The sequence below is a fragment of the Phalacrocorax carbo genome, chromosome 9 (genome assembly GCF_963921805.1).
Source record: "Phalacrocorax carbo chromosome 9, bPhaCar2.1, whole genome shotgun sequence".
Taxonomy (NCBI): Eukaryota; Metazoa; Chordata; class Aves; order Suliformes; family Phalacrocoracidae; genus Phalacrocorax; species Phalacrocorax carbo.
In genome coordinates, this window is record NC_087521.1 from 23,613,084 (window position 1) to 23,685,172 (window position 72,089).

Genomic DNA, 72,089 nt, shown 5'->3' on the forward strand with positions numbered 1-72,089 from the left:
CCAGCTTTGATATGGCTTTTTAATCAGAGGACATTGTTATTTCACAATGAACATGGAAAGCATTTAAAACATTTTCTAAATGGAGTGCATTACTTCTGACCCCAAGCAAAAGACCACATTAAAAGGAGTTCAGTGGAATTCACTCTTTACAGTCTTCTGGGTTTGAAACATTGGTGCACATGTGGAATATGCTAAGACACGGGTCTACTGGTCACAAAGGTTTAAGCAATGATCTAACTTAAAAATTGAGCGAGGTCAGCACTCACTGGTGAACCCCTGCCATGCTCCAGGGAGGTTCAATGTGAATGTTATGCCTGTCCCCAGGTGACATGGTGGGTGCCATCACTCAGTCAGGCAGAGGCTGGGCAGAAATCGCACAGCTCTTGTGGAAGCCAGATAGGAGTGAGCGCAGCAATCTGATCCCAGCAGGGAGGTAAAGTGTGGTGACCAGATTAATACTCCATAGCCTGACTCTTAGATTAGGACCAGAGCAGTGGGGTGGGGGTGTGGACACAGAGCTCTTCCACTGCCTGCCTTTTCCCCATTCCTCCAAGGCAGTGACTGATCTCACCCCCCACTGCCATCCTGCAAGCTGTCATAATGCTAGTAAGCCACATATGGGAAGAAGTGTAAGTTCGCTCTTCTGTTGGTTGTGTATTGGGGATTGTAAATGAGCCCTTAATGCCTACCTCATTTTATATTTTAGGATATGTTTCTTGCTTGTAAGAGCACAGAAGAAAAGATTAAAAGTGGGATATGACTGAAGTGATGCATTGGGTCAAAGTCCTTTCATCCTTTTGCCCTAATCTGTCTAGCATTTTTTAAAATCCCATTCTACCCTGATACATTCAATTACAAAAGTGACCAGAAATAAATCAAACTTAATTAGTTTAAGATAAAAAAAAAAAGCCCAAACCAAAACAAAACATAAACACAAGCCACAGAATTGATTAGATTGAGATGATTGGATCTAAGAGAGGCTGAAGCCCAAAGTGGGTGTATCAGTATTTTAAGGGAGTTCAATGCAATCTTAATTGCTTACTTTATATGAGCAGACACTGGTGAGATACACTGCCTGTGAAGTGACAGAAGAAATGTTTTGGCTGCTCTTTGATGTAGAGTTCAGCTGTTCTGGTTTGTAAATATAACAGAACGAAAGGATATTGTGCTCAACCCACTTCAATCAAGCAAGACACTGTGGCGTCTAAACTGCCGTTCTTCCATTGCTGAATCTGCTGCTCAGAACAAAGACATAAAGAAAGTGAGAGAAGCAGAGGGAGCGACAGGGTGGGAGAGAGAAAGAGGCTTCTGCATCTTTAATAATTAGCAAAGAGCTGCAGTGTTTAGCCAGGAAATTATGGTACATATGCTGTCCACTTGTTCAGGACCCCTGTATCGTGAGAACAAGCAAACATTCATCATCCACAGATGTCCGCCAGGCCCAGGTGACTGAAAATTCAATGCACAGGCTTCTCACAATGGGTCGAATGCTAATTGGGTGGCTTGGGGAGATTAGAGTAGCCCTGGAGCTATTCTCTATCTGCAAAAGTCTCACAGACAATAGGGAAGTCAACAGTGTCTTTGTAAAGCTCTGCTTAACTGATGCTTATGAGAAAAATTAGGACGAATAAATAAATTTAAAAATACCACCAGTTCCTCTTTTGCTTTCCTTTCCCAGTTATGAGCTAGCTGGTTACTGCCTTTTCCTTTCCCTTCCTGCATAACTTCCTATAAATAGGGTATTGGAGTAGGGGAGGGGAGACTGAGAGCGGGTAGGAAAAGAGAAATTGTATATGAACTATATCAGGAAATCAGAATGGGTGATAACAAGCATATTTAGCCTACTGAATACTTCAGAAATGGAAGTAGGTTTTCTTAGTGCACTCCCTTAAAAAAAAGAAGTGTTTATTTAAAGTTAAATGAGAATCAGGGCAGTCTGAGAGATGGGCTCGAAATCTATGAAAGAGGATTTTGCTCCCATGTTTGTTTTTGTCTTGTGGATCCTTAGAAAAATCTTTGTTTCTGCAAGTGTGAAATAGGTCAGATTTTCCTGATCCAAGCCCTGCAGAGCACTCTCTGCTCTGTGAATGTATTTTCCCTTCCCCAGAACAAAGAGCTGCATTACTGGAGACCTGTTGTTAGGTTGTGGGGTGCACCAGACTGGGGTGGTTTCACATCAGTCAGTTCTGCCAGATCTTCTCAAGTTTGTTCCTTAATGCCAAGTTCTGGATCTATAAAACTGCACTTGCTGGGGTTGTGCAGGCACAGTTGACATGAGGGACATAATATACACAGCTGAATCCTCTGTCTTTGACAGGGATTTGACAGGGACAGTCCATATTTCCATAAGTGGACTACCACAGTGGTGAATTGGGCTTGAGGAATTTGCTATTGATTTCACTGGGGTGGTACTGGTGTGTAATTATAAGATGAGTAAGGATGTACTGTCTTCAGCCTTTTTACATTCATCTTCAGCATGTGTTTAGGGAGAAGCCTGTACATGCTAAGTGAGGCTGTGAATCGCTATCTAGTTATTGTGTGAATGCTTCATGAGGACACTTTCAGCACACATCGAATGTGAGATAGCTTGTCCTACTTTCAAAGAGAAGCTTAAAGCACCTTTTTTGCTCAAGCACCTTTGTCTGCCCTTCAGCGTGGAGGATACTGAAGAGAAAAAAATATAGTGTAAGCCTCTACTCAGTCATATAGTTTCTTCTTCAGGGAGTCAAACAGTATACTCATAAGGGTTTCTTGCAAGTATCACCCAGGTTGAAACTTTGAAACTTAGCAAAGATGTCTTGAAACTCTGATGAGGTTAGCTGAAAAGTCTGCTAGCATCAGCTAATCTTTTTGTGGAATCTGGACCAGTTTCCAGTATGAAAAACAAACAAAAAAACCCCCAAATGGGGTGAATTCCCCTTGCCTTCAGGCTTCAGTGTGAAAGTTTTGCAGAGCTCGAGGAACTATGTGTTTTATTGTTCTCTCAAACCTGCCCTTTCTAAATCACCTTATTCTGATTTAACTGCAAAAGGCATTACTATTTTGGGTTCTTCCTATGTTAAAACTGAAGCAGTAAGCTAGGGACTTTCATAAGAGACTGTACTGAAATGTCAACAGATGGCTTGCTAATCACGTTAAAAAAATACTCATTTCTTTTCTAAAATGGCATTTTTTCAGTAAGTAAATCAGAAAGGAATGTTTATGATATAAAACATATTACTCACAACGTCTTTTAATTATCATACTTAATCATCAAGGTCAGGATGATAATTGTTTCTAAAAATTAACACCTCATTTTTCTGAGATGCTTACCAAAATACACGGTCAGAAATATGAATTACTGGTGTGGAACCCAGTTAGGAAAATGCATCTTCTGTTCACTAAACCAAATGTATACTTAAATACCATGAAGCCCTTTAAAACTAAATACCTATTTAAGGCACAGTCTAATTAGTCCACTCACTGCCTAGTAAAAGCATACAGTACCATATGCCCTAGAATAGGGTGCCATGTGGGTGTTCAGCAGTGACACATATTTGCAAGTACTTTATTATGAGATAACGCAGTGCCATTAATATATCTTAAACATGAATGTTTTTTGTAACCTATTGAAGACAACTATGGTTGGCAGTTAACACAAACTACCATGATATCTTGGCAGCAACGGCACTTTATTTGCAGAGGGATGAGCAATTCATATGGACCACCACCTTATATCATTCATGCTACCACACAGCAGCACTTTAAACATGTGCAGACTTTTGAAGCCTTATCTTCTGCCTAGAGGCATGTTCTCTATTTCTTTCTTGCTCTTTTTCTTGGTCCCAGACCAGTCTGTTCTGGAGGTTGCTTTGCAGTGATGATAGCCTATATTATAAATAGTGGGATGCAATGTAACTATTTATTTTCCTTAATGAAATCCTTTACTAGGATCTCCAAACACAAATAATGTACCAAGGCTCATAGCTTTTAAATCCAGGAGAATTATGACCATCTTGCCCTGTGGTCACTCAAATTGGTTCTCTGGTATAATGTTGCTTAGAGAGCTTTCTACAGATATTTGTGTCTACAAGAAGCCACTGCTGTTTTGAGTTACACATAGGATAATATCAGTTAAGTTGTCCACAAGCAAGAATGGCGCAGGCCTTAGAACCAGAGCAGAGAATTTCTGTATAATGTCTATAACTTGTCTATAACCTATATACAGTTTTGATTTAAAGATTTCAAGCCACGGAAAGCCCAGAATTTTCTAGGTAAAAAGTAGTGCAGTAGAATAAGGTAATAGGTTTGGACATTAGCAAAGGGTTCTTCGCTGAGAAGGTGGTCAGTTACTGGCACAGACTTCCCAGGAAAGTGGTCACGGCACCAAACCTGTCAGAGCTAAAGGAGCATCTGGACAGCAGTCTTAGTCACATGGTTTAGTTTTAGGTAGTCCTGAGAGAAGCAGGGAGTTGGACTCAGTGATCCTTATGAGTCCCTTTCAACTTGAGATATTCTATGATTCTAGGTTTTGTGTGAGATTTGGCATAATGAAAGTTTATTTTCATTGATTTGTGAATTATTATTAACTTGTCTTTGGGGGTTTTTTTCAATTTTTTTTCCAGAGGCTTGATGCCTTCCGTGTGTTCTGATTTCATTTTGAAAACTCTTCTCCCACGTTTTCTACGCAACCTGCAACCTAAGTGCAGATTTGCTTGTGGGCTGAGACCCCACATTGAAAACTAGTATTTCATCATTTTTCCCATCATTTACATTGTTTTCCAGTAGATGCTGTTCAATTAAGAAGATGCAGTACCACAAAGAAAACTAAACCAGCATATACATTTTTAGAGCTATTCACACAGCAAAGCACAAAATGAAACAACAACAAAAAAATCTTTATATGAAACAGCTGCTTACAGGAAACACTATGTATAATCTTTGGCCATATCTAAATTTCAACTCAAGTTAGATTCACTCATGGAGAGAGCGTGTGGGAGAGAGACATGACAGAGACACTACATTTCCAGTGCTCATTTACTGCAGAAATGAATGTAGTGTAAGACAGTTACAGAAAATATTAATGAAGAACATGGTCTTAAATCCTGATGTGCATATTGTTTTCAAATCGAAGAGTAATAGTAGAGGAACAACACTAGAACCCACCGATGATTTACATGTTGCTTTGTCTGGTGAATAAGTTTGTATTAGCGAAAAGCCTGATGCTGCACAGACAGTGGAGTAGGAGCTGCTCTGAAGAATACTGATGTCAGTGGAAGTCTTTGTGTGTATTCCCATGTGTGTGACCCAGGTAAAATCACAGACAAATCATAGATAAAATCTTAATTCAGATTTCACATTTTCTAACTCCAAGTGTGGACTTCAGTGGAGTGACTTTTCATTTATGTATATGTAAGTGGGGACAACTGCGAATCTATGATGGAGCAATCACAAAGGGAAAAAGCTTCCAGCTGAGGCAGATGGATATCTCCAGGAGCAGGAAGGGCTGCCAGTAACTGGCCAGTTTGTTGTGCTGCCACCAGTAACCATGCAGACCAAACCTGTGAAGTTTCCTTCCAGACTTTTCTGCAATGCTTGGAAGGATGTCACTGAAGATGCAAACCTGTGGGGTTTGTTTCTAAAATGTGAATAGCAAGGCAGTGTTGGAAGTACCTTACTTCTTTCAATTATGCTAACTTTTATCCTGGTGGATATTACACAAGTCCTGGTTATTAGGATATACAAAAATAAACAACCGGTGACAGCTGTGAGTGTGGTTTAGCTGATAGGGCTACTGGAAAACTGGGGTTTATTCCAAGTTTTTTACTAACACCCTTGAGTGGAATAAAACGCTTATTTTTCTTTGACCCCAATAACAGTCTATAAGATAAAATCTCTTGTAAGAAAGAACTATCTTTGCAAAGTGCATGGATAGCACCTCTCACACCAGAGTTGTGATTTCAGTCAGGGTCTCAGTGTGCTCTCCTGAGTGAAAACTAATTAATCGTATTGAGCTTGATATTTTCACATTATTTAAAGGTTAGAAAGTTTCTACCCTAAACACACAGTTGAGTATTTTGATGTCATTTTTAAAATAGAAGTTCAGCAATGATCCTCAGGTTTTCTGTCCCTGTTTCCTAAAAAAGATTTAAAAATTGATGTAGAAAATTATAACTCGATCTTAAAAATATTCCATTGTGACAGGAGAACAGATATCAGTGTCTTTTTGTTATGTGAGTTATTGAAGTTTGACATCCTTTGAGGAATATTTTTCATAACCCACTGTTTGCTACCCTGTCTATCCAATTATTTAGAACAAGCAATCTGTCATTTTATTGTTTCCTTCCAATTATATAACTTTGGTGACAGTCATGGCAGAGTATCCTCTGTAAGTAAAATCAAATCTCACTGTGGATTCCAAGGGCTGCAGAGTGTGTGTATGTGTGTACATGCGTGTGCATTTTGTGGAAATGGAGTGGAGGTGGAAATATTAAAAGAGGACAGTTGGTAAGTGTCATTTAAAAAATATCTGCTTGTACACACTGAAGAAGAACCAAAAGTGGGGGAAAAAAATTATTTTCCTGATTCTCAGTTTTCAGAAGTAGAATAGGTATAACCTGTGCAGGTAGTAGGTAGTAGATGCTCTACTGCAAATACTGAAGTGATGACTGCACTCTCACACATAATCATATAGCTGTTCCATGTATTTAGCTTAAAAAATGCCGATAGTGCTATGAAGATAAACTATTCCGTTTTCAGGGTAGCAATTCTGTCTCTTTGACCATCTGAGATATTCACCTATTGATAAGTCCAGAAAGAGGGCCACTCCCTTGGAGCTGATATCAGATCAGACACATTTATTAAACAGTGAGGGACAAACGGGGTCCTCATTTATAGCATGTTGTTCCCTTCAGCTTTAGAAGCAGTTGCACAACATGCCGGGAATGAAGCTCACCCTATCATTTTCATTTAGTGACTGATAGAGTCAGACTGGAATTTTTCAGACTTAACTACTAAATTTGAAACTGGAAGCAAGTTGCTAGGTTGTGTCGTCTTTGTTGCCGGTGGAGGGAAAGGAAAAGCATTCGAGTGGCAGTTGGGTCCAACCCCAGTTAGCTAGTCAGAAAGTAGAGAACAGCAGTGAAGCTGGGAAGAAACAGCATGCAAACAGCTGCAGTGTGAGATAGAATAAGCGAGTGTCAGTGGTGTTAGATGGTAGAGCTGTGTGAACACTTTCACACTCAAAGCAAAATTGTCAAGTTATCATGTCCAATTGGGCATGGATTTCTTATTATATCACTGCAGTACCACAAGCTGTACTGGTTGCAGAGTTACAGAACCCTTAATTAAAGAAGCAGAGGAGAAAAAAAGAAAACTAATAAAACTGTTGTTCTTATTTGAGATCTTAGAAGAAGAATACTGCAGCCTACTGCAAACCTATGCTGAACAAAACCATGCAAGTGTATGCTTATATCTCAGTGAAGTCATGTTTAAGTGCTTTGTTAAATTTGGGCTTGAAAGGTTCAACCATTTAAACTAAAGATGCTTTGACATAGTATTATTTTTTTTTCTTTTTCCTTTTGTCTGAACATTCAGTATGTTTCATAGTCAGCACTGGCCAACCCAGTTCTTCTGTGTATCTCACTTACAGTTATGATTTGTGAAGATGTTCAAGCTTTTGGGGGCACTTCAGGAGGAACTGATAGCATGATCACAGATCTAATGATTACACACTACTAGGGAGCCAACCTTTATCATCTTCACATAGATTTGTTTCAGCACATTATCCAAGATTTTTTCAGCACATTATCCAAAATCAGAATTTTTATCTACTGTTCGGAGATGATGTCCCTAACTTGACAGTATACCTTACCCCAGCCCAGTAGCATTTCTGCTACGTGTTGCTCTTTCTTGGCCTGTGTACCTCAGACATTTCCTAACACAGCAAGATAACTTACTTGCAAACTGCTCTACAATTTGCTTTACACCAAATTTCACGAAGATTGTGACGTAGTTTTAAAAATAGGTCATTGAAATTTTATGACTCTGTTTTCAATGTCAGTTTAGTTAAACCACCTTTCAAACAAACCACAAGTGAAAAATGGCATGACCAGCTCTGGATCCATTCTCCATGAAGACTCCTATGCTTTACAATTTGTTTCTCTGCCAGGCCTTCACCATAAGTATTTCAGCATATTCAGTGCCCACCCCCACTTTTTTCTTCCAGCTATTTCAAGAAGCCAGCTGGGCTCTCAGGACTAGATGTTGCTGTCCTGCTTTGTAGGTGGGCAGCTTTTTATATGAACAAATGTAGCAGCGAATTGTCATGGACCACGAGGTCAACATGCCCACAATTTGTTGCAGATATTTATGTTGTTTTACAAAATAACTAAAGCCAGCAAATAAATCATAGCTATCAAAGCAAATAGAACCCAGGAGACTCCTGTGCCCATGATGGTGCCCAGACCATTAAACATTACCTTGAATGAGATGTGAGGACTAAAAAGGCAAGGGAAGTTTGGGCACGTAAGTCATCCTTGCCAAAGACACCAAGGGAGTGATCAGTAGTTGCAGCAGTCTGTAAGAGTTACCAGCAGGAAAGGCACTGTGGGTATCACTATGCAAATGAGCACACTGTGAAATCCAGTGGTTTCACAAATTGCCAGGTATTCTGATATTGCTCCTTCAGCTCTCAGAAAAAGAGTCCTGCACCGTTAATACTAAATACTAAAATGACCTGATACAAATTCTGAATCCAGTCTAAGTCCTTTAAGAAGCCAATGTAGTTATGATAAGAATGATTTTTACTGGTTATTTCCTTACATATTATTTTCTATGGCTGATAGTTCTGCTTTTGAATGTGGTAGTAAGTATGGAAACAAATTTATCACCATGTTAAGAATGGGACTAATTTATATCTCCGCCAACATAAAAGTCATGGCTATTACGGAAAATCTTAACACTGGCTACAGTGAACTTGAACCATGGAAAACTAGAGAACAGGACATTTCTCAGATCTCCTGCATAGTCATATCTAAACATGAATCAAGTCTCTATTTAAAACAACTCTGACTGGAAATTCTCCATACAGCATAGATTTGCATGCTGGATGTAAATTTTCTAGGATATTTTTCCAGAAATCTGCATTTAGATAGAAGTATTTTACAAAGTCCAAATCCTAAGATTGTATATGCATCCTGGTCTTTGTTTTCCATCTTAATTTCTCTGTGTGTGCTGCAGATAGGTAAAAAGAAGGAAGGTGGTTTTTATTTGACAGTTTTGTATATAGAAACTTCAGCACAAATTCCACTGTATTAGAAAGACTGTAAAAAAAAAAATCCTTCTTCAAACCCTGAGTCCAAATGAACTAAATTTTTGTGATCCATCAGCCAAATAGTTGACAAGTCTTTTTGAGGACCCCATTCACTGCGCCTTAAACAATTTGACCTTGTCTTTTTCTTTCATCCTTAAAAACCCCAAAACACAACAGTTTGGGAGAAGCTTAGTTAATACATTTTGGGTTTTATATTCAAACTCCTACTATTTGTTGCTTACACTTTTATAACGTTTAGAGAGCTACATACCCCTCTGCAGAACTAGGCAGGAACACATTTTTGATTCTGAGAAAGGAAAATTAACCTGGGCAGATATGTTAAGGTACTAACTCAAATCCCTTACATTAGGTTTTCCATGACACCATAAGTATTTATCTTGCATTTTTATTCCAGGCTATTCTCCTTCTCCAGACACTGTATGTCTCTTTAGCCTGCTCCACTCAGATTTCCTGTTGCCAAAGAAGCCTCAGGATTTATTTTTAATTCTGGAACTCTTTCTGTCCTCTTGCATCTCTAGCTATCAGTCTAGATTAGTGTCATGGTTTCAGCTGGGATAGAGTTAATTTTCTTCACTGCGGCTGGCACAGTGCTGTGCTTTGGACTTAGTATGAAAACAATGTTGATAACACACCGATGTTTTGGTTGTTGCTGGGCAGTGCTTGTGCTAGTCCAGGACTTTTCTAGCTTCCCATGCTCTGCCGGGTACACAAGAAGCCGGGGGGGGAGGGGGCACAGACAAGAGAGTGGATCCAAACTGGCCGAAGGGATATTCCATATCATGTGACGTCATGCCCAGTATGTTACCTGGGAGGGGCTGGCTGGGGGAGGGAGGCAGCAATCGCGGCTCGGGGGCGGGCAGCGTCAGTCGGCGGGTGGTGAGAGGTTGTATAGTTTGTGTTTCTGTTTTTTTTTCCCTTTTTCCCTTTTCCTTTTAATTATATTATCATTATTTTTATTTGTCATAATCATTATTATTATAATTATGATTTTATTGTAATTATTAAACTGTTCTTATCTCAACCCACAAGTTTTTTTTTGTGCTTTTGCTCTTCCGATTCTCTTCCCCATCCCACAGCGGTGGGGGGAGAGAACGAGCAGCTGCGTGGGGTTTAGTTGCCGATGGAGGCTGAACCACAGCAGTCCTTTTTGGCACCCAAAGTGGGGCAGGAAGGGTTTGAGATGACAACAGTTGCTGGTCACAGCATTGATTCATCTGCTCTCAGTATTAGTTTGTCCAGTCTGTAACATGCTGATTGTAAAGTACACGTTAAAAATTGCTGTTGGTTTTTGTAGTTTGCTGTGCTCTGTAGTGGTTAGAGATGTTTTGCCTAGGAGATTTGTTATTAAAACACTGGCCTTGAGTGTTATCGGTTATTTGGGTCTTGCATGGATGCCATTACTGTACTTCAGCTACCACCTCATGGAGACAATTAGTAATTATACCTCCTCCTCCTCTGAGAGGATTTTACGGAGGAAATACAGAATGGCATCTTAGCTACCATCTTATCTAATGTCTCCTCCTTCATTACAACAACATCCTTGGGTAGTTAAGATACATCTGTTGGTATTGCTTTGGCAGACGGTTTTGGTTCTGTCTAAGGTTGATAAGCAATTTAAGAGTATCATCCAGAGATCTGCCCCAAAGCTCGATAGCTATGAGTGGCAGGGTATGTGGGATAGTATGGGCAAGTGCCTAAGACAGTGGGCACCCCCAGTGTTGTGGGACTTCACCCCTGAACAAGTGCAGAATCCTGAAAAATCAGTAGAATATTTGGAGGAAGCATGTCGTCACCCTGGCAATTCCAGAGAGATACAAATCACTGCAATGTGCTGGGGCCTGACCCATGCCTATCGAGCCCTGTTTAACACTATTCAGTACCCCCAAGGGGAAGAGAAGGCCTCTGGATCTAAAAAGACAAAGACAAGGAAAGTGACAAGCACTGCAGCCACTCAAACCCCCGCGACAGACACTGCAGCTACTCCAACCCCGGTGACAAGAACTGAAGCTAAATCAGAGGACCAACCCATGGCTGAACCATGACAATTAGGCACTGTGTAGCTTATGACAGTACAATGATTTTGAACCCAGTTAGTGACACAACTGATTTGCATTGCAGCTTGTATCTACATACAGGACAATTAATAGCTGTGCATGGCGTATGGGTGCAGATATGTGTGTCATGTGTTGTGCCACACAAAAAAAAGTGGCAAACAGCCTTTAATAAATAAAATCTAGTATGCTTACTTCAGAGACAAATGCCATGAGTTGTCCATAAAGCCAGTGGATTAGGTCTAGACTAGCAGCTATGTTCCCTGACCTCTATACATAGAGACCTTCTGGGAGACATGTCACTTGCTTGCAAAGCAAAATATAACTTTTTCATAAAAGAAGTGGATATTTTGTAGCTTCTTTCAGGAAAAAAAAAAAAAGAACAAAACCAAAAAGAACAAAAAACAATCTGTTGAGCGGTTTTCTAGGTAACAAATGAGGACCTCTTCTCTCTACATGATTCTTATGTTTCTTCTTGGAAATTAATATTCCTTTCTTGTCTTCTGATATGTGTGACTCAAAAAAATAACCCATTTATATCTCTGAGTATATAAGAAGTATCTGACCACTCAAAAGACACTGTTTACCTGTTAAAGGTGAGAGCCCTGGGTGGGAAGCAGTGTTTAGAGATCTGTTCTGTGTTTGGTTTTGCCATAATCTCCATCTCTAACCTCACTCACTGACATCAGTTTTCCAATGCAAGTTGAACAGGGTAATTTATTCATTATAAATCGCTCTAAATCTGTACTAAATATTTTCCTGGAAAGTCTAGTACTGGTTAAAGCACACATATTCCTGTATGTGTGGCAAGTGAAAACATTTTTAATAGCATTAAGGGCTCTAACCTGGAAGGTGCTAAGTATTTTCAGCAATGTGTTTTGAGCCCTCAGTTTTGAGGATGATTGACGTCTTTTAAGATCAGGCCCTCATTTTTCACCTCAGAAATGAAATAACACGTCAGTTTAATTTGAAGTGACTTTGCCATAAACCTATTTCTCTTTCAGAATGGGTTGGATATCAGTAGGATTAAATGTTCTGACTATAGAAAGAAATTCCCCTAAATGTAAGCTTTTAAATGCCCCTTCAAACAATGATCAGATGTGGAAAGTTGAGATCTGTTTTCTGTGTGTGGCAGACTGGCAGCAACTGGACCTAGGCTTAGAGTTTCTGCCTTCATTAACACAATTTTGTTAGTAAGTCTGCCAAAACCAGGAAATTGCTGGCAGCTTTGGTGGAAAGTGGAGAATTCAGTGGGTTTTTGTCATCCCAAAAGGTTTGCACTTATGAAGCGCTCTCTTGTATAATAAAGTCCATTTGTCTGATGTAAGAGATTTCAACAGCCTGTCAATGTTCCACAAGAAGCAAGAAGAAATGGTTCAGTTGATGTTGTATGTAGAGGTAACAAAGACACCAAAATGCCATGCTCTGCGTTCTTTGTTTGGTGTATCAGGGAAATGTAAGCAGAGGGGGAATGTAATTTAATTCAAGGTCAGCCACAGACATTATGTGAGGCCTCATAGAATGAACAAATGAATAATAAACAAAATTAAAAACATCTATTGGTGTCTTTATAGTCTGTCTGGTTTTTTGGCACACTGTATTGTGGAAAGTGCTATAAATTACAATTTTGGAAGGTCAGGGTCTTTGAATGTTATTTTGTTTATTGATACTACTTGGGGGAGAGAAGAGATGAACCTGAGAATATGAAGGTTTAGAATTAGTATCAGGAAAGCTTTTTGGTAGAAAAGTCTGTTCAACTCTTTTGAAAATGGTTCCAAAGGAGGAGACAGAAGTCTGGTTGCTTGCTTCAAGTTAAACTTGAAGTGGACAAAATGCTCCAATATATAGCAGTGGGACACTCTGTGCTGTTGAGTCTTTTCCAGCTCTAATTTCTATAGGCTATCACCTATTAGTCCATGCCATTTTTGTGCTCGGGAGGGTAGAATTTAACCTGATGGTTCTATGCAAACATTTAAACAGAAACCATTGAATCATTTTGCAAAGAATGATACTGGTGTGTCTTAGAAAATGAGAAACCTATAAAAAATGTCCAGGTAATAGGACATATATTTATTTTTCATTTGGAAGTGGTGTCAGATAGCTCACTAAAGTTTCTGAAGAGTTCTGTGGGCTGCTATGCCTCATGTACATAAATATTATCAGACAAAGATCATGTGTATAAATATTACCAGACTTGGACTCGCTGCCAATTCAAATCCCTTTATATTGCTCTTTTCCTTATGTAGATCCACTATTCCCACTGCACTCCAGCAAAGCAGCAATTGCTATTTATAGTTTCTCTATTCTATATTTGTTATAATGAATATGGATAATATATGCTCAAAGAAGTTATTAATACTATTGCTATTACGTGCATAGCTATTGCATGGCCCTGTTCTCTCAGGCATTTAGATGGAAAGAACAGGAGGAAACTGTTTATGTTTCTCTACTTCATGAAAATACACCAGCAGCAGGGCACCCCAAGGGATGATGCCTGGATTGCTCTGAGTTGTATGTGAAAATGTCTCTTTTCTTCCATTGGTACGCACTGTGTATCACTAGTGTTCCCATTACGTATCAGGGGCTTCTCAAACGTTTCATGTTACACCTATGAATATTGACTAACAGCACTATATCAACATTGTCAAAATCCAGTCCTAATATTTGACAACATCAAAGGAAGATACGGTGTGTTTGCTCTGATGGAGCTTGGACATGTGGGATGATGTATAGAAAAAAGGAGTGGAAGAAAAGAAGCCCTTGATATCAAAAGACTAACATTTAGTGTTCTTAAAAATATATATAACATTAACTATCAGTGAAGTTGATTTAAGTGAAGCTGAATGTTCAACATAGCACATTCCTAATGTGTCTGCTTAACAGAACCAGTTTGTGATATTGTTGAGTTACTGTATGCAAAGAACAAATAAGGGTGGTTTGTTTGGTTGGTTGGGTTTTTTTTTCTTCTTTTTTTATTCTCCTGAAAGAGTCGCTAAGCTGGGCTGGATGGTCTTTCTTAATGTAAATCACTGATTAATAAAATGTGTTATAATAGGTGTGACATGCACTTTAAGACTTTCAAAGCTATGTAGTCTCCCATTAATTCAAGTGCAAATTGGAATATGGTTACATTCTGTTGAAATAAAGTGACTGAGACTTCAAGGGTCCCATTTTACTTACATTTATGAAGTTTGTGATAATTCACCACAGCAGCAAAAACTGGCAAGAACAGAGAGATTCAATTTGGTCTCTCTCTTTTTCTCTCTCTGCCTCTCTCCCCTCTCCTAATGCTTAATAAATTTTCCAGAAAAGAGATACACATACTATATTCTCAGGGCTGTTAGTTTAAGAAACGTACTGCTTGCTTTTTCCTTTTATAAATTAATTACAGTTGAACCTTCTACTAAATCCAGAGAAATATTTCTGTTTGTAAAAAGGTTTTTCATACATTATGGTCTAATCCTGTATGATTTAACTGTGGTCATGATCTTTTTCTCACACTGTGGAAAACATTATTTCACTACAGAAACTTTTTTTTCCCCTGATATACTGTGTCTTTCTCGCATTATACAAGTCATTGAAATTGTTTACTACTTTTTGTCATTGTTTTTCTTTGTCAGATAATACTTGTGCAGGGAGAGTCATGAGGAAGGGCTCAGCTTAGTCCTATTGAGCCTAAGAGCCTTTAATCCGCCCGTTCTAGGTAATGAGTTTGTGCCACTTGTGTTTTGTTTGTCTCTAGTTGTATGTTTTCCTCATGCTTTTCTGGGTGCAATCCAATCAATGTTTAATTTCCCAAACTGGCCCAGTGAGAAGATTTATTTCATTGTATTTGTCCTGCAAATGATATTCATTCTGAAGTTTCAGGAAAGGTTATTGAAACACTTCAGGAAAAAAAAAGAGCATGAGAAGAAAAGAGTTTTGCTTGAGCATTCTTTTGAATATGCATGTTAAGAATCTCTTCAGGTCCTGGGTCAGGCTGAGATTTCAAAGTGCAGAAGAATATTAACTGAGCTGGTGCAGTGGCTGCACAAGATAGCTGTTGTTTATAGGGCAAAAAGAAAAATATTTAGGAGGAGAAGTGTGTACAAAGCAGTGAGCAGCTCTGGCTGTCATATCATTCCTTGAAATCAGAAAGCAAGGCAAATCCACCCATACTTTAGAGACATCATTTGTTGGTGTCTAAAATAAGTGAAGGCTTTAAAAATTGTGCCAGAGACTGATCTTCCATAATCTTGTGCAGTTAATCTAATATGTTGATCTCATTACACTGCATCTGTAATATCTGTATCTGTGGATCAGGGAAGTGAAAAAGGTGGTTTAAAAAAATGGTCAAGGCATTCTAAGAAAAAAAGCCTCAAAGTCCTACTTTGCTTTTTTATTGATGCCCTTGCTAAAAATACACTGCTCTTACATAACACTTTCCACAGGAGAATCTCCAATACTTCACAATTTTGAACATAGCCTCCCAGAGTGCTGGTGAAATAGAAGGCAATACTCTGCCCATTTCTGCCTTTAGTAAACAAAAGCAAAGGAAGTTGCATGTCTCTTTTTTGACACAGAAACCTTGAGAAGTGATGCATGGAGAAGCCCACTGAAGAGGAATTCCTTTATAATTTTAGTCAAAGCTTGGAATATTAAAGAAGTCCTCACATTTTTAGAATTCAGAATATTTAGACCCAGACATTTTGATATGACAATGAAATTTCACTAACTTTTTACAGTTGACAAAATTCATGGAAGAACTGCAAGACTGGGAGCATCACTCCAGGCTCCTACTATTTCGCTCCAAAGGATGTGTAATCCTGCCTTTATACCAAATGTGTAAGAGAAATGAGGAGAACAAGGAGATCCTTCTGGGCTATATTGTACTGCTTTGCAGTGTATACAGAAGGTACATCAGAGGCAGAGGTTATGCCACTGTTAGACAAATCTGTTTTCACAAAGGGCTGTGTTTCATAATGAGACAGTAGACTGGAATAGAGCAAAATCTCAATGCCTTCTTCATTTTGCTGGAAATACTTTAAGCAGCCTGTAAGCAATTATTTTATTTGGTGGGTAGATATGTAATTGCACTGTACAGTTTTTAAGCATGAAGTCTAAATAACCCTACATGAAAAGGAAAAAGTCCTTTTTAGTGGTTATGAAAATAAACTGTTAAGCACCCAGCAGTGAAAGAGTCAAAATGGTTGTATTAACTGAACTCTCCTGAGGACATATGTTGTTTACAGTATACGTTTAAAATAATATTCCTGGCTAGTCAGGCTTTCCCTCAGGATAATGCAATTACAACAGTAACAGAGGATTAATTAAAGACTTTCCCATAGGTGTTGCTAGAGATCTTGAATCGACCAAAGGGGGATACATTACCAACTCAGCACAGAGGTGAACAGACCAGGGCTGTTCAAAATAATTAGTTAGGCACAAGGGCAGGGTTGAGCTTTTTGCCTCATTTATTTGATTTTGATTAATACTATAATTTCTTTTTTTTTAATGCAGAAGAGGCATATTGGTTCCCATTTATTTATGAGAAATGAATAAGATCAAGTTTCTGAACAAAGAAATCAATAGCAAATTAATTTATGCTGGTCCAGTGTCAAGTAGGATATAATTTTCTTTTCTCTTATTTTTTTTTCTTTGACACCTGGTTTAAATGCTTGGCACCAAGGGGTAATTTTTCTGCCTCAAAGGGAGCAACAGTCCTGCTCACACACAATGCGTGGAGTGATGCAGATGCGTGACAAGGAACAACTCTAATGTGAGAAAGTATTAGAGCTGGACGGTCACCTCCCTGCTTTTTGCCTTCAGAATCATCCCTGCATGTACTTGTGAAGTCTTGATAGAAGCTAAGTCATAGTTCTCCATGTGGCAAGGCCACTAACTTGGAACTACAATGGCAAAGTTGAAAAAAATGAAAGTTCTCACTCTCTCCAAATGTCTTTTTAAGTAAAAAAAAAGAAATTATGGCAATCCAGAATGTCTTATTTTTGCATAAAAGGCTATTTAGGTATGTCTCAGTCTCGAGGTTCCTGTTCGGGATGACCACCTCCTTCAAGAGAAAAGATAAAATGTGCAAAATTTAGATTAAATGTACAAAAGTTTGCATTAGAAGTGAGTGAACACCTATCTTAAATAAGGTGTACTAGGGACATTTGGGCTAGATCCTTCATGTGCCACAATCTGCCAAAAGACTGACTGTGGTATGCAAACCTAATCTTCAGTCAGAATCTTGTATCAGGAATAGTGTGGCCAGCAGGAGCAGGGAAGTGATTGTCCCTCTGTACCTGATCTGGTGAGGCCACACCTTGAATATTGTGTTCAGTTTTGGGCCCCTCAGTACAAGACATTGAGGTGCCGGAGCACGTGTAAAGAAGAGCAATGAAGCTAGTGAATGGTCTAGAGCACAAATCTTATGAGGAGCGGCTGAGGCAACTGGGGTTGTTTAGTCTGGAGAAAAGGAGGCTGAGGGGAGACCTTATCACTTTCTACAGCCACCTGAAAGGAGTCGTAGCAAGGTGCACGTTGGTCTCTTCTCCCAAGGAACGAGTGATAGGATGAGAGGAAATGGCCTCAGGTTGCACCAGGGGAGGTTTAGATTGGATTTTAGGAAATATTATTTCACCAAAAGGGTTGTCAAGCATTGGAACAGGCTGCCCAGGGAAGTGGTTGAGTCACCATCCCTGGAGGTATTTAAAAGATGTTTGGATGTGGTGCTTAGGGACATAGTATAGTGGTAGACTGGCAGTGTTAGGTTTACAGTTGGACTTCATGATCTTAAAGGCCTTCTCCAACCTGTACGATTCTGTGTGTGTATTCTGTGTGATTTTTACCCCTGCACAGACACACCTATGATTATGGTCTATGTTTAAAGTTTCTGGGGCTGTTCTGAGCATATCTTCCCTGAGCTGTGTCAGGCCATCCTCCCATTCAGATTTTATATATTTATCACATTTTTTCCATATAGAAACTGTACAACGATCTCAAAAGAGAAGACTGCAATAAATAATATAATAATTTATTTAGAACCTGCATGAAAAAAAAATTACCTCTCATGAAGAAAGTGATGATCTCTTCATAGTGCATGTTTTATTCTTAAATCAAGGAATATGAAGTCATATTGGGGCATACTATGGGGCATATTATGCCAGTTAACCTTATCTTAGGATCTGACCCATTATAAAGATTTGGACAATTACATTTGTCTGACTGGATTTATTTTTTCATAAGCAATGAATTTGTCTGAAAGCTGGTAGAGTTAGAAGAAATGAAAACAAATTTATGCAACGTGTGTATTTGCTGTTTATTAAGTTTTCTTCCAGATATTGTAAATAAGAAGCTTTGAATAATAGAATATATTCAACTTATTGAGTCATAAATGTGAAGGAAACTTTATGATGTTGCAAACTTTCTTAATGAGTAGGGACACTGTGTTTTTTAATTCCTGAGTAGCATGAGAGAAAGGAAATAATTCTAAGAGGATACAAAAGACATTTTCTCAAATAGACTCAAAATTTCAGAAGAGTTATATCAGTTTAGCTGAGAGAAGCTAGGTTTATTTGTGAAGGAAGCCTTAGGAAAGTGTTGCCCATTTCACTGCATGAAAAACCCTCCTCTTAATCAATATCATGGCAGGTTTAGTAAAGAGTGTTCAGGAAAATACTGCAAGGAGAAAACAAAGAACCTACCAAGCAAAACATTAACTCAATATCTACTGTACCTATAATTTTCAAAGGCAACAGTTAGTAATATGACTCTGGTAGGTTGTTATGTGCCATCACGTTTCACAATTGTCCCTTGATAAAAGGGATACTCTTCACTGAGAATTGGAAAACATGTGTGTTCATATAAAACTACTTTTTAACTGATCTCAAAGAGTACAGTATCCTAGGACACAGTTGTGTCCCACTGATGGAGTACTGCTTTGTGCACATTTCCTGACCTGTATAAACAGCAGCTTTGCATGCCGTAGTATCTGTGCCTCGGAGGTTCTTTTATGGCTCTGTTTAAGATCTTTTCTTTGTACTGTACATTTACTTGTATCTATCAGTGCCACCAGGACTGATTGCACTGCTCAGTATGTGAGCAGTGTGCATTGCAATTTTGACCTGCCTGTCAATATTGGAAGCATGCAGCAGCTGTGCATTTGTAGGGAAGTTTCACTGATCACACATGAACTTTATGACTCCAGAAGACATGCATACAGCTGTGCATGTGGAACTTGCTTTGATATAGGTGGGACAGAGCAGGCAGATAAACAGGTTCTTTTTTTCTTTTCTGTAAAGTTTTGCATTTCTTAGTGGCGTAAATAGGGACTTACAGATATCATGGGCCCTAATGATATAGCCTACTGGAGGTCCCTTTAGTAGCTGTCACTAGATGGTGCTAGCTGTATAAGAGAGGTGTCCCCTTCTTTTCTATCTCCAACTCAGAGCTTGCTCTGTCAAGAACCCTGAGTGATTCGGCTCAACACAAGAAATATGTTTCCACCGAGTTCTGGGAATACAGAGTAGTGGCTCTGTGCCTAAAGGTTAATGGGTCAATGGGGGCTAATTAGGGAATTGCCAGAGGTTTGGATTTACCTTGTGTATAACGTGGATTTCTTATAACCACAAAGGAGACCTTTCGTTCCGGCAGTATTTCCAAGGGAGTTTAAGATATGCAGGTGACCACTAGTTTTATTTTGGCATTCTCTCACCTCTGCCCAGAAGGAGGCTTGTCCTTTGTCAAGTCTGCTAGAAACCAATCTTCTTTCTCACCAATACAGGGATCTCCTATATTCTTGTTCAAAAGCCAGCCTGGCAGAGGACTGAGGGGACCAAGATTGACTGGCTGTAGGAAATATGGAAAGGGGACCACTGCATCTCAGAGGAGTGGGATTTGCCCATACTTTTTTGCAGTTACTTGGAGCCAGTTTGGATGGTTCCTTTGAGTCCTAGCAAATATGGAAGCAGGTCTTAAAAAAGGGCCTTTTCTCATCTTAAAAAAGTGTGTGGAGTAAGCTCTGGACTAAGGATGGTTGAAAGTATATGGAGAGTGGGATGCAAAAATGAGTGGAAAGTCTAGTTAGGAAGCAGCACAAATTGTTTTCTGTGCTGTGGGCTTTCTTCACTATTTTAAAATGGAATCCCACTGAAAGACAAAACCTTCCTGAGACCAAACCTTCACGTCATTGGCCTCTAGGAAGGGTTTGTCTGAAGAAGGCACCAGTTAAAGACATCAGGTTTTCATCCATAGCAATAAAAGCCTTTCTCTTCTGGTGAAAGCAGGGCACATTGCTCTCAAATGGGGAGAGATGCTAAGTGCAGTGACAATTGTTTCCCAGAGAGAATGATTCGGCAGGAAGCCAGTATTTAATCACATAGCCACATCACATCATTACAGAGCATCACTCAGTGCAACCACTTGATGCAGTGCACCACACCTCTGTAGCATAATGCTGGCTCCCTGCCAACAGTTTAGAGAAAACTGCTATCAGCTTTTATAATTGCTTCCCTTGATGAAACAACCCAGTGAAATGGCAGGGCTAGAATGGGGACGAAAGGGAGAGTTATGAGACCACAAAGTTCCCAGACTTCCAAGTTGCACCTATTAGCCAGCAATTAAATTACTGGCCAACTTCAAAAGTCCACCACAATTGGCACTAATTGTCAGCCTTGCTGGCAGTCTCCTCACAGAGGCCAAGGATTAAATGTATGTAAAGATAGAGCAGCTCACTATATCCCTAAAATGATGCCCTTGGGCAATATTCGAGGCTTTTTTGCAGCTGACCGTTCTGCACGCATCCTGTAGCTGAGCTTCCAACTTAGCATAGCACAGCACTATATATACATGTTTACATTATCACTACAAAAACACTGTTGATCATACGTGGGAAGAAAAAAACCCCACCAGAATTTTTAAGACAATGTGCGTGCTCCTACATGCTATCTACATCATTTGACACATGAGCAAGCAATGTGCCCTTGCTGCATGGAAGACTGAAGTTTTCCTGGCTGCATTAGACAAACCATTGCCAGAAGGTCGAGGAAGGTGATCCTTCTTCTCTACTTAGCACTGGTGAGGCTCCACCTGGAGCACTGTGTCCAGTTCTGGGCTCCCCAGTATGAGAGAGATCCCCAGTAAAAGAGAAACAAGGAGCTGTTGAATGGAGTCTAGTGAAGGGCCCCTAATGATTAAGGGGCTGGAGTATCTCCTCTCTGAGAAAAGGCTGAGAGAGCTGGGACTGTTCAGCCTGGTGAAGAGGCAGCTTAGGTGGAGTGTTATCAATGTCTACAAATATCTGAAGGGAGGTGTAAAGAAGACGGAGCCAATCTCTTTTCAGTGATGCCCCATGACAGGACCAGAGGTAACAGGCACAGACTGAAACATAGGAGGTTCTGTCTGAATATCAAGAAACACTTTTCCACTATGAGGGTGGCTGAGCACTGGCACAGGTTGCCTAGAGAGGTTGTTGAGTCTCCATCTTTGGACATATTCAAAAGCCATCTGGACATGGTCCTGGGAAACTGGTTCTAGATGGCTCTGCTTGAGCAGGAGGGCTGGAAAAGATGACCTCCAGAGGTCTCTTCCAACCTCAACCATTCTGTGATACTATGACTCTGTGACACTCATGATATGACACTCATGACACAATACTCACAGGTATTAAAAAGACCAAGATTATGACTGAAATAGGCAAATAAACCACAATTCCCTTTCTTGGTCCTTTCTGACTAAATCTTAAGTGAATGCAGTTTAGGATATAAGAGCACATATTGATTCAGGCCGAAGTCTGAACATTAGTCTATTAGGACTGCTGTTCTGTCTACAACATTGGTGAGTAGAGGATACACAGGAAAGAAAACAACAACAGGGTTTATACAAAGGGATTGACCCCCAAGTGTTCCTGCCCAGCTTCTAGTGGACCCAATCTGAGGAATTTCATGAGCCTGGGCTTGCATCTGCTCCACTGAGTTTAGTAGACACCAGGAGTCCTATTATCCATAAATTTGTCTAATCTGTCTTAACTGACTTTTTACTTTTAACCATATTTACTCAATATGACAATGAGTTTCATGATTTAATTATTATGCTCTCTGAAAATAAACTTTCCCTTTTGCGCATTTTAAGCCTGCAGGCTGAGAGTTTCCTTGGTTTGTTGTAGCATCCTCATTCAGATCAAGAGGAACAAAAATCATTCAGCTCTACATGGTTTGCGATCTTTCTGTGTTTTAATCACTGGCATATAGTGTCAGTCTTGGTGTCAACAGTTAACGCTGCAGTTTCCCCCCAGGTGGCCTAATACTGTACCCGACTGTCCTTGTCCTGGCCAATGTGCAAACATGGAGCAGTCAGATTCTCCAACCCCACCTCTCTCCCCAGATACTGAAGTCCAAATATAAGAAGCAGTAAAACAGGCTGATAGAGGGAAATGTGGAAAACAACAGTCTGGGGTAAGTCAGCATGACTGACAGCGTGCCCACCTATTTTTCCTGGATATTGCTGGTTGTTTCAAGACAAGCTCAGAACCATGAATGCAAATCCTCCAAGGTAAAATAATTTCCACCCACCTTTCAATATCCCTGTGAAAAAATAATCCAAAAATCTCACCTTGCATTCCTGAAGTATTGCCTCTGGGCTCACACTTCTCTGTTGCCAGATTTGGAGGGAATCAGCAGTTTCACTGCTGTTGTGGCCAAACAGGAACAATAGTATAATCCTAAGGAATCCTGGTTTGGATTCAAGCAGACATCCACATGGCCAAGAAGATGTGCACCACTGCATTCTGCTGACATGAGTTTGAAAAGTGGATGCACATACAACAGAGTTTGAGTCAAACACAAAACAGATCATCTCCTTTGCCAATGCAATAAAATGACCTCTCTCAAGGCTGGACACTCACAACTATGTCCTATTTTAGATTACCTAAGTAGTTTGTAGAAATGGGTATGAGCGTCTAGAACTAAGACTCTTCCAGACTTCAGTTTATTGGCATATATTAACTGGCCTTTGATTCAGTCCTGCTTTAACATACACTAACTTTTAGTTTTGCAGCACAGGGGATTGCATGCACTGAATACGCCTGAAAGAATAAGATAGGCAAAAAACTTTTGTCAGTTCAATATCCTTTTTGTTCCTTTTCTTCCAAGTGTAAAACTGCAATTGCCTGCAGACAGAAAGAAGCAGTCTTGGCAAAGGAGTGTATATGTCCTAAGGTTAGTTTTGATTAAACCAAAGCCTACAATATTGTTTTATGACTGTGTTTGTGTAACATATGACTTTCCATAGGAGACAGTCCTAACCATTACCTGTTTATCTGTTTAAAGCAGGGTACTCTGTTATTCATTACACGCAAACAATATGTGAGTACACTGGCATATTTATTGTTAAGGTCAATACAATGATAGAATTTGATCCTCTTTTCTCTGTTGCTTAGGAAAGAAAATCAAATACTTACAAAGCCTGGGTTAATTTTTTTTTCTTTGCTTCTGACACCAGCGGGATATGCTTTAAGTATGTATTCTCTAGTGGGCCTGGCCATCAAATACATAAATTACATTAGGGCAAGGAAGACGCTATCAGGGTCTGATTTCATACAGATCTCAACATGATTCTCAATTTGCAAAGCTAATCAACCACTTTCCTTAGATATCTTTACTAAAGAAATGCTTGTCTAACCAGTAAGTTTCAAACCTAATTAGCCAGTGCCCTTTCAGTTACCATTCAGTAATAACCGGTGAGATGGTTTTGGTGTCTTTAGAAACATATATATATGATACAGACATTCTATTCCAGGCTTATAGGGTGATTCCTAGGAAAATATCTAAGAATCATTTGTAAGTAAACACTTTAATTTATGTAGATGATTAAATTTTTACAGCAATGTGGATGAATGTGATCTTATGTGTGTGTGCCTTCCTTGTACAGTCTGCTGCTTTTGTATTTTGCATAGGCTTTGTGAGGCAAGGTATGCTGAGGACCCTATAGTGCATAAATCATGATCTTAAGTACCCATATTACAACTCTTCAACTTCTTAATTGCTACCACTTAAAATAAAAAGTATATGCCCACGGGATAGATGTAATATCATAAATTATCAGGACAGTCCAGCTGGTTGGATTCTCTTTCCTAATGGCTTGAAAAGATCATCTCCTGATGTGATTGGCCTCTGAAAGGCCCTGCTAGAATACATCTCAGTCCATGCCTCAGTAGCCCTTTTCTCCTACCTTCTGAGCCTGCACAACTTCCCCCTAATGTAAATGGAAATTAGAGCCTTTGCCATCTGGCAGCAAGTGCAAACGACCACTGTTGAATCACATGGGAACAGAAAGTGCACCAGTCCTTATATTTCTGGAAAATTCTGACATCATGTGCTGGCATCCTGCTCCCACAGTTAGGGATGATGGGATGAGGGAAGTGAATGAGCTCACAAGTAGTAATAGCCTGTAGGAACCCTTCAGTAGTTTCATGGCAGCCATAAGTGGAACAACCTCATTGCCATCAGGATGAAGAATTTGTGCCAATATACTAAGGGAGGCCAGAGTTACAGATTTCTCAGGGAAACCCGAAGTAATTTGATTTGATAAAATATGTTTGGCCTGCCCCAGACAGACTTTATGCATACTCTTTATTGCCTGCTATAAATATCCGTCTTCCACCCTGCCCCAGGGGAACTGTGAGTTAGCCAGAAACAAAAGCTTCCTCTCTGTAAAGGCTTTGTCTTCTCCTACCAGCAGGTGCTGTTGCTGTGCTAAGCAGGGATAACTAAGTGGGGAGCCTGGCGAAATCTCATCCCAGTGCCTGCTGCGTCTACCACAGACTCCGTCTTCCAAATTTTCTTTTATCAGCATGGAAGACAGTGGTCTAAATCTGAAGGAAACACCCCTGCATACCTACCTATAGTTACCTGGGATGTGGCTTAAAGTGACCAGCTTACAGAAATCATACATGAGGCCACAAGCCTGGTTCAACCTCATTTGGGTTTTTCTGATCTCATTATTAGTCTTTGTAATTATTGTTAGTTTCACTTAATGTCTTCCATCTGTACTCCTTTTAGCACTTGCTTCTAAATTATTGCATTGCACTTACCACTAATAGATATCAGGTGGACCTTCATCCTTTGCAGCATCTCATATAGTCCCTTCTGTATTTGAGACTTGGCCATTTGTTGAGCTGTACTGGTGTCAATTAAGAATCTGACTTTAAATTCATTTGGTTAAGATAGTACAGAAGGCTCTGTGTGGACACTCATATTTTAGATTATTTGTAAGTCGCTTAAAATAGGCTTAAACTAAACCAACTAAAACAGAAGGATGTCCAAATGGAGGCTGGCACCAGTTTAATTAAACTGCAGCAACTATGTACATAAACAAGGCTTAAATCTACAGACTGTAAATTACTTTTGACTGTAACATTACTCATTTCATTTTACAGCATCACAGGAGAAGTTCAGTTGCTCTTGTATTCAGCCAAAGTGTGGATCAGTCACTCCACAGTAGATTTGATGAGCCCCATATGGATGCACATAGAACCTACACTAAACAGGAAATACCAGAGCACTGTCATTGAGTAACCTTGAGTATATGACAGTACAGTTTCTTATGCAAAACACTGGTGAAAATTCAATTGCTTCTAGCCACTCAAGTAGGCTATTTTGTTGAATGAGTATGTACTGAATCTATCCTGTCATCTTTAATGTCGATTGATTATTCATGAAAACTTAGTGTTATTAAAAATATTGCAGATATGTTTTGGTAAGCATATTTCATACTCATCTGATCAAATATTTGTTTTATCTCTTGAATCTGTGACTGTCATATGAACTTATTGCCAGTTAAGTACTCCCTGTATCAGTGGTCAGGTGTCATATGGAAGTAGAGCAAAAAAGCTATAATTTTCATTCTTGACTTTAGTAATATGACCTTCTATTAATTAAAGACACTGTGGCCCTGCAATGTGAGATTAATGACAGGCTGGTGTGCCAGGCAAACCTGAATTTCAATATGTTTCTTTCTTACAGTGCATCACAAACTGAAGTTGTGGAAACAAGCTGTCTTATTCAGCGGTGTATTGAATTTAATAGAAACACATATGCAGTGAAAGTTAAGCAAGTACTTAAGTATCTTACTGAAACAGTGCTTCTGGACTGGGGAACAGAGTAATTACCTTTCATTTTTTCTTCGTTCCCTCTTTCCTTCCTCCCTTCCTTCCAGTAGATTTTCCACAAAGCTTCCCGTATTAATTTTTAGGAGTAACAGAAGCAGCATTATTGATGTCTTCTTCCCCACTATATTATGCATGGAAAGAAATTTATGGAGAATAAAGCCTATTGTCTAATTCAGATTTCAGCCTCAGCGCTAAGCAATGCCCTGGATTTTGTCTGGTACCATCCTATAGCACTTAGCTGATAGAATTGGTACTTGCAACCTCTTTTTGTTAAGCTTGACCTCACCTTATGTATTTAAAGGGATGCCGTATAGAAATTCTATCCTTTATGCACAGAAGAGTTAGTGCATATAAAAATGAAGGGGAAAGTAATTTGACTCGCTAAGATTTTATAAATAATTTTTTACTACAGGTTCCTATTCCTCCAATTCTATTTCCCAATAAAATGTATCCAAAGGATGAAAAAGGCCCAAAGCATTCCTACTGCATCTTGACCATGGAAGAATTTCATTTAGTTTCAATCCGGTCATGCCTAAAGGCAAAATCTTTTTTCCAAAAGAAAGGAAAAAGACTCCTAATGATAATTCTTAGCCAACCTTAAAGCTGTATATTAAAATCAGGATTTTGTTGCAGTCCTTCATATTTTTGTGTCATCTTTTTTGGTTTGTTTTCCCTGGTTTTGTTGCTGACTGCTACTCAGACTCAACTTAGCATGATATTTAATAATTTAGCATGATATTTAATTGGTGGGAGTATTCATGAGTTCAAGGCCAGGCATTTGCTGAAGTACTTGGTTTCACTGTGGCTGAATCACCTTAGTTTATTGTAGAGAAGCTGAGGACTGTACCAGACACAGTGAAAGATTAAGAAATTTTCTGTAGGGGCAAGTACTCCTGTAAAATCCATTGCTGAAAAATTATTAAGCTTCTTCGTGTGTGTGTGTTGATTTTTTTTTCCCCAGGAATGCCAGTCTTACTAAGGATGTGTTGTTTCGCTGTCTACTGTCACAATACTTAAACCATTTTTTTTTTATACTTCTCTAACAGAATTCTATACCATTCTTTGCTAATGTTTTGCCCCTTAAGAAGGCCTCACTGTAATGTCATAAAGCACTCAGGCGAATATTTGACATATGCTGCATTTCCTAAAAATATCTTGAAGAATTCTCAATCCTGGAAAAATAACTCTGCCAGAAGAAAACATAAATAGTCATTCTCTAAAGAAGGTTCATCTCTATCTTGAATCAATGGGGATTTTGCCCATATACCTTCAAGACTAGATGAGCTTCAAAAACTCATAAACCTCTGGAAAAGGAAGCAAACTGCCCTGGAAGAGAAGGCAATGTAAGACGTTATATGCCACGTTATGTCTCACTGGAGAAAAAGTACTTGGTTCTTACTGACTCACCCACTTAGAAATTTATCTTTACTTCATCAAGAGCAATAAACAACTTCTCGTTGATTATGAGGTGCCTGGCTGAATTCTTGGGCAGGGGCAGTTGTAGGTTACAGCTAGTCCTGGAGTTGTGTTGTGGTTATGGAGCTTGACTGGGATTCAGAAATTCTGGGTTCAGTTCCCAGCAATGCCACAGACTCCCTTGGGTAAGCCATTAAAGCTGTTCGTGCCTCAGTTCTCAGTCCAGAATTAGCCTTTGACCTTGGAAGTTACTGTCTTTCCTGAGTAACGATGCTGAGACTTTTTTCACACGGCTCACCAATACTGTGTTCCTACATGAAGCTTTCAGTTTCCCTCCTGCTACTAATCCTAAAAGAAATTCTAGCTGGGGAAGAAACACCAAAAAGTGGGTACCAGAACAAAGTCAAACTGTTATACTTACTTACAGAACTGTGTGACTATCCTGCATGCTTGGAGTCAGTCCCACATGTCTGGTTGGGACTGACCCCAACGAGTACAGATTTGTTCTGTGGCTATGGGTGAATCAATCTATTTCATTTTCACTAGCTTAAAAATAGGGCTATTAACACACTTGAGAGAGAGGTGTGTAGAGGATTAATTAGCTAGGGTAAATTATGGCGTTAACTCATAGTCCACAGAACTGGGAACTGGGCAGAGTGGGGTGAAAGGAGGAGAGGCAGAGTAACAGGACCTCCTGCAGCTACGGTGCTTACAGCAGGCATGATGCACACTCTACAGCGGCACAGCTGCCATGCCACCATTGCAAGCAGGTTTGTACTTGTGCCAGGTCTGCTGATCAGGGCCCATTCCTGCTTCCAGAATGGGCTAGCATTGGCAGCCAGGCAAAAATAGCAGGTTTTCATGTCCCATGTAACTGGTCTGCCTGGTCCTTGTCTATGTTCACAAGGTGAAAAAGACCTACATTGTTTTCTTGCCCTATGTCTTGCAGACAAACCTCTGCTCTTTAGAAAAGCAATGAAGAGGAAAAGGTCGTCACCACTGCCTTTATATAATCTGTGGTTAGCAGGATGAAGGAGAGTAGATCTCTGATTTCTATTCCACTTTGTTTATTTAGATTGGGTACACAATAAACCATTTTGCTCATGTCAAGGTGTTATTTTTCTCTATGGGGGCTGTCTTACAGTGCAGTCCTTCTTAGATATGTCACTCCCATAATAATAGGTGATGAACTGGCAATGCAATCACATTCACTAACCAAAGCTCTCTCATTTCAGTACTCCAAGGGGTAGCCAATTCTAAGAACAGCTCTGTCTGTCAAGCGTCCATTCCCTGGAATTGCTGGTTTTCTAAAAACATATGCCCAGAAGGAACCCAACATATAGCAGGGAGCCCAATTTTACTGTGGGAACACATCCTTGTTATCCCATTATTTACATAGCATTTTCCATGCTAGCTACACATACACTTGTGCAGCACTAAAACCAAGGCTTTTGTGCTAGTCATCTTAAAAAAAAAAAAGAAAAAAACCTAAAGCATTAAACAAACAGACTAGAGTAGTTTTATCTGGTTTGTAAAAAAATTCTATGGGCTTTTTATAAATCTCGCTTTGACCAGTACAATGATGATACAGATTTTATCTACCAAACAAGTATTTAATAAAGAGGGCATATTATAGCTATCTCTATTCCTATCTATAAAACTATGTTTCATTTTTTCCTTGTCTGCCATTTGATGAACAAATAACTGTTTACCTACATAGACAACTGTTCTAGCTGTTTTTGAAAGTGTCTTTTATGTATAAGTAGTCAATTGTACATAGTTACTTCAACACAAATACAAAGTGAAAGTAGATTCCCTTAAATTAAGGTAATTATAATGAATCACACTAGTTTTTGTCATTTGCTGCTGAGGTAGCCATTTTCACCATTTTTCTTCGCTATCTAAATAAGTATTGATAAAAATAATAACAAAATTTAAAAATTTGAAGTTGCTTTAAGGTTGAGATTCTTTTTGTGAGATTTCTGGTATTGGTATTTGGTATATGAGGGTTTAGAATTATACTGCATTTTTGAGACAGTACTGTATTTTCAGAGTTTTGTTAAGATACCTGGTTGCTGGGATAGGTTCTACCTTGATCAACTGGCAGAATTTTCAGTGAACACATTTGTCTATAGATTACATATTATAGCTCATTAATTTTCCTCTAGAAGTATGATCCAGCACCAGTTACAACTAATGGGAATGTTTCTTCTTTCAACTATTGAAGATCTAGGCATCTGATGAAAAAAAAAAAAAAAGAATAGCATGTGACCAGTCATACATCAAAAGTTACTAAACCCAAATGGTAAATACTTATAGAACAGCCATTTGCTAGTACAGTGGGAAGATTATTCATACAAGCCACTAGACGAAACAAACTGAATAAAGATCCCACTGGAAGAAATTAGGTACATTCAGTGAGCAGTTGCAAAAGGTTTATTTTATCAAATCTTTTATTTGATAATACTACGCAATAATTTTGGCTATGTTCTCACAGGAAATGTAGTTGTCTTTAATCAAGTAACAGAAAATCCTACCTGTTAAACGTTAAATGAATAAAGCAAAACAAAGCATGAATCATTTAGTAATCTTCAATTATTTAATGACAATACAACAACTCTGAGTCCCCTCAAAAGCATATTGATATCCTTCCTCTGCCATGTCATAGTGACCCCAGTAAATATATCCATTTTTGTGCTTGCAATTATTTACAAACCTGCTTAACTCCTTGCAGAACGAGAAGCTGTATTAAAATCAATCGACTGAAGGCAATGGGACAAATCATACTCATCAAGTCAAGCATGAATTTAAGCTTTTCCAGGTTCAGAGCCTAAAACTGTGCTTAGTTCTGATCTGGCATTGGATGGGTGGGAGTGAAAAGACTATAATACTGTCAGCTTTATTTAATTAAAAACAAAGACTACATATTGACTGAATAATAAAATAGAAGCAGATCGGCAATATTTACATGCCTTGCTTTCCTTCTTAAAGCCAAATATATCTGAACACATTAAAAATATAAGTGCATAATTTGTATTAACTGTTTCTTTAAAAAGAAGCGCCAAATTTATTCAATTTGTTTGGTTTTTTTTATTTTGACCTTCATACATCAGGAATCTATACCTATAGAAAACCAACTCAAAACTCTGGGCCTGATTTTTGCTTATAATAAAGCATTTTATTCTACTCTGGCAGTACATAAAGAGACTTGTAGTGGATGTGAATGTGTTTTTTACCAACTAAATACTATAAAATGGGTTTTCTGAAAATAAGAATTGAGAACATTTATTTTAATTCAGTCTTATTGGCCCTTTTTAACTGATGAACTTCGCTCACTCTGAACAAATCCTGTCCTCTACGGTGTAATCCAAATTATATTTTTCTTGGCGAGTTTACAAAGTGGTGGATTTATGAACTAGGGAAAATAATGATGAAAAAACAATTTAAATGGCCAATATGATCTGTTTTTAGCTCTGCTGTCTGCTTCAGTGGCCAAAGGACTTCAGTGCATCTTAATACCAACCTTAAGGATGAGCTATCTCTAAATCCTGGAAACCTGTAATTCTAACGCATAATTGACTTATAAACCATGCATTACCACTGAAAGTTTTGGTTTGGTTTCTGGTTATCGCTTTTGGTTCTCTTTTTTATGTTAATTTTCTCTCTGGAGGCAATATTAAAACCCAGTCTGAGTTTAGGGGACTGCCCTGAAATAACTGGAAGAGATTGAAACTTGCTGCGAATTCCACCTGCTTTCTTTATAAAAAGAAACATAAAAATGGGCCCTAGGCCCACCCAACATAGGAAAGCTCAACAGGAGCAATGCAGACTTCATTTTCTTAGGGACAGGGAATACAGCAAGAGGGCTCAGTCTGCATATGCTGTCTAATACATGAGAAATCTTGGAGTCCTGATAGCCTTAATCCCTGCCACAGAAGTGTATAAAATTTCACAGCTAAGCTGCCAGAAAAGCCAAGACCACACCAGGAAAGCCGTCTGCTTACAAGAAGATACCTGCCAGGTCTTGTCTGCCAAAGCCTGGACTAATGAATGAATACACAATATCCCAATCAATCAAACTGGATTTGTCTTTGCCCCAGGTCTAGGTGAGGTCTGGTATGAGGTGACCATATCTGTCAAGCATGCAGTAGTTGTGGCCAAGAAACTGTCTGAACATTTATGCATTTATCAAGGCAGATATGAATAGAAGTCTTTCTTTTTTAACGAAGAGTAGTATATACACACACTGGCTGCATATATCTAAATGCATAGTTATACTCAGAGAGAGAAGGTCTTATCTACAAACACACACTGCCTATTTTAGGTATGACTGTATACAGATACATATTCACACATACAAGCATAGTCCTTTTCTTTTCCTCCTCAACTGTTTTTTTGTTCAAAAATAATTCAGTCTTGCATATATTTTTCAGTCCAAGCACTAGGACTGTGACTACATGAAACACTGAAAAACTCCAAATCACAGATTTCTTTTTGTAACTGTGGTGGAAATTCTTGTTTCTAGAATTTTAATCTTCCATCGCAGTCATTGCTGTCTGTTGGGTAAACAGAGAACATTTTCACAAATATGTGTATTTACATGAGAAAAGGCAAAGGTGTAGTATGATAAATAGGTAAAAATTTATGTAGTCCTCACAACCACATTAGAGATTGTAGTGGCTATTTTAACATGTAGAGGTTCAGCCTGACAATGGTAGCGGGCTTGATGGGTGCATAGGGGCTACATGAAGCAGTAAGAGGACCTCACCCAGGAGTGTTAACTGTTTCTTTGAACCTAGGTGTGCTGAAGCTGATGACTAGTCCCCACTTCCTGGGAACATGCTTCTAGGCACAGAACAGGGTAGGGTGAGTCAGAAAGTGGTCTGATAAAATGGTCATAGAGAAATAAGATAAGTCATTGCCTGAGGGATGGGAAGATACTTAAATGAAGTGATAGCAGCCAGATATGCTGGTGAGGTAAGAAGGCGTGACAGTAGAGCACCTTCCCATTCTGTCATCCTTCACTAATTCAAATCTATCCTTAGGTCTGTCCTAGCTCCAAGGTGGTCTAATGACACAATACACAGTTATTCATTGCCAGCCTAGGTGTTAGCAGAAAAGACTGCAGCATAAGTCTTCAGGTTTGCAGGACTTGTTGAGGCTTCATGCTCGCAGGCTCTCATCCTACTGGGAGACTTCAACCACTCCAACATCTGCTGGAAAAGTAGCACAGCGAACTGTAGGCAATCGAGGAGATTCCTAGAATACGTCGAGGATAACTTCTTGAGCCAGGCTGGAGCTGTGGCAAGGGATACAAAGAATAACAAGAAGGGCTTTTACAGGTACATCAGCCAGAAAAGGAAAGTCAAAGAAAGCATGCCTGCCCCACCCCGATGAACAAGACTGGTGACCTAGTATCAACAGATACTGAGGTACTCAACAACTTTTTTGCCCAGTCTTCACTGGTAACCTCTCTCCTCACCCCTCCCAAGCCAATGGATGACAGGATGGAGACCAAGGGGATAAAGCCCCTCCCACTGTAAGGGAAGATCAGGTTCATGACTGCCTGAGGAACCTGGATATACACAAGTCTAAGGGACCTGATGAGGTACATCCCAGAATCCTGAGGGAATTGGCTGATGTAGTTGCCAAGCCACTCTCCATGATATTTGAAAAGTCATGGCAGTCGGGTGAAGTACCCGGGGACTGGAAGAAGGGAAACATTGTGCCCATCTTTAAAAAGGTGTCATGGTTTAGCCCCGGTCAGCAACCAAGCCCCACGCAGCCGCTCGCTCACTCCCCCCTGGTAGGACGGGGGAGAGAATTGGAAGAGTAAAAGTGAGGCAACTCCTGGGTTGAGATAAAGACAGTTTAATAGTGCAAGGCCCTGCACCTGGGTCAGGGCAACCCCTGATATCAATACAGGCTGGGGGATGAAAAGAATGAGAGCAGCCCTGCAGAGAAGAATTTGCAGGTACTGGTGGATGAAAAGCTGGACATGAGCCAGCAACGTGTGCTCGCAGCCCAGAAGGCCAACCGTATCCTGGGCTGCATCAAAAGCAGGGTGGCCAGCAGGTCGAGGGAGGTGATTCTGGCCCTCTGCTCTGCTTTGATGAGACTCCACCTGGAGTGCTGCGTCCAGCTCTGGAGCCATCAGCACAGGAAGGACATGGACCTGTTGGAGCAGGTCCAGAGGAGCATCATAAAAATGATCCGAGGGCTGGAGCACCACTCCTATGAGGAGAGGCTGAGAGATTTGGCGTTGTTCAGCCTGGAGAAGAAAAGTCTACGGGGAGACTTTATTGCAGCCTTCCAGTACTTAAAGGCGGACTATAGGAAGGATGGGGGGAATCTCTTTAGCAAGGCCTGTTGTGACAGGACAAGGGGTAATGGTTTTAAACTAAAGGAGACTAGATTTAGACTGGATATATGGAAAAAAATTTTTACAGTGAGGGTGGTGAAACACTGGCACAGGTTGCCCAGAGAGGTGGTAGATGTCCCATCCCTAGAAACATTCAAGTTCTGGTTGGACGGGGGTCTGAGCAAGCTGATGTAGTTGCAGATGCCCCTGCTTACTGCAGGGTGGGGTTGGACTAGATGACCTCTAAAGGTCCCTTCCAACCTAAACCATTCTATGGTTCTATGATTCTATAACTCATACTCATAGCAATTTAAAAGTGCCATGATTGATGCATTCCTTCACATGGCCCTCCTCTAGCCACTGTCAGAGATATGATCCATATCTCCTGTCAAAAGTTAGAGTGTCTTTGATCACTTTTATTGCAAGTACAAAGCCAAATGTAACAGCATGAGTATTTTAGAAATTTAAGATAGGAGTTTCTACTGTGACGCAGTGGCTGTCAGGGTCCTGAGTGCAATGGCCCACTTCTGCCTGGGAGTTTGGTTGCCTGGTCTCAGGACCAGTGTAGATATGTTGCAGATGTCCATCCTCCAGTCTTAGTGGAAGCCTGTCCCTCCTTGCTTGAGAGCTGCCTTAAAGCTTAGGCACTCACCTTTGACCCCTACCTGAGCTAAACTGACTTGACTTTCTGGCTTGACTTTGGACCTGCCTCACACGTATGGTCTTGAGGATGATCACTGGACTTTGGTTGAACCCAGTAACCATCCCTGGAAGTGCTTTTTATTTCTTGCTTGGATGATGGATGTGGGACTGCCCCTTACATCGGTGAGGCTACTACCCCCACCTGCCCTGCCCTGGCTCCCAGCTTCTGGCTCCCCTCAGCTATTGGAGCAGCCTGCTCTGGCTGCTCCTTGGCAGTCAAAGGCAGGGGGGTCTGCCTACGGGTTTCCGTGGGAGCCCTTAGGCCACTGCTGAGAACTTGTAGAGTTTTAGACTTATACTCTTTAATCAAAAAAATATAAAACATTGCTTTATTGTATACATACAGAGAATTATTATAATCCTACATGTGCCAGACAATGCCTCTGCAGCTATGCCTACAGTCACACAAAAATATGCTGCTCTCCAGAGAAAACCTGCTGAATATCACAGAGGTTCTTTTAATGCAAACACTACATTTTCAAAGATAGGAAGATTTCCAGGGATCTAGAGTCATTGTCAAGGAAGAAAAGCAGTATGGTGGCTAGAGCAGTTGGCCTGACCCTTGAAAACCAAGGTTCAAGGCCTCATGCAGCTACGTACATATTGTATGACCCCAAGGTGGTTGCAGTCACCTTATCTAATGTGAGTCAGCTAAGCCTACACTTCCTGTGCAGTCAGTGGAGAGAAATTTGCACCCCTAAAAGATGAATCATATTGTCTCAACACAGCCAGAATCTATTACTGAATTTAGGTGGCTTATGGTCCCTGTGAATCATAAAAAGAGCCTGGAAAAGTAGATTAAACTGATCTTTAGACTATGAAAGTTAGCTGAGATGGTTTCTCATCCATAAAATGGTGATAGTTTCCTGAGCTTATTACATAATAGGAAGGGATGGATAAAGAATGTAACAAGTTTGTCTTAGGTGGCCTCCATTTTAAAATATGCCATAGGTCTTTTTCGGGTAGGTTTGGAGAGGGGGAGAATTTTGTGCCCAGTGCATTTTGGACACTCAGTGTGGACTGTGCACAACATCCTGTTGATTTCATTTGTTGCTCACCTATTGATTTGTAGTAACTTCATTTACATTGTTTTGGATCCCAAAGCTCCTGTGGAATCACCTCCAAGTATGCTTTCATATTAAACAGAGGGTCTGTTCTCCCCTAACTATTCAGATGTAACTGCTATTAACATTAATGAGAGTTATACATATGCATTGAGGGGAGAAGAGACCCTGAGGGCATCATATGGATGGCCCTTCAATATTCTGTGGCTCTCAGTGGGACTTTGTACAGTATGGCAAGCAACGTAATGGGTCCATTGACTTTGCATCACTCTAGGTCACTAGCCCTAATATGATGTTAATAGAAAGCTTCTCATTAAGATCCTAATTATGTGTGTGGTAACAAGACACACACTATATCTTCCGTATTGCTACTTCCAAAGCACTACGATGCATTCTCTCATAGGAACAATATAGAAGTGACCATATCAGATGACCTCTGCTACATGTTAGCAGTACTCATAAATCCTAATCTGTCAAATTCAATCTCTTTTGGCACCAGAAGGACATTTTAAATCTAGATGCTTCAATCCTGAATCTGAGAGAGAAGTAGTGCTGATACAGCTATCAGATCAAATACATTTTCCATGATTCTGCCTAGGATGGATTAAAATGTAGGTCCCTGTGATCAAAGGGCAGTGAATGAAAGCACAAGGCTTGTCTCTGTCCTCTAGTTGCATAAACTCAATGTGTTTGCTTCTTTTTTGTTCAGAGTCTGCAGTGTATAACACACTATATTTGGGGCTGCAGGTGATGTTTCCCAAACCACCTGTATTATGTAAATGAACTGCTAAAACAACTGAAGCGTCTGATCATTATCAGTCTGAAAGTGGAACAATCAAAACTATAGAAGCTGAGAAGCAGAGCAGTTCCCTGCAATTATCTGTTTTGAAGGAATACATTGATTTGACATTCCTAAGAAGTCAGAGACGTCTGATTTCATAATATAATTTGTAGAAGTAAAAAAGGCAAGTTAAACATTTGCCTACACACATCATGTTTACATGTGTTCAAAGAACTTCCCCAAAACTTTACAGTCTCACCTAACTGTATCATTTTTTGAGACTTGTTCACTGTCGCAGGTTTGCAAACAAATTCAGAAACATGTTCCAACTCAGCTTGCTTTGCTTTTGGGGATCTCTTCATATTTCAGTGCTTCTGTGTGTGTGTTTAATGAATACACAGACGCAGAGAAGAACAAAAAAACCCAGTTTTTCTCCCATAGGACACATGAATATGGCATTAAGCAAAGCTGTTTTGCCATATATCCTGAAAGCTACAGGAAGGTGAAATAGATGTAATATGGATTTCTGTAGCGTATCAATTCATTCTGCAGTGAGCTGAGCAAATAATTTGAAATGCATAAATCATCCAATGAATGTATCATCTTTTCCTGCTCATGAAAAATCCACAAGCAAAACTCACTTGCGACAAAAGGTTTTGGCATTGAAACCATATCAAACTGGGTCTTCTTTCAAAGTTATCCCTGTTGCTTTCTATTCTTGTGTGACTTTTTCCACAATTCTAAGGACCAGCACTAACCCATGAACAGGCCACACCACTGCACTTCCAGGCCACTGTCCTCTCTTTAATGATATCTTTTCTACAACCAAATTTCTCTCCATCTATCCATTGAAAGGGGATTAACAGGAGAAGTAAAACATCTCAGTTATCACTCACACTGTGCTTTCCTACCATGCACTGCTATTTATTTGCTTAGTTACACATAAGTCTGCGTACCTTGCTGAATCAGGGCCACAAGGAAGAATGTAAATATTTTAAAACCTTTCTGGGTTAATCATAACCAGATGCCTCCAAATATTCCATATACAGTATTCAAGATGTGTAACTGAGTTACAAGTGCTTCCACAAGTCAATGTGGCACTGTTTCTCTCCTTGGTGAATGAGCGATCTCCTATGTGACTACTCATGCATGCGAATGCTTACATGTGACTTTGAAATTTGCTGGCCATGAACTTTCAAGAGAATTAAGCTCCACCATGTGAGTGATTACTGAATTTGCAAATGAAAGTAAGAGTGAACGTGGTCCAAGAGGTTATGCTGATGAGTGCCAGGGAACCTCAGCAAGAGGCTGTTTCACAAAATCCTCAATCTGTGTTTCCCCCCAGCCCAGGTAAAGCTGGCCACATGTCAGGGCCTTGGCTTTCAGAGTACAAATGTCTCATACGGTACAAACTGTTGTTTCAAAAGGCAACTAGAGCAGAGTGAGAGGTTTGCATGAGTAGTTTTATTTGCCAGTAACGCAACTTCAGATCAAGTACTGAGAAGCGGGTGCCTCAGTGGATTTAGGCATTTCTCAGTTTATTTTCTGAAACCAGCCTGGGCTTATGATACCTAGGTAAAATGCTTATATGGTGGTAGATGTGCTTTCTGAGGCAGGAAGAGAATTCTTCTTTTCAGATAACCATTCCTAAGGTTAGTTTATTACAGTAACCTGATTGGGACAATTGAGTGATGGGTAGGTGGGCAGTAAAACATTACTCCCACACTTGAGACATAAGAAGTGTCCACACCTTAAGAAATATTCACATTTTTCCAAACTGATTCAGACTTTCTCTTCTTCCAGTGTCCTGAGGAACATGCTGGGAAAGGAGTGCGACTGAAAATGTAATAGAGAACTGCTGCAATTAAATGTAATTTTAAGTGGCATGAAATTAAGCAAACCCAGAATAAGAAAATAAACAGAGCAGCCCCAGATTTTCCTTCGTGTAAGTTCCCTGACTTCAGTAGAGTTACATTAAAAATATATTTGCACTCACTCCCTCTCTCTCTCTGTGTGCCTGAATTCTTGATGTCAGCTTAAAAATGAGAGTAAGTGAGAGGGAAAGAGAAAAAGAGAGAAAGGAGTGTATGGAAATCAACGTTTCAGCTTTCAGAAATGTACATTTAATGAAAAGTTTGAAAATAACAAACCTTTTATGCCCCAAAGAATTACTGAAAAAGATCTTCTATGTCTGCAACCTTGTTGGCAGTCAGGCTGTCTTGGGCAGCAGTAATTTTGAGTCAGAGGATTGCCATAAGAGCCTGAAAACCCACAGAGCTAATAGAAAACAGGCATAGAAAGTGAAGTCTAAACCAGGAATTCATAGGCAGAGGCTTCCAAGCTTGGTTCAGCTGTGTGAGGTCTGGCTGAGTCACGCACTGCCACAGATTGGACTGGTACATCTAGCATAGCACCAGACTGAAGAACTTGGCATGTGAAGTCTAGGGTTAGGCTCCAAACACTTTCCTGGTGAGATTTCATCCAAGGGAGTATATTAGCCAGCAGTCTCCCTGCCTGCTAGGGAGCATCCCTGTTTTTAATTCTCTGCCCCTCTATGTTTAAGTTCCCATAAATATCATGGGAATTAATTTGTGCGTGTCCCTGCTCTAAACTGAGGCAGTGCTATGCATGATGCATCTTTATGCTTCCAGAGACTTTCTAGTGTGTAAATCAGTCACTGTGGACTGATACAGGCAAACCTTTGGGGAGTGCTACAAGACGAGTAGTGAAAGAAGACATGCTGGGAAATGAGGGGAAGGACATAGGTATGATTGCATTAACATATAAACATGGACTAAGAATAATATCAGCATGAGTCACTTACTAGAAGAAAACAGGTTTGGACATTTGCTTCTAGATCTGTTTTCTTTGTAAGCTGTTGAGAAATATTTTAAATTAAACACAATTCCCACACTGGTAAGTAAGAAACAAAAGAAAACTGAAAGCTCTTGTTGTCATTTACTAAAGGACGAGACAACCCTTTTTTATTAAGTCTTTTGCTTCTAGATGACACTATATATGCTTCTTTATTATTTTTTTTTGAGATACATTTCCTCACCCTAATAAGGAAAAGGGAGTAATCCTTTATGATTTTACAGACCATGTAATAACCTAACTTCTAGCCACCACGCCATGGCCCTAATTCTGCAGTTCTTCCTCTAGTAGCACTCAGGCTATAGCATGTGGCAGGGAAGCTGACTTTGGCTGGCTTTTCTTTGTCACTGCCTGTGGCCCTGACAGTGCTGTGCATCTCTCAAGTTTGTTTGCATGGTTTAGGACTCTGAGTTCACTGCAGTAAAAGCAGAGGAAATGGGCAAGCACAGAAAAGTAAATACAGGTGTTTGGAAGCCCAGTTAAGTCAGTTTAAGTCAACCACTTAACAAAAGGGTGGTAGAAAGATTATTAAAACAAAGAGTATTTTTGTTGTTAAAATAGAGATGAAGTAGAAGAGAAAAACAAAAATCAAGATGCTCTACCTGGAGACACCGGCAGACACTGACAATGAGTGTCCTGTAATGGGCTAGGTGCTGCCTCGGGAACAGAAACACAAATGGGAAAGGGTCACTGCTGAGAACTCTGGGAATGGAGTCTTCAGGGCACGCTTGCTCCCCCAAGCAAACAGCATTCAGATCTGGGGTAAACCTCAGACACAGACCAGCTCCAGTTTTGAGAAAGTTCACATCACCATTTGCCTCCCTGATTTTAAACCATCTGCAGTAGCAGACTGTCATGAGGAAAACTGTGTTAGTGCACTCTAGCTACAGGAAAGGTAGTTATTTTAGCATCTTGTATGCGTGCAGTAATTTTCAGGGCCTCAGAAAGATATGAATGTGGAAATGAATATGAAGACTTCTAGTTTTGTTTTTTTATTGATAATGTGTAAACCAAGAAGAACCTAAAAACCATTGAATGGTGAACGTCTAAAACTGTGGAGGTTTCAGAAGTTCAGTTTGGATACGGTTCCAAAAATTCAGCTTTTGTGAATGGAGCTCCAAAGTACATGTATCATCCTGGAATGGCAGATGTTTGCAGGACAGGACTTTTTTGGGGAGTCTGGGATAGCAGCAAAATTAGAGGAGCTTTTTTATGGCCGAATGATACTTTGCATGGATAAGTTGGGGGGGGTGTTTATCTGAGCTCTCACAAAGGTTTTGGACTTAGTTTGGTATTTGGATTAGTTCTTATTTTCTCTGGCTGCCCTTATGAAAAATACATTTACAATTTGTTCTTTGCAGTACAGAACTATGTGGCTTCCCTAGGGAGCCTCATGCCTGATAGTCTATCTCTGGGCACACTTAATACATTTGAAGAGCTTTTCGGGACAGCTGGCAATTGAGGGCATTTTTAATGGACAAAATAATCCTGAAATCAGTAGTGAGTTTTTTATCAAAACCAGATCACCTCTTCAGGACTAGTGGCCTCTTCCACTATATGTTGTCGTTCCTTTGACAGGTTTTTATTTTAGTTTGGGGTGGGAGAGATGCTAGTGTTTGAGCTAAGCTGGCTGCCACCCTAGTAATACTTGATGTTAACAGATGTGGATGGTTTGCTGTTGATGATTCTTGCTCTAACCATGGGGTAGGAGGGTCATCTTGGTATGATTTGGGGTTGTTTTGTTGTGCGTTGGTCATTTCAGCAGCAAAGAATTTCATAAATATTTAGTGCAACGTGAACTGCAGCTCTGGACAGTAAAATGTTTTTAGACAGAATTAATACTGTGTCAACATGTAGCTCAATCTGGAACCTGTCCTGTGCACTGAATGATCCTTTTATCAGCTTTTGCCACCCAATCTCATAACAGTCCAACATTTGTCATTATTTGCAGCTTGCTAAAACAGAGTTGAGAAGATTAAATTTACTCTCCCATAATTTTTTTCTAGTTTCCTTTTCTGGAGAGTTTAGTCCTATGAAGCTCAGTAGATACAGGAATAGCATCTGAAGCTGTACCAAGGCCTGGGTAAAGAGTGGGAAAGATAGAAGAGTTCCCTTCTGCCTTCCCACTCCCTATATACATAGAGTGGACACGAACTTGAGCTGTATTTCTACCTACTAACATGAGTCCTCTCTGAAGGAAAATACCTGGAATGGCTTATTCTGTTCACCTTAAAAAAAAAGACAATGCTAAATCAGCTGGGTTCAGGATTTTTCTATCCCCAGGAAGTTCCATGGTTAAAAAAAGAAAATAAAAAACTGCTTAGTCCCTCAAACCTGAAAGCCAAGATATTCACACACAGCATGGGCCAAATCCTGAAGGGGTTTATGACATGTTTCTGCTGTACAGGGACGCCAAGCACAGGAGGAATCTCCACACATGCACTGCAGAGAAAATCTCCGTGGCAGCTGTTCGCATTGCCTCGCGGAGGGAGGGGGGAGGAAGTGGGTATTTTGGGGCCCAAATCAGTAGCTTTGAACAGCACACAAAAGCACCAGAGCCAGCGGCAGAGCAGGGAGCAATAGGCAGTGTCCGCTAGTCCTCAGCCAACAGCTGGCAGCAGCCCAGCTGTGGGCCAGGTCTGTGGTTTGGAGCCCCCAGGCTCTTGGGACCAAGGATTCCTTTCCCTCAGGCTTGTGGTGCTTTGGACAACATGGTTTTTCAAACAGTGTCTATCCAATTTCTCAGGATTTGATTATGGACTAATTAGAAGACAATATTCTCTCAGACACCATTCTTTGATTACATTGAGAAAACACACTGCAATGTTGGTTCCGCCCCCCTCCCTCTCTGCACAGTTTTTGTCTTCAAATGCATGAAATATCTGTTTGGAGTTTTTCTTGGGCTTGTGTTTCAGTGGCATGACAGTAAAGCTGCCTGCAGAAGTCCAGTAACTTTCTTACATTCTGCAGCCTAAGTGGAAGCCTCAGTTGGGCAAGTTTAAAATGAAAAGTTCTGGTGCCTGTTACAATAGCAAAACCTTTTAATAGCACCAGAGAGGCAGGGGAACTTCACCAGATAACTAAATCCATTGATCTCTAATCCTTTGGGCCATACTTACTGTGGAAGACTTGCATGCATGGCTTCAATCCAGAACCGCACGCTGCCAAAAAAACGCTTAGTACGTTAGCAGCCAACAAAAATGTAAGAGGTCTGCTCTGCATGTGGGAAACAACATAAAAAGAAGTGGCTTTTTAGCTTAGTCTGACAAACGTTAGCATATAACACAGATATTAAAATGAAATGGCAGAAATTCTCAATCATATCTTGGATGTAGGGGGACTTATATGTGCTAATTAAAAGGGACTGGGTGGCACTTTCGGCTGCTCTGTTGTAAGTTTCTTCTCAAGTACCCCAGTTCAAAACCTTCCTCAGGGAAGAGGCTGCTATTAATGTGCATTTCTTGCAGGCTAAAACATTAAAAAAAGAGATCTATTGAAGGCAGATGCATTTCCTCCTCTATTTAGATACAAATACAGATGTTATTCATATCGAATATATATTATTCTCTATCTCTGGTGATTGATCTTATGGAACTATAAAAACTAGCTAAATATATTTATGGCTTTATAGTAGTGCCCATACCCAGATAACCCTTAATGCACTTCTCTATACATATCAATTAATAATGCACATCAGAGATAGGTCTGTGTTAAATAAAAGTTCATGTTATGCCTTCCAGGTACCACTGACAGTCTCAGAGACTCTGTAAATGCAGAGATAGTATTTTATTTTTAAATAATATCACTAAGTCATATTAGCCCTTGTTGTTTTTACTGCATACTTGGTGCTTTCCACTTTTCAGCTTACTGATATTTTATTTGTGTGTGTGTGCACACACACATGTACACATCCCATATGCAGCATATAGACTCCATATAAATTGTTTCAGAATGTTTTTCAGAAAAATTCTCTCTGTGTGTCAAAGGAGTTACAAATGCAATTCTCTTGGAGCAGAGAATAGCAAGAGCTGTATCCTTTGCCACAAAGGACAAATACCCTAAACAGGATAAGCATTGATTTTTTTTGTGGCAGTGTGACATAAAAATCATATGGACTCCCCCAGTCCTCTGAGCATTTGGAGGTATTTCTTACAGGCAAGTTTCAGCTTTCTGAGGGTTGGTACAACTCCTGTGCCTGTTGGGACCTTCTTCAAATAATCAGGTATTTTTCAAATAACCACAGCTGAGGATGGCTACAGCTGAGGTGGTGTCATGGGCACACCTAATACCTTCCAGAGATACCCCTTAATCTGGTAGTGGTTCCCATTTGTACCAGGGTGACCTAGTAAAACCAAGCACTCTTGATCTTCAGCAAGTGTCTGTTAGAAGTTTAGAACAAATTGGTTACACCATAACACCCAGGATTTGTGAAAGATTTTGTCTAGAATTTGTATGACCAAATAAGATTTGTGTGTTTGTAGGTGCAAATTGGGCATGTCTATACCATATTCCGAGCAAATATTTTTCCATTCAGGTTCCAGCCTATGTTCATACCCACCTTCTAATTCTATCACTTAGACAAAAGCCTTTGATCAGGCACAAGGTCTGAGTCATACCCAGGAGAAAGCATGGCCTGAGCTTCTTCCTGGCCTGAGCCCAAGGCACACCATAGCCTGCTCTGAGAATGGGCAGATCTTGCTCACATACTATACACATCCCATTGTTCACATCAGCTACGTCAGCTCTGGTGTCCTTCCCAAAATGGTTTCACCCTATGACAGAGTGGCTGCACCACACTGTGATAGAAGTGTCCAGCATCCACTAATGGCAATGCTTAGAGCTGAGCCAGGGAATACACCAGGCTTTACGCTGTTGCCTAAGCCAAATCCTCAGGGTGTTTTGCAAGGCCTGTTTTGGATGCCTTACTTCCCCAGTCCAACAAAACACACCAGCTTTGTAGAGTCAGTGAAATCAGGGAGCAGTAAATCACTTAGATCCTCACAGGAGACAACTGACAACTTGCAAGTTGGGTCTTTTTAGTCAGGCTTCTGGTAATCTGTAAGTTAGGATGGAGCCACCAGGCATCACTGAGAAACATGTCATCTGTCTCAACTTGCCTGGAATTAAAGACAGTTCATGGAGCAAATGTACACTATTAATATCCTGTATTCATAACAGCTACATTTCTTTGCTTTTTTTGTACTACTGAAAAACCCTACAATAATCTTCACTCCTAATTCTACCAGATCCCTTTCTTATAATTTACAATAATGAGATACTACAATATCCTCTGGAAGTCGGAGGCACTGACAGAATGCACTCCAGCACTGCATGTTCTACCATACCACAGCACAATGGGATGCCATTACTGGGAACCAAGTCTGTTCAATCTTGTTATGTCCTTCCAGAGCCAAATCCTGCTTGACTTACTCATGAAAATATCCTGTTGAATTCAGTGGGCATTTTGCCTAAGAGGGGAGCAGTGAAGAGTCCTCCCTCGTATTCTTCAGGCATTTCCCTGAAGAGGGGCCCAAGCATTCAAGACGCTGGGTTCCTTCTGGGTGGCACAGGACCAGGTACCTCCTCAGGACAGCTCCTGTAGCCCTAGGAAAAATGAATCAGGTGATTAAGAAACTGTGATTTCTGATGAAATTTGTATTTTCAGTTTTGTTTTGTTAATCCATTAAAGCAGAGCTTCAACCAAATGCTTCCATTTATAAATTGTTTTGATTTTCAGCAAGGTTTTTATTGACTTTAGACAAATAACACTAGTTGATTGTGAAATCAGAGCATCTGAAAACAACAAAGAAACTTTTCCTTTGTTCACCCAAAAGTTGTAAACTGCCAGGAGGTCATTCTTGACACAGTAGCATGTTTGAGCTACAGTCCTTCAGACCTATTTCCCCTCCCCAGTTTGTGATGAGATTTTAGTCCAAACAAGGCAAGAGATAACTAACTTAAGTGGTGGGTGGACGGGGAAATCAAAGCCTTTAAAAGCATCAGTAGCTGAGGGATATTCAAACTGACCTGTTGAAAACTCAGGGTCTATTTCACTTTCTACTGGTTATTTAATCTAACAAGTTCACATGACTTGTTTAATCAGTTATTACTGTCCTGATAAAATCAAATGAACCTATTAATGCATGATAATGATCCATCAGCCCTTCCTTTTGAACCCCAAGGTCTGGCCTGTTGAATACACATTGATTTTCTGTGATAGAATAATTTACCAGATTTCTGGCAGAACCCCAGAGATGAAGGTCTAGATTAGACATGGACTCGACATACCTGATGACAATCCCTTGAGAACATTTCGATGTTTTCACATGTTGGTTACAGCAAAATTAGTCATAAGATTTTATCTCTGATTCTTTCCCCCATCAGACTTAACCTAAGGCCTAAAACTATAGATTTGCCACATAACTACACTTTTTGCAGATTATTTCCTTTGTGCTTTTACAATAATTCCCAAGACGTTGGTACCTGTTGCCCACCCAAGTACCTAAACAGCAACTGACAACAATAAATCTGTTTGGGTTGGTTTTTTTTTTGTTGTTTTGTTTTTTGTGTGTGTCTGTGTGTGGTTTCCCCCCCCCCAATAGACACAAGAGTTTAAAACCAGGAAATCCTCCTTCAAAGTTTTTAACAACTCTTTTGGAAGGTCAGATCACCTAAGAAATTCTGAGTGGTTCTTGCCACCTGATTATCTCCCCCACCCACTGCTGAATAAAACAGGATAAATACATATTGGTTTTGAGGGAGATTTTTGGTCAGAAATTTCTGTAACAGATCAGCTCCTTAGGCTGTAGGGATGTGAGTCCACCCTTTCTTTGGACTAAATATGCGCCAGCTGGTTCTGTGGAGTGTTGTGACGCATGTACAGAATAAATGGGAGTGCCCTGCTTGGAAGGTTAATGAATAAATTATATTCCTCCTCCCTGTTCATCTATTCTGATGTTTCAGTGAATGGTTGCAGCAGTAATAATTACTTAACGTGAACTTATATAAAGGAGGTATGTATCATGGCATTACACCTGCATGTATATAAAGTGCCCCAGTTTTATTGGAAATGAGGTACTATTGCCAAAGATATTCTTAAACAAGGAAAGTAAGAGGAAGATGTCCTCTTCACTCAGATTCCTCAATTAACTCCATGTCACTCAAATTCCACAAATAACAGAATAACCAACTCACTAAGGCTTTTTTTTTATTATGTTGGATTCCATTTTGCTTAAGTAACTACATGGGGGGGAATATTTACATCAGAATTAAGGAGCAAGGTTTCAGAGTGTTTCAAGAACATACAAGAAGTTCTTGTCATCCCATTTATTCAAGCTGTATCTGTATTGTCTTTCTAAACTGAAGGTAGTATCTTTCATCACACTATTGAGAACAACTATATTTCTTATGGACTGCTGGAAGTCATAGAAAATTTTTGACTATAGGTTGGATGGGCCTCATGAGTACCTCATAAGTAACTTTAACTGGTAAGAGGACCAACTCCTGAATGTATTTAGACTGAGTAAAACACACTTGGCTGGCATGTCTATTGCATAGCTAATAGGGAATTAAGCTGCTGAAGCTCTCAGGAATACACCTCCAACAAAAATATAGATGTCACCATAGGACATGTTCACATAATTTTGCTTATGTTAGCTAGCTAGGACAACAAGGTGTGGTGGTAGGTGCCTTAACCCTGGCTGTGCTGTCCTGTGCTTGCAAGCACAACTTCGCTCATGTTGCTGGATGGAAAAAGGTCAGGTATGCTGGAAAACAAGCCTTGATTTTGCTGTGTAGACACTCCATCACAAGCTTTGCAGGGGAACATGATCTGCACCAGGCCATTTCCATAACCATTTCTACAGCTCTGTATGATGCAGTTCTTGGGTCTAAATGGCCTAAACAGCTCACTGAAATGAGAGGAAAAAAGTAACTTTGCTTTCTTTTTTCTAAAGCATTTACAGTAGCAATGTAGTTGATGGTTGCGTATTGGTAGATCTTTTAAATATTCTTTAGTTCAATACCACAACGCCAGCTGTATGTACAGCTCTTCTGTCAAACAGTCAAGTAAATCCTAAACCCAGGTTGGTATCCTTAATTTCCACCAGGGACTATAATAATAAGTTATTCTTTTTTTTTTTTTTTTTTTTTTTTTCATTTAAACTGGTGAACTGTGACAGAGTTATTTTGCAACTTAACAAGTCTGCAAATTATTCTCATTTCCACTTTGGCATTACTCCTCACTGAGCTGATTTAACTAGTGTTAAGTACAAAACACTTTAGCAAGGTAAGGCTTGTATATTCACAAAGCTAGATTAATGCACAGGAGTAATTTCTGGCATTGGTTAAACATCCCTACCACTGAACTTCATGAAAGTAGGATTGATGAGTTGAACTATTAGGTGCTGAAGTGTAGAGCAAGAAGAGCCGACGTCTTTCGTGTGATAATTGAAATCATTTCAATTCATTTCCTTCTTGGTTGGACAGAAACATGTTTTCAATAGTGAAGAAATCTTGAGGGAATCCGTTGACCTAACCAGTCATATAATGCAAGAAGTTAATGGACAAAAATGATATTCATCTTCAGTTTATAATAGCATTTTCTTTTCACAGAGCCAAAACCATACAAAGGCAAAGTATATTATAAGAGCAACTGCTACTCTGGTAGATACATGACCTTTGTTTTATGTGACAATTATTGGGTTGGTGGAAAAATAAAATAAAAAAAACCCAACACAAGTTTTTATGCTAAGATAATAAATTATAAATTATGAAAGTCTAAAGCACCAAGTAACTTGTAAGCAACAGTCCTGTCTCTTAGCAACGAGCCAGGGAAAGCAGCTTGTTGATACGAATAGAGCAGACAGGATTGTTTTGCAATGATTACCACCAAGGAACTAGGAACAACATTTTAACACCTGCCTCAGGGCACTTCTGCACCTAGCTATCCATCTCTCCAGTGGCCCACAAAGCCTGGGCTGGATGCCAAGCGGCTTCTGAGTCCTGCCTCCTTCCCAGAGCTGGCCCACTGCAACAAAAAGGACCCAAGAGGAAAGATCAAAGAGGTGGAGTTCAGGTGTGTTGCACACTTGCGTCTGCTTCTATTTCTTTAAATGCTTTTTTACAAACAATGCATGATCATTAGTGTAAATGTTTATTTTTTTCTCTCTCTCTGCCCCTTTAGTGCTGTGTGTCTAATCTATAGTTAGCATTATGAATGAATGCAGACAAGTATTTGATATGAAGCCAACATTTTTTAACTTTAGTTTTATTCTTAAAAACCCAACATTAAAAGTTGAAGCAACAGTGCAATCAGAAGCACCTAGTTATTATTTTGCCATTGTGCAGTTTCAGAAACATCCAAAGAAAATATTTCTAAAAAAATAAAGTGCAACAGAATCAGTCTGCTAAGTCCCTGGACTAACATAAGAGGTAGCTCATTCATTCTCCCAGGTAGAATGTTACAACAGTGATGGGAAGCAGTAGAGAAGGATAGTAAAAGGGAAGGGAAAAAGGTTGATGTGAAAACCAGGCAGATGAGGCAAAAAAATCTTAGAAGAGGAGTGAAAATGAAAGACAGGATGGGGAGGAAAGGAAATAAAACAGTGTGAAGGTGAGAAGAGCATGAAAACAAAAGACAGAAATGAGACAGTAGAGAAATAGAAAAGAGAAAGAAAGCATCAGGAAGACATACACTGCTTTGCTGTTAGCAGAAGTAATTTCCCTTGCAGAAAAGAGTGTGTGGAGAACAGCTAAAAGGAGAATTTAATTCTGATCTGCTGGAAATCCATCATTGACTCATGAGACCTGGCAATTCTTCCAGTCCACTCTAAGCCCTAAGTGAGTTGGAGCGCTGATCAAAGCCTACAGGCCAGCTTAGCCTATAACCCTATCTATCTCCACATTATACCTGAATTTATTAAGCAATGCAACTGTGCTAAGCACGTTTCTATCAACACAGCTTTCCTGCTGCTTGCTGGAATGAATGTATGCCAAACTTTTTTTTTTCACTTTGGACCAAACTGCCCTATACTTGCTAAGGATACCTGGAGCTGAGTTGGAATATATTTATTTAGCACCAGGCATTGGCTTGGAGGCCAGACTCCCATTGCAGAAAGCCAGGTTTTTGTTATTTCTTTTTCTAATTCTGTATCCGGAACAGATTGATTTGAACTAAATTTGCTAAATATAACTACTGCCATTGCTACATAGGCACATTAAACAAACGCATGGGTTGATCCACCTCAAGAAACTATTTGTTTTCTCCGATGTAAAATCCTGAAGGAATTGGTCATTGTGTCTTATACGACATTGAGGCTCACCAGGCAAAAGTGGGCTTTCTCCTTCACTTTTCTTTTGGGTGATTGAATATGAAGTCCAGCTCACTGCACATCCTTATGTGAGATAGTTTAACACAGTACCTCGAGGCTCTACGGTCCCAGAATGCAGTGCAGCTCACTGGCAGTAGTTCAGCTGAAGACTAAACATTTGGCTCAGTGACAGCAGAGCTGCCAAGAGTTGGCAACAAGAGACTCACAGGGAAGCAGCAGGCTGCTAAACCCTTTCACATTTTTAATTAGATCCACACACCCATGTCTTTGAGCTATCATAAATATACAGATGACATAGAGAGCATTATTTGGGGTAAGGAAAAAAAAAAAGAAAGAAAAGAAAACTGTACTGTGGTATCTCTTACCTTATTAAAATAATTTACCTACAGCTAGTCTTTGGAACTGATGGGGGGGAAAAGGGGGTTGTGACATTTAACTCAGATAAAAGTCTCTCCCTGACTACAGTTGAATTCACCCTGCACATAGAAAATGCAGGGTCTTGAGATGACTGACGCGCCGACTTAGTTGCAATAGCATCACCAGAAGAGGGCATTATTGGCAGTAACTCCAGTGTGTAATTTCCCAGAAGAGCTATACATTCAAGCTCTAAGTATTCTTAAGTGTGTATCTTGCCATGATGTTGTTGTTAAAACTATTTGGTTTTTTTTCCCCTTACACTGTTGTTACTGTTTTCTAAGCACACCTTGATATATTCAAAGCCATTTTATTTATTTTTTATTAATTTCTGCAAAAACATTTTCCCAGTTCAGTTCTTCCTAACCTTTCTTTTTCCTGATTCTCCTGTTCTGCTCCCTCCTTCAAAATAATGATGAGGCTTGGTTGGTTGTTTAATTTAATTCTTTTTTTTTTTTTTTAACTATTACACAGAACAATTCCTCTGTCACTCATTATTTTCATCTGACACTGTTGAGATCTACAGCAATAAAGACATATATTAAATACATTTTCTATTGGCAATAGATGTCATCATATAGGAAAGTCTTATGCATAGGGTTAAAAGATGTCTTCTTCTGTCCAGGGACAGTGACACACAGAGTATTGTCTCTTGTCTTCTTTGCTGTAAAGTCTTAACATTTTATTCAGAATAGAAACTGTAGCTGTATCATCAACCTGCAGCATGAAAACATGCACAAAGGATCTTTGCAACTGGCCCCGAAGGGCTAGGGTTTTCTTCTTGTATTTCTCCTAATTTTAAAGAAAATCTAATAAGGAGACATAATCCTTGAAATGCTGTAGGGGGGAAAAGGAATCTCATGTTGTCCCGCCTGCAAGCACAAATTTTATAAATAGACACTACAGCAAACATCAAAGAAATTGCTGTGCAGAGAAACCAACAGATCATGTATATTTTACATTGCCCATTTATTCCAGACTGTGTTAGCCACACACTGCCAGTTAACTCTGAATGTGCAAACCACAGTCTCTCCATTCTGGATATTTGGAAAATTGTTCATGTCATCCTCTCTATTTTCTTCTGTATAGTTAAACTTAGCCTTATCTTACTTCTCCTGATTTTCTCCTCTCTACTTCACTACAAACTGAGAAGCACGAAGCGATGCAGGCCTTCTGTATGCTTGTGAGCTCATGTCAGGTTAACAATACACATTTCAACACGAGAGCCATGACCATTGCCAGCAAAAATGCCCTAAACTCTTACATCCCAGGAACTTTATGTCTCCCCCAGTATGGACTCTGCTCTGCACCAAAGAGCTGAATGTATAGGAAATACCTCTTACAAATGGAACCAGAGGCAGAGTCTAAGAAGTAGGTTGGCCCTTGGGCTATGCAGAACCAGGCCTGCTTGAGCAAGTCCCCTCCTCAGCATACAAGGGGAATGTTCAGCTTTGACCTTTCTTGGCCTTGCCTTTTCTTTACTCCTTCTTATGTCCACCAGAGTATTCTTGCAAAATGCTTTTTGATGTTCTACAGGGCAGCCAAAGGGAAATGAAGCATCCCAACATCCTGCCAGAAATTCACAGTCTCAGTTGCTAAGAGGCATTTCATTGACAAATTTAATTGGAGGTGGACTGGGCCACTACAGACTTTCACATCATAAGGTCATAAGGTTGTTAAGTAAGGCATAAGTCAAGGCTGTTAAATCATTCTGTGAGGGATTTTCTTAATGTTTGTAAAATGTTTAGCAAAATAAGATTGCTGTCTCGCTTTGGCTACCAGCCCACAACTGAATGAATAAAAATACAAAACATACGAATAAAGATAAAAATAAGTGATCCTCTTATCAGTGTTGCTGTTATTAGTAATAAGACACCTTTCTTAGGAGCAGATTCTACAAGAACTATTTAAGTTGAAGTGACAAAGAAAGAAAAAGCACACAAGATTTTACAAAAAGATGACTAAAGAACCTGCCCAGCAAATTAACCCCAGTTTTTCACCAAACCACCACATGCCAGAAGCTCAAGAATGAACATTTCCAGATACAGACACAGAAACAACATCTGCTAATCCTAGTATTAATAATACTGTTTCTCATTATTCGCTATGGTATAAAACATAGTTTTCTTTGATAGCAAAACCATATTGTTAATATCTTCTTTGTCAGTTGTATGAGGATTAAGTATGTGAGTTTCAACATAATTAATAGAAGCGATCTGGTACCTCAGTTCCATGTACCTAATCTGGAAGAAGACATTTTGGCAGAGGTGTATTCTTTAATGAAGTTTGGGCTTTAATTTATCAGAAATTCTAAAGAAGGAGTGGTGCCTCTTGTTCCCTCTTGCGCTCTCTCTCTCTTCCTTATTTTCTTCTGGAAGGTACCTATCTTGATACTAACCAGCCCCAAGCATGTTTAGTATAACTGTCCAACGGTGGTAAATACCTGTGCTGATTCATTAAAATTCTTGTTCAGATCTGATCAAAATCCGGATGTCAAATCTGCGGTCTGCCCATGCAGGCTTACCCACACCAGCTTCTTTTAGATCTGCCAAGTTACCAGGCCCCTGGCTATTAACAGTTTGGTTCACAGGTTTCAGCAGAAAAATGGACAAATGAAATCAAGGATGGAAAAATCCTGCTTAAATCATCTACTCCATCTCCATGTCACTGCTGAAAACTTTTCTAAATTTACAGACTTTGCTGTCATCAGTGCTAAAAGAGGTTTCTGTGTACAGCCTTTGATACATCAGATCCATGCAGCAAGCTGTTAAGGAAGACGGGGTAAATGGGTGTGATTTTGACCTTTCCAGAATGAGTCATGCCTCTGTGGATATAGAAAGACCTAAACCAGAGTTCATGCATGTTGGTGAGAATATTTCCATCAACTCCAGTGAGCCTTGGGTCAGCCCTAAGGGGAAGAGAACCAAGAACAAGGGTTTGTGTTTGTTCCCCCCACCAACCTCCCATACTAACATACCCATAGAGTGAAGCAAGACTACATAGACCTGGATTTTGACTGTTCTTTTGCAGGCAGACGGGAGAGAAGTTACTCTGCTGATGAACAGGCTAGCACAAGTTATTCCTCAAACCTGAAGATGGATAGTGTAGCACAGTACTGCCTCTTAACACCTTTCCCCCCAGAGATCATTTGCCTGAGTGTGACATGTAAAACTTCAAGCCCTGACATTTGGTTCAGAGCTAGTTGTATGTATGAGGCATGGAAAATGGGCAGAGTGAGTGAGTGTCTGGCTATAAAACTTTGTCGGCAAACTGTAATTGAAATGCCACCTTCCAGTGCCCAAGTACAACACAGTTTCACTGTTCTCCCTCTCACTGAAAATGAAAGTCAGGAGAAAAAGCTAAAAGGGGTTTATACCTTTGTGCCACAATAAATCTGGCTTAGAGATGCTCTGCTTTGACTCAGCCACCAATCAGCCCTTCTTGGACATCTTTATGTACAGAAACAGCTCAAGGACAGGTAGGCTTGGCACATCCTCCCCCTGTTGCAGTCCACCCTCCCTACACCCCAGCTAGGAAGGCAGCTGTTATGCCAGACCTTATGATAGTAGTACTCAGAGGGAGCACAGCACAGAGATCCTGCCTGAGAGACCATTATGAGGCACTGCTTGGTCCAGTTGCCCTGGAGAGGTCAGAATTGTGACCTGACAAACTGCAATTGCAAGCATAACCCATACCCATCCCCAAACTTTTCATGTTTGGGCTTACCCATTGCAATGCAATGCTAAATTGTAGGAAGGTTTTTTGGCTCGAAACAGCTTAGTTCAATCATGTTTATTTCCGTGTGCTACTCCACCTAAAAAGGCATGTCCAGGAAGTATTTATTTTAAAGAAGTAGAGAGGCAGCTTTCATAGTCTCTCTCATCTTTTAATGAGACACAAAAATACACTACTTTAAATCAACAGCACTGAATCCAATTAAAATATATGAGAAATTATATCTGTTTTACTGTCAGACTTTGCAGATGCTTCGTGTCTTACAGACAAAAAAAAGTCCTATACACTTGCTTGTCAAAATAAAATAATTTAAATATTAACTTTTTCCTGTTTTATTTTAAAAAATCATGCTTTTAATTGCTAACGTATATTCATATTGTCCTCATTTCTGTCAGCAAAATAGTTCTAAACGACCCCATTTTAGCAAGCAAATTTACTACAGTTATAAATAAAGTGATTATGTTAGCAGTTGTAAAATGTTCCAACATACACTGCTACTGTTTCTCCAGTAAAGGTTCTAAACACATCATTTCATGCATTACATGCTATGAGCATATGGTAGTCCAGGGTTAGGAAGACTACTTTTCCTCAAACCAACTTTAACCAAGTCAAAAGCTAAACTTGCTCCCATACAAGTCACAATAATAAAACTCCATTCACTTCAGTCTTGTAGGACTGGACTTCCAGCAATGAATTCCTAAAAAACCAAAATGGACACAAGAAGCTTGCTCTTGATGCACCCAAGCAAACACCCACCCCATCCTTCCCCAACAATCCTCTCATCCCTAACTTACTAAAAATGAAGAAAAAAATGGCAGGGACTTTCCTGCTATAGGGCTGAAATTTTGAAAGTACAGTCTATGTGGTGGGGTTTTTTTAAAAGTCAGAAGTACTGCAAAAGATTTATTTAGTGGGTCTTTATTTGAGTATAAATAGGAATATCTGATTTTAGACTTTTCTTCTGTTCTATCCTGGAGATCATATTGGTGCACTGGAGGCTGAGAGGCAAAAATCCCAAATCCTGTTGAAGTCATTGCAAATTTTGTCTGTGACTTCAGAGAGGCCAAGATTTATTTCTCAATAGTCTCTTGTTTATAGATCACAGTATTGCCTTAGACCTTTTGGCCACAACATTGCACTGGGAACTTTTATTTAGGTTTCTTTTGTTTCTTTTCCCCTTGCTCTGCTTCATGCCCATCTTTTAATCTGAGTTTAAAGGAGTGTAAGAGAGGAGTCAGTCACCAAGGACAGGGACTGGGGGTTCAGAGATCAGGGCACTGCCCTTTACCACAAATACATCTGTGTATGAAATCTAGCAGGGTTCAAAGGAAGTCTGGCAGGACAAGTTTAGTTCAGCCTGCCTCAGCCTTTTCTCCACAAGAAGAGTCTCTTACAGATACCTCAGATGTCAATTCCACATATCCTATAAAACTAAATAGATGCTGAGCACACAGCAGTGCTACCATACAGACACCACTGACTGAAGCACGTTAACTCATTGCCAAAACATAGGAGCAGAAGCATGCAAACTAATCACTGCAACAACTATGCATTTCAAATTTAGCCTGTTTTCTACTAACAAGCAGAACTAACATCCCACCCCACTTCCATCCTGGAGGTACTAATTCTGCCAGCTAAATTTCCTTAGATTTCTCTTCAGCCATGAACCACAACATGCTCAAACCAATAGGAACCTTTCCTGCTCCAAACGCTGTTTCGCACAGGGCAACTGCAAGTCTTCTCCCAACCACACCCAGAGAATGGTTCCCTCGTTTATGAAATGCCCATAACAAGTGAAGATGTTTTCATTCCTTCTTTTCTTCCCTGGCAGAGTCCCAGGTGCAAGCAGCAACAAGCACAGGAAGGCTGATACGTAATCTGCCAAGCCTGACTCCAGCACTCTTTACTCCTCACATGACAGATCAGATATTTGGTCAAAACATCTCCAACAATGCTGCAGTCCCTCCAGTATCAAGGTAGCCTGTTTTTATAGGGAAAAGCTCCATCTATTTGTTACTGCCTCATCTATTTGCCCTGAATAACCCCAAGACATTTACCGTATTAGTCACTTCTCTTTTTTGCTTCATTCCTACTCAACATTGTCACCTCCAAATACAGAAAATTTGTTGTTTACAGGCACCTTCTCAGCACAAAGTTAACATCATTTTTCTACAGAAATTAAACACGCTGTGGGCAGTTTTCTTAGAAATTGTGCCCTGGCTGCATCTAAGGCAAGAATCATTAAGAACCCTCCGGTGATCCAAGCTGATTCTGAGGTGATAACAAAACCTGAGGTGAGAGCAGCCTTGTGCAGTCTGAGATTTTCAGCATGGGCATTTTGCCTAACTCAGAACTGTCCTCAGAACCTGTGTCACCTTAAGAAACCACATGCACAGTTATATACTCTCATTTGAATTTGAAAATACCATGCGCCATGTTTTGTTTCTCACCCCTCCATTCTCATTTCCTGCACCTCTCTGAGGTCCAGGACTGAACACTTTGTTTTATTATACAGGACAGTAACCTGGCCAAGAGAAGACCTGGACTCTAGTCCCAACTTTCCATTTATCTTCTTGGTGTCCTTAGGAAATCACCTCACCTCTCTGCTTTTCTGCTTCCACTCTCACTCTTTACTTGCAAACGCAGACAAGACCATATCTTTGACTCCATGTTTGCCTGATGCATCTGAATGGGATGTTGGTAGAGAAAGTAAAAGAGCTGCTCATATAGTCGCAATAAATTATTATAAAACCCCTAACTCATGAGCAGAGCCATTAATGTTAAGGGGAATACTGTGTAAGGCAATGCTCTATTTGAGTCAGTGTCCTAATGAGAAGGAACCATTTTGTCTCTCTCATCTAAAGTGCATGCATGAAATCTAAAGAAAAGAAAAAAATAGACATACTGTTATTGCAGTGTAGAAAACTTGGCCAGGAATTTCATTCATTTCTCTTCCAGAGAAAGGAAGTTGCTGGGAATATATAATATGTCATGAAGAAACACAAACAACCCAGCAAGGCCTCTTCCTCTCTTTTCTTCCCCAAGGGTCAATAATTACTTCACAGGGCATTTCAGTGTCTGTTTGTGTTGGAAAAAGCGCATGTACCTGTGACTAAGATGAATAGTGGTGGTATTACTTTAACCCCAGATGAGATGCAGCATTGAAAGTGCCTGATGTGAGACAGATGCAATAATGCTGATGCCACCACCACAGCTGGGGGGGTAGAAGGGCTGCACTTTTCAGAATTTAGCCAATTCATTAGCAATCAAGGTGCAGAGGCACTGGTGAACACCTTGTATAGTCACTTCCATGGTGAATTCTCATAAAACATATATTAAATCAGCCTGGTGGCTTTCAGCAGTGCAAAGCCATGCCACCTGAATGTGCCAGCTTCTGGCACGACTTCAGGGTTGTTGCCTGTTGACAGGGGGGTGCTGCTGAGACAAGTGTGGCTGGGAAGTGAAGGGTAATGAAGGTGACCTGTTTTAGGGATCCTTTCAGGAGCTCTACCAGTTTCATGGGAAGTTTGTTTCTCCCAGGACAAAACCTAGTGCTGTGTTAGCTAATAGAAGAGGGAGCATTACACAATGATGGATGTGTGAAAATGACACACCAAAACAAAACAGCACACCCTGTTTCTCCCCCAGGGGAAATAATGGAAGAAAAACCCACATGTGACAAAGTCAGTCATGTTGCTTAATGCACAGCTCTGTGACTTTCAGACACTACAGAGATGTGGATAACATAAGAACCAGTCTGGGGTTGCACAGCACAGTGGTAAAATGGTGAAAACTTGAAGGTCATGGTCCAGATTTTTAGAATATAACCAAGAAAATCTTTATATCGTCTTTTCAGCATGATAAATTTGACAAGCCAGCCAGTCTAAGAGTATCTCAAAGGAGTCCTCTATGTGGCTTCTACAGAAATTTTGTGGAAAATGAAGGGATTTGTGAGGAATTATTCTTTAACTATTCCAACCTCAAAGTTAGAAAAAAAGGTGAAGTAATTGTCAAAATGGTCCATTTCTATAGTCTAAATGAAAACATAAGTGGGCTATTTAGTGATAACTTTCTGTATTGGGATCTTAATCATTTTAATATTAGAATAATAATGAATTTAAAAGATAATATCAAAACAAAATTATTTGGAAATTGTAAAAGAAAAAGTTGTGATTGACACATCCAAATTTTTTCATTAAAATTATTTAAGAACACTTAATATATTTCTATTTTCATACCTTATTTAATTTTATTTTGATCTCATAAGCTTTCATATGTTAGGAAAATTATTTCTGCTCCTACTTGGCTACAGACTCTCCATTCCTACATCTGCATGAGATTTTGTAGAAGGCCACCATAAAGACGACTGCGTGGATTCTAGGGTATCTGAGGTTTTTTCTACAGAAGGGTAGTCCTCGAGCAGCATCTTTTGATCTGTTACAGCAGTGTGCTGCATTTAAAATTAACCTGAATATCTAACAATTCTTTTGGATCAGACTTTGGACAGTAAACCACAGAGAAAAAGGATTAAGCCAAAATCGTGTTCCAGGTCCTTTGTAATCACGAGAAGAGTTACCTAAAAAGTACCTCTGCTTTCAATAAGGAGAGTATGTACACATGTAGACGCTGTATTTTTACAGTGATATTTAAAACTTGGGGAAATGTTAGCACAATACAGAAGAAAGTCTCTCACAGAAAAACCTGAACAATTGTCAAGTAGAAAAACGTCAAAAAAACCCAAAGCCAAGGTTCAGTTCATATGTAAAGTCAATGGCAAATTGTTTCATAACAATTTCACATTGTTCTTTCATCTTGTTCTACTCCTCAAACTGAAACCATGGATGAGAAATAAGGGACAAGGATGCAAACTGCCAAATGGTAAAAAAAAAGGCAGTAAATAACAGACTACACACATCCAGGTGCCTATGTGGTTTAAGGTCTCTTCAAGAAGTCTTTTAAAGGGAAATAATTAGTTAAAGCTCTTTTGGAATATTGTAGTACATGAGTTTCTGGGTACAAAGTAGAGAAGAAAGTGAAGAAAAAGCTGGATATTTGCTGTAAAACATTAACCACATTCCTTTCAATACAAATAATCCAAAGGAAAATATGTAAGAAACCAAGTTCAGAGACGTAACTTGCCTTGAAATTGTAAAGGCCACCTCTCAGACCATACATTATCTATTTAAAATACAGTGATGTTATCCACCACCCTTGACGGTATTTATAAACTTTTTCTTCTGTCTTTTTATTTTGGGCCCATGGCTTTTCCCAGTCTTCAGTCCTCCACAAAAAAAAACAAACTTAGAAAGCTGACAATGCCTATTCAACCACCTTCAGCCTTATATGAACCTTTCAGCAATTTACTGGAAGAATAAAGAGCCAGGCAATCTTTAAAGCCTCTTAATTGTTCTCTGAGTGTAATAGAACCCTTGGGAGACGTGACCCTAAGTTGGCTGTAAATCAGTTGATTCCATGGGCTGTGCTGTTTCTCCCTGTCTATGGAACATATATGATGTTAAAGTAGATTATTAAATCACACACATGCTTATTTTTCAAACAGACCTTAAAAGTTCCTGGCTTTACTATTTTTTTTCTTTTCCCAAAGAAAGGTAGAAAGTGGATATGAAAATGGCAGGGGAACAAATGGTTGCTTGAGAATGAAAAAGGGTGTGAGAAAACAGTAATTAATCTGCCATGGCTCTTACCATTTTTTCTGAGAAGGCTTAGTCAATCAATCTTCTTCCAATCTGTCTACCATTGCCCTTTTACCACCAGTATATCATCTATTCACCCACAAACTCATTTACCAGTCCTGAGTTAAAATTCTGCCAACCTGAAATGGTTCAAAATCTCCCTCCAAGTTATGCCAAACAGCTTCTCAGAAACCTTCAGCACACACCTATCCTCTAGGCTGAGAACCATTTCTCTCCTTATTTAACCCTGCTAGAGCTCAGCACCACACCCTTGGCTCTGATCCTGCACAGTAACCACCTTCTCGGCCTCCAACACACAAGCACACAGGCACACTGTCCTCTAATACAAATAACCACTCTTGGACTCAGATTTTTTTCCTTTTATGAGACAGCCCCCATGGAATTTACAAGGATTCATATGCTGTCAGCCCAGTTTGTTTGTTTGTTGTCACTGAAAAATCAGGAGCATACAGAATAGGAAGAGAGAACCGAGGAGCTTAACCTTTACCTCTATAGGGAAGAAAGAAGACTACCCTACCAAAGCTTGTCTCTCCTCCATCTTACGTTTGTAGCTATAAGGTAAGAGGTTTTCTTGCCAGAAGATCAGATCCTTCAAGGGTTGAATCAGCTCCAGACCTGAAAGTATACGTCAGTGCTGCTACCCCCACAATTATGCTAGCAAGGTAATAGCTGACACTTCGTTTACTAAATCCACAGTAATCATCTGCCCCTCTTCTACTCTGCACACAATGCACATACTCTGACTATCCATATCAGTAGCTTAAATGGGATAGTGAACCACCAACCAGCAGGACCTAGAGCGAGTAACCAGTCCCAGTCAAAAAAATTGTGTTTATAAAGCTGTATGCAAATGGGCTCATGGACAAACCTGGGGCTAATTTCATTCTTCATGTGCATTGTTGCCTGTAGAAACTGGGAAATTGATGTGTGGTAATATGGTGAAAATCCTAGACACAAATTACAATAGAGGAAATGACATTAAAACATATTAAGCAGCTTTTCTACTATAAGGGTGGTCAAACACTGGAACAAGTTACTTAGAGAGGTGGCGTAGTCTTCATCCTTGGAGATATTCTCACCCCAACTGGACATGGTCTTAGGCAACCTGTTCTAGTTGACCCTGCTCTGACATTTGGACTAGCTGGTCTCTTGAGGTCCTTGTCAATCTCAGCAACTTTGTTATTTTTGATTCTGTGACCTTTGTGCTTTTGTAATTTTTCAAGGTCAAATATATCTGCCATGAGGACAGATCATGGCACTATGTATAGTCTCCATCTCTCCCACTGTTACAGTGGTGGTCAAGAGTGACTAGCGTAAGAGAAAGACAGCAGAACTGTTTCTGTAGAGACCCTTGAGGTTGAATGCTGACAGGGCAGATGCAGTCTGAACAAGGCAGGAAAACCTAAATGCGCACAAGAATTGCAGAGCTGCAAGAGTACTGTTAGTTCCAGAGACTGGCCAGGTCCTGTCCAGTTTTGAGGTCTACACTATGGCCAGACCTGGAAGTAAGCTGTGATTCCCTGTTTGGTGCACAGCTGAAGCACTGAGGCACTGCAGCATGTTGAGCAGGGTAACTATGTCCCAAGGCCTGACCACCTCCTAAGGTGCCTTGCTCTCTCACCAACTCCAAAGGGAATCTAAGGTAAATGGATTCAATCCCTAAGATACTTGCCTTACTGAAAGTGCCTAAAGGCATTTGTGTAATGTGGACTGATAGGTGGCACAAATCCTTCTAAAGCTGCCTTAGGGTGCTAAACAGCCACACCGCACCAATTCAGGGCTGGCTTTAATGCTGCAATTCTGGCATCCCATGTGAGAAAAACAGTATTCCCATTACAGACTCACAAACCAGGTGGGTTATATAGCATTAAAAAGTTTTTCTGCAAGGAAAGCAGAAGGGTGGGAGATGCAAAATAAGTACTGGAGAGGCATAAAGCACCCACCTGGGTTTCCTTTAGCAAAGATTAAATGCCAGAGATTCAGCCAACACTATGAACAACTACACAGCAGTATGCCTGCAGTTCCCTTGAAAGTGCAGTACAGCCTGTTACAACTTTAATATTAGGATTAATTGAAGAAAATTGAGAAACTAACTCAGATTTGACCTCTGGGTATTCTGCTCAATAAGTCCAGTTTAGCCCAAAGGCACATAAACTAAGGAAAATTATTAACTCAGGAGGTGCTGGCTTAACATATGCCAGCTACAAATAAACATCCTACTGTTTCAAGGCAGTTTATTTTTGTCCTAAGAAGCAATGTATCTTGCTTCCCAGGAAGACAATGCAGTTCTGTGACACGCGGTTACAGTACAGATGGAGTGCTGGTTGATTGCATAATGGTTGGTGTTGGAGAATTCAAACATGAGCTGTCTTCATAGATTGGAAGCACCTTTCTTGCACCATTTCCAGGTTTGTTGTCACTCATAATATTTGAAGGAATGCTTCATGAACCAATAATGCAGCTGCCCTGAAAATGTTCCACCAGAGCTGTCAACCATCCTATTAGCACACTTACTGACACTGGACACAGCTGAGACTCTTTAAACAAACCAGCCTTAAAGTAAAAAATAGTTTTATTGAAGGATGTACTTGGCATTTTTCAATATTAAAATACTAAATAAATAATGGCATGTTTTCCTTTAAGATTTTAAAATGCAACTGTATCTATCTGGACTTGCTTTGCAGACATGCATTAATTCATTTAGATACAGCATCTGAAAATCTGGCTCTCGACTTGTCAGTTATGTGCATCTCCTAATGAGTAAGGAATTATCACATTCCATATTTTCAGTTGCTAATGACCATTAAAGGTACTATATATACATATTCCATATAAAATTTAAAATCATGTGGATTTTTTTTCCCCTAAATTTGGGCTAATTTCTACCTTGTCAGTCATTCTCTAGAATATGGAGTACTGCAGTGTCCAAGACACACTGTTCTGCTTCTAATCAAACTAAATATATACAACTTTAATCACTTTAAGTATTGTAGATTCCTGAGAACCATGTGAAATTGTCATGGTTCCCTGCTGTAATTTATGTCCCTTATTTGGTGCTGTGGTATCTCAAGTATTATCTAAAAATATTATTTAACTGTCCTTATTAGTAAGTTACTGGGAAGGGAACAGACTTCCATTCTGAAGATGATGCAGTTTGTGACCACTCTTAGAAGAGAGGATGGGAACTCATAGGCCACTCATCAAGTGATCTCCATTTCCTGAACTCATCAGTCTTACCCTTGCTATTCCTTGCCCATTATGCCAACGGTGCGATTCTGTCATGGAAGGTCATGCTCAATGTAGGAAAAGCTGTATTTAATCAAGCTGGTGTTCTGCCACCTGAAAGCTTTGAATAATCAGACTGAAGTTGGGTAGGAAATTTTTCTTCATTCCTGAATATTCTTATGGCATTAAGAATTGTTATTTAAACAAACAAAAAAAAAACCTAAAAATGCAATGACATTGCAAAGAGATCACTTTCTGGGGTGTCTACCCTGTGTAAGCATGGAAGGTAAATTCTTTGTTTATAGTTGGGATTGGTCATGCTTCTCAAGCTTTAGTAAGTGCAAAGAAGCATGCAGACTTCAGGAGTATGCAGGCAGACTGAAGAGATTTTTACTCATTAATAAAATTTGAAGGACACAATTTTGTTTAGGTAAAAGAGCGCAGAGGGAGAACAAAAGAAATTTTTCTATTCCTTAATTCAGTTTATTTTTAGTTCCTAGTTTAAAGCAATCACAAGGCATTGTGATTTATAGGGTATGCCCCACCAAAGGCAAACCCCCTGCCCTGCCTCTGGAAATGCCAGCTGCCAGACTGTCCTTTTCCTGGGCTTCAGCAACAGCAATGGTAACAGCACCCTTGCTGCTAATTTGACCCTCACTCAACCTATCGTAGCTCCAGCATTAGAGATAGGAAAGAAGCAAGCAGCTCCGTTTGCAACAATGGAGAAGGAGCTTGAACATTAGAAGAAAATCCCCAAACCCAACAAACTTCAGTCTGATGGTATGCCACAACAGGCCACAGATTCATGGTTTACAAACATCCTTACTGGGAGTCTTTCAGTCTAAATCACAATATCTGTTAGAGGTGGTAGGGGTACAGCTGACTGTACATCAGCTATGATCTTGGATGGGGCAATTTCTTGTGACTCACTAGTGGTGCAACTCTGGTTTTCAGTGGTGATATTGCAATTCTGGTTCCAGATGAAAGCTGAAAATCACAACGATTTTCATTCAAAAAATCTGGAAAAATTAATTCATTCAAAGCGTTTTACTTTCAAAATCTAAAAAGCTCAATTAATCCTGAAGCAAAAGAATTCTGTAATTCTTATTTTTCTAAGCACACATTCAGGGAATCTACAATTTCTGTCTTAGACTATATGGAATGTGGTCAGCTTCAAAATCTTGTCCCAGAATATTTTCATGTCAAATTGTTTTTTGAAACTGTTTCTTTCCCAGGAACAGCATTTGATTTAATCAAATATTATGGGTTAAAGTGTGTAATTAGTAAATTAACAATTGGTACTACTCATCCCAGAACAGAGAATTTCAATGGATTCAGTGAAAAGGCAGTAAGGTTTTTTCATCTAGGATTCATATGACCTACTCCCATGTACAGCACCCACTTGAAGGTCCTGACCTCATGGCCTTACTGAGACCTCTGAGTTATAAGCAAAGATTCTGAAGTAGAACTTTAACCTGACTAGAGTGATGTGGTGATGGCAAGAATCTATTTTTTCCAGTAGCATCACTAACATCTTGCCTAGCTTTAGCTTGAGCCAGAAGCTGTTCTTGTGAGCACTGGTCTCATTTAGGCCCTGGGACAATGAGGAGATAATGATGTTATCATAAGTATTAAGCATCCTTTCATACAGCAAATACTTCTCTGACTCTATTAGATATTGATTTCCTCCCAGAGCTCCCAAACTGTTTTTTAAACTATGGATATAATATCACTGAGATGAAGCCTCTTCTTCAACTTTGGAGAGTTTATGAAATGTTTCATGAAACATTGTCTCCATCTGTAACAGAGGGGATGCTCTTTGTAAGGCCTTCTCTGTATTGGAAGGATTAAGATCTGATTTGGTCCCACTGGTGCATAAAGGAGCTTAAATGACCTGTTCCCAGTTCAATAAACACCCCCTTGAGAATTCAAAATATTTACAGATGACCCACCACTCCCCTCAGCCCCCACTTCCCTGCATCATACGCAATGGTAGAAACTGAGACTTCTGTCAAACCACCCTTTTCCAAAGCCTCTTTATATTAAGCCAGGTCAGATGGGGTCACTGGTCTTTGATCTACTGTATTTCTTAATTCTTGTTTGAAACTACCCAACCTTTCTCACATTCCCATAACTCATGACAATGAAAGCAGCAGCTGTCTGCTCCACTTCCTAACTACTAACTTCTGTTCAGAATGGGAGGGGGAAACAGCTTTATAATAATGCAAGATTCTCTGTTGGAAAACCAAGCACTAATAACTTCATGTTGTGCCCTTATCTCCCCTCTTACTCCAGGAATACCTACGGAGCACCTCTATTTTTCCTTTGCCTGTTTCTACCCCTCTTCTTTTCTGTGCAAGGGTGAGAAGCAGAACTTTGCTACCTTTGTGATTATTAGCAGCCCTGGGTTTATACTGATTAGTCCCAGTGGCACAGGGTTAATGAGTTAAGTGTGCTTATTCAATTAAGCCACCTCTTTGTTTTAGCTCACATAAATTTTAACCTGATCACTTCAAAATTACCTTTGGCACTATTCAGTAATAGAATAAATTGAATCAAAAGAAAAATTAATGCCTTCTTAGTTCTTAAGTATGTGTGTGTTTAATTTGCCCTCAGTAAAATAAATGGATGGAAAGCTTAGTAGAGGTATTCTGATCAGTTGATATACAGTTTACTTCATGGAATATGGACAAACTGGAACCCTCTTGGGTCCTAGCCTAATGCTTGGAAGTATTTGGCACTGTTATGAATTTTAAGTTGTTTTCAGTCAAAGTTACTCAGTTATCTATTTTCCTCAAAATGCCCTATGACTACGCCTTTCTTACAGCAACACCTTTACTGCATTAACTTGAACAGAGGATGAATGAGCTGCTTCACTCATAATACTGGAACACCTTTTCTGACACAGCTGCAGAATATAGCAATTTACCTTCTCATAGCTGTATTTTTGAATCTGTAAAACAGTCCTGGATATAACACTGCAGCATGGGTGTTGTGGTTTAGCCGGCAACTCAGCCCCACAGCGTCGCTCGCTCACTCCCCCACCAGTGGGATGGGGGAGAGAATCAGAAGGGTAACGCTCATGAGTTGAGATAAGAACGGTTTAATAATTAAAATTAAAAAAAAAAAAAATGCAATGGAAAGGAAAACAACGTGAGGCACAAAACCTGGGGGGGGAAGGGGGCAGGGAAGGGGGGGGGGGATGAACCACTGAAACAAACCACACGTGATGCAGCCGCTCACCGCCCGCCGACCCGACACTGCGCCTCCCCTGAGCCGCAACTGCCCCCCTTAATGTACTGGCCATGGTGTCACATGGTGTGGAATGAACCTGCCGTTGGCCAGTCGGGGCCAGCCGCCCCCGCCACGGCCCCGCCCCTCCCGGCCTCCTGCAGAGCGTGGGAAGCTGGAAAGGTCCCCGACCACCACAGGCACCACAGTGAAGAGAATTAACCCCTTCTCAGCCAAAACCAGCACAATGGGACACCAACTGATGGCTACAACTAAGGCACCATAGGAAGTAGTGGAACAGTGGAACACAGGAATCTTTTCACCTGTAAATAAGATATTGAAAGAAAAGCCACTGGATCTCAGTCCTTACTTTCCTGAAATGAACATTTGGCATACTAAAAAGGTATTTGATTTTGAACGTCGATTATCATTGCAAAGCATCACATTTGAATGTTTCTGATTAAATGGAGGACTTTCATAACAGCATTGCTAATTACATTTGTATACACACTGACTGCCCTTCAAAACACCCTCTTAAGGTAAGATTCACCTCATCTAACATTAATCATTTAAAAATTAGGCATCTAGTCTAAGCCAATTATTTCAGCTTCCTCCGTATTCAATGAAGAGAGACAGACACCTCCAGAGCATGATTCATCCCACCAGTCTTAGAAGGGGGCGAATCTCTTGCTGATTTGTTCCACTTATATCATGATGTCATCAAACACAGTTAGATGAAATCAATTCTGCCCTGAGTACAAATGAGAAGCTGGATGAAGCAAAGAACAAGAAAAAAAAAAAGAAAACAAACAAATGAAACCACACACAAACCCCCCACCAAACGAATGAACAAAATCTTTACAGTAATGTCATATGAAGTGTTTTTATGAAAATTAATGTAAAGTTATCATCCATCTGGGTTTCTTCACATAACAAGGATATTGCCTTTAAAGATGATGATGGTTGGCTTATATTCAGTGGTACACAGAATGCCCCAGACCTGAAGCAACAGTGAAGCTACTGCACTAAGAAACTTTTAGCAGGCAAACAAATCTCCCTGCCTGAGAGAAAGGATTCCTTTCTCTTGGGGATGATTGATACCAAGATCCCTATTGGGTGCAGTGACTAGACCTCTGGAAGTGGTGTTTCCTCAACATCTGTCGGTAAATTTCCAGCTTGATCATACTCATTTGATTTAGAAACTTTAGGAAACCTGGCACTTAGGTGACTTTCTGCTGTTGGTAATGTCATGTAATGGGACATTTACCTGCTTCACTCCCTACACTGCAGATAACTAGCCTTTCTTCTGGTCTGTGTTCTTCTTAATTGTATGCCTTTAAATCAACCGGTAACTTGCCCTGGGGAACATTCAGTAAAACAGTCTTTCACAGTAAGTGTTTCAAGGGGCAAAAGAGAGCTTGTGTGCCTGTAAAAACATAAAACAAAAATATACATTGAATTGCATTAAGGTCCTGCACAGAATAAACTCAAATTAAAATAGTCCTAGGGATCACTTACTTATTTGGCAGTTTAATCTGGCCTAGGATCCAGAACTGATTGCTGAACTATCTCCTAGAAACGTGATCTTCAAACTTCATCTTATTCACAGAGACCTTGGCAGCGCAAACAGGCAGTACATCACTCCAGCTCTATCTCTGCTGCATTGGCCTCTGGTTCTGAATTACAGCATCTATCACATTCTGGCTTTTGCTTGCCAAGCTTTTAAAGGTGTGCTCTTTCTCACTGTACCTTATGAACAGCTTTCCCTTCCATCATTGGGCCTGCTTTTGAAGTTTACTGATATCGACTTATAAAATATTCTCTCTCTGCATGCCTACCCCCTTTGCCTACTGCATAACTGAGACATACATGCATATCGCAAGTGTCAAGTCCCAGTTTGAAAGTGCTTTCTCTTGCTTACGCAGACAGTGGAAACTTCACCCATAAATATCTGAACCTCATATGCTTTTAAAACTAGACACAACATACATCCTTTGGTTAAGATCTATTTATAATTAATAACATGGCATGGATTGGCAGATTCTTCACTGAAAAGACTACAGACAAACTCTCTCTCTCTCTCTGTATATATGTATACGTATATATTTGGAGGTGTGCTTTATTCCTCTTTTCAGTTTTAATACTATCATATATCACATTTGGTTTTAAATTATGCTTTGCTCTGAATTTTTATTTTATAATAAAAAGATAAATTTTGCATGTTGACAAGAACTGGCCTCAAAGTCACATTCTCACTCTTTAACAGCCTGATCGTGAAGACAACCCTGTAGCTTTCATTACCCTGTCCCTGGTTTTGTTGCACATTACCCAAAACGTTGAAAACCACTGAAATTAAATAATCTGTTGACTACTCAAAATTTGTCTGTTTTTTTCAAGACTATAGTGTTGCAATACAGTGCTTTATATATAGTAGGCATTAAAATTAAATGAGAGGATTTGGGAAGAGCTACTCCATGCCGGAGAGAAAAAGCTGTAGTCAATGATCCACTATATTCTTGCCCATCGATATACAACTATATGCCATGAGAGGCCCTGTCAATACTACTGCGTCTGGGCATGCTGCCCCATATGCTCTTCTGGGGTGTGCCTGGGGGGTCCATGACTTGGAAATACTCAGAAGGATCTACCTCTTTCCTCAGAAAGGAAATATATGGATGTACCACATGTGGGAACCACAATATTGTCTGCAGAGGTGCTAGTCTGGATGGTGGGAAGCCCTAGACTGCACTTTGCCTTACATCAGATGGTCTGTTGAGACACAACCTAGGATACCTGGAATGTAATAGTCTGGTTAATAAGGTTGGCAGTGCGTTCATATCTTCTTGAGTAATTGTGAACAATGGACAAAACTGGACAAAATAATGAGGCTCATGGTCTACTATGTAGAAAGAAAAAAGTGGAGATATGGTATACCACAAATATCAGGCCACGTCCTGTGCTATGTATAAGTTTAAGTATGAAGGCTTGCTGTTTTCTTAACTATTTCATATCTGTAAATGCGTTTAATCAACATTAAACTAGACTGGCTATTTTCCACCACCCACAGCCTTTAGTGTGATTTTGAGAAAGTACAAATACTAGACCCACTGTATGAGGCAAGAGTTACTGGAGCAAGCTGTTGGGAACCCACTCAAAGCAAAAATGAGGATTAGTCAAAATCTGAATACAAAAGGTGTTTTAACCAGTTTGGATATAAATATTTGATCACACATTTCAGAAAAGGTCTCATTTGTGAAATAGCCATATAACTCCACTATTCAAAAAAGAAAAAAACACCATGCCTTTTTGTGAAAGTCCTCTCTTTGTCTTTCATTAATGAACTAATTGATTTTGTATTAGGAATGATCTTTTTAATATCAATTCTTGACTGTTTTCAATATACAGTAATTCTTTAAATAAATAAAAAAGGTATTGCTAGCAGTAGTTGGAGAAAATGTCTTTCGAATGTGCAAGAGACAGGGAATCTACAGAACAGATTCTGAGGTCCAAGCAGAAATAGCCAGAAATCACACCTATATCTTCTGACTCAAACTCTAAGCATCTCTGAGACTCCTTTAAAATGGAAAGAACGGAGGAAATAACTTTGGATCTTTCAGTGAGACAGACAAAGGATCATGTCTATTGTCATTGTCCTCTTTCAGAAGCTCACAGAAAGGCATTTGTGGGAGAACAGGACATCTAAGATGACAGCTGACCCTCCTCCAAAGAGGTGATAAATGAAGGAGTCTGGATCAATGAAATGTTTCATGAAGAAAACACCCACAAAGTGAGTGGAATTGCAGTTGGTTTGACCATTCAGCTAAAGAAGGTGTATGACTTCACTTAGTCACACCATTAGACACAAAAAATATAGATCTTTAAGTTACATCAATTGATGAGAAGGAATGTTGATAACAAACTGTTAGCTCATAGATGAAAACACTGGTACTTTATTCCATACTTTAGAACTCAAAAAGCCTTTTAAATAAAAGGTTACATTCAGTCCCTGGAGAATGGAAAGTGAGATAAGGAGACATATGCAAGCTGATATACACCTAGTTAAATCACCTTTATGCACATGAATTAGTTGCAGAGAACTAGGGGAACCTCTTCTTGAACAATGGAAATACATGCTGCATTTTTATATTAAAAAAAAAAATCACTGAATTGCAGTGGCTTGTAAAGCTGGAAGATGTCACAGAAGATCTGCTTTCTCATACAGCTCTTTGTTATATGCTTTGGGAAGAGGGAAACTTTTGGCATCATTATTGTTGTTATAAGCGTCATTACTGCCACTTTTCCTTTTTGACAGGACATTATGATATATTACCTCACTATCACAGTTTACGTTATTACATAAATGCTACAAATGGCAAAGTTTGGAGAGCACAGGTATTCCTAGAAAGTGCCAAGCAAACCGTAAATCATATTAAGATAATCTGGGGACTTGAAAAGAACTTTGAGTTGAATAGCTTTGTGTGGCTCAAACATACAATGGTACTTTTAGATCATTCACTTGCTGGCTGCAGCAACAAGCATTGGAAAGGAAGTAACATCTAAGGCAATGTATAAAAGAGACCTCACACCTAATTTTCTCTTCTATTATTATGTACTTATTTATTATTTTTTATTTATACCTTAATAATAGAAAGAGGTCCCAGGCAGAGATCAAGCCTCTATTTTAGTTAAAAAAAAAAAAAAAAAAAAAAAGGAAAAAATCCTGTCTCACTTAATCCAAATATAAAGTGAAAGACAAGAGGCAGATACAATGTGAGAGGAGAGGTAAGGTGATAGTGATGATTATTGCAGTAAACAGCAGTCAGCAATTACCTAGTCATTCTTTAGCCTTCTTTGTAAATATAGTACACATCTGGAAGGCTGGTAATCATTATCTTTAGGTCTGTCTTTGGTTTCTGTAAACTAGCAGTGTCCTTTACAGCTACTTGAAAAATTATTTTCCCCAATTGAGAAACACAGAAAACTTCATATTTTGCCTATATGCAAAAATATAAAAATGATTCACATATTTCAACATATTAGGGCCTGAAAGGGCCAAGTAGCTCATCTAGCCTGACCTCCCATACATCTCTTTATTTTCTTTTCATTATCACCCAAATAACCTATTTTAATTAATGCAGAGTTACCCTGCCTTGATCCATGAAAGTTGGTACCTGAAATAACCTTCATTTTCCTTTGCTAGTTTGTTGTTCTGGCTAACTACCCTGCCATGTTCCGAGTTTAAGTTTACCTGGTGTTACTCACCAGTCATTAGTTGCTGTTACAGCCTACTCTGCTAGATTAAAATGGTCATTGGCAGCTGGATGGAATCTTCCATGGAGGTAATTCAGGGCAGTTCTCAATCAGTTTTTGGATAAATAAAGTCTCTCAGTTCAAAATGCTTTTCCCAGCATCAGAATAATTTTTCTGTCTTTTTTATATCTCCTCAGGGTTTTGACATATTTTCACCCTGACAGCAACACAAGAACATAACACAATACTCCAGCATCCTTTCCACCAGTATATTACACAGATGCATAACCACCCGCCTACGCCACGCTCTGTCCCTAGCTTGTTTGCTTATATACCAAGGAGTGCCTTAGCCCTTTTTGACATAGCATCATATATACGATTTAACTTGCTTCCCTACTCTGACTCTTAAATCTCTTCCTGACAAACTGGACTCAGGATACACTGTCCATTTCTCAGTGTGATGTGTTCCTTCTTCTAGATTA